We start from the raw sequence: 72,089 nt of genomic DNA on the forward strand, positions 1-72,089 counted from the left end.
AAGGTCAGTTAGCAGATTTTTGTTTCCGGTCATATGTCTGGAGCAACCACTATCAAAATACCAATCTTCTTTGGCTGACACTCTAAAGGAAGTGTGAGCTATTAGACTTGTTACCTTTGTCCTAGGAACCCATTGCTTTTTGTTGACAGGCCTGTGAGGTTTAGATCTTGATTGATATTGAGTCTGCTCAGGGGTAGGATAACCATATAACTTATAGCAGAATGGCTTTAGGTGGCCAAATTTTCCACAGTAATGGCATCTCCATTTTTGATGTTTTCCTTTCCGCTGTTTTCCCTTCTGATGTTGAGACATATGATATGACATCTCAGGTTTGTTTTTAGCATGGTTGTTCTTAGGTTTGGATTTTGGTTTGCAACCAGTGTAACTGCACTCAGCCTTAGATTCATTGAATCCAATGCCAGATTTGTCCCCTTTTATTTGACCAGTCTGGAGAATCTTGTCTAAGATGTCAGATCCATTGTTAAGCATTCTTACATACTTGGTCATCTCTTCTAATTTGGAATTTAAGAGAACTGCTTCAGTTTTTAACTTGGAGATGGTTTCAACATATTCTTCCTTTTCATTTTCCAGCTGAGCAATCACTTTCCTCTGAGTTTCAACTTGTCTGCACACTCCTGCACTTTTGTGGCACAACTCTTTGTAGCTAGTGGCCAGCTCTTCAAAGGTTACTTCATCATCTCCTGAATCTTCATCAGAACCCCATCTTCCTGTCAATGCATTCACATGATTTGCAGCTTCTTCTGTTTCACTTCCATCAGACCAAGAAGCAACAAGTCTCCTCTTTTGTTTCTTGAGATAGGTCCCACATTCAGTTTTAATATGACCATACCCATTACACTCATAGCACTGAGCTTCTTTGGGCTTTTCTTCAGACCTTGTTCTTCTGCCAGAACTGTTGGATTTACTGATGTCAGATGCAATGTTCTTGACATTAGATCTCACATCCATCTTTTTTATCAGTCTGTTGAACTGTCTTCCCAACATTGCTACCTCTTTTGCTAGATCTTCATTAGTATCTTGACCACCTTCCTCATCTTCCTCTTCAGTGTTTGACATGACGGTTATGCTCTTGGCTTTCTTTTCAGATCCATCATATATTCCCATCTCAAATGTTTGGAGGGATCCAATTAGCTCATTAACTCTCATATTTTAAATGTCTTGAGATTCTTCTATGGGCGTTACTTTTATAGCAAATCTCTTAGGGAGTAATCTGAGTATTTTCCTTACTAACTTTTCATCTGTCATCTTCTCTCCCAAAGCTCTAGAGGCATTGGCAATTTCAAGGATACTCATGTGAAATTCATGAATACTTTCATCTTCTTTCATCCTTAAGTTTTCAAACTTGGTGGTGAGCAGCTGTAGTCTAGACATTTTAACCCTAGATGTGCCTTCATGAGTGGTTTTGAGAATGTTCCAAGCATCTTTAGCCAATTCACAATTGTTTATCAACCTGAAGATTTTCTTGTCTACTCCATTGAATATGGAATTCAATGCTTTAGAATTTCCAAGAGCTAGATCATCCTCCTCCTTGGACCATTGTTCTTAAGGCTTCTTATCAGTTGTGGTTGTTCCTTCCTTAGTAATTACTAGATGTTCCCAGCCTGTTAACACAGTCTTCCAAGCCTTATTATCAAGAGTTTTTAGGAAGGCTACCATTCTAGGTTTCTAGTAGTCATAGTTGGATCCATCCAAAATTGGTGGCCTGTGAATAGATCCTTTATCTCTCTCCATTATACCAGAAAGTGTTGTCCCTAGATCTCACTCAGAACCAGAGCAGGATGCCTGCTCTGATACCAATTGAAATTCTGGTATCAGATATGAGATGTCGAAGGTAATGTCACGACACTAATATCTGAGTAATGCAAACAGAATAAAGATAGAGAATAGTAATGCAAGATACACAAGCAATTGTTAACCCAGTTCGGTCCAACTCACCTACATCTGGGGGCTACCAAGCCAGGAAGGAAATTCACTAAAATAGAATCAGTTCAAAGACTCTTCGTACACTTCAACAAGTTACAGTCTTTCTCACCTAATCTCTACCCGTGCAATTTCTACCTAAGCACTCTTAGATATGAGAACCCACTCACTTCCCTACAATCACAACTGTGATTTTAAACAACAATCCCTTGAGAAAAGAAATCACTTTTCAATAACACCCTCTTGATTTTACTTCACAATTTCAATCAAGAAGACACACTCTTGATCTTGCTTAACAACTTTGATCAAGAAGACACACACTTGATCTTGCTTCACAGCTTTGGTCAAGTAGACACACACTCTTGCTTAACAGCTTTAGAGTGACAAACTACAACCACAAATCAGACCAATTTAATCATCAATGGATGACTTGAATGGCTTACAAGTCTCATGACTAAACAAGATACAAACCCTAGCTCTCTCTCTATAATTCGCTCAGTATATGGTTGTGTGTACAAACAGGTTTTCTAAGTCCCTTTTTATAAAAGCTTTCTGCTAGGCTTGGACATCTTGAAAACCCTAAATCTATTTTCCACTCAAATCTTCTCATGACAGCTGGTTAGATCTCTTTGGAAAATAAGTAAATCAGGTTGTAATCCATGATTGAATGTGCCTGCAAATCAGATCTTCAATCATACATAGATTGCCATTAATTGTGCAATCTCAAAACACCAGATATTCATACTGAATGTTCTGTGTACAGGATGTCATGACATCGGGTCTGACATCCTGGAACAATTCCTGCATAACTTCATAATTCCTTTTATAACTTCCAGCAGATCCAACCATATCAGATGTCATGTCATTTTGAAACAATCCTGCATGATCATGTCTTCCATTTGAACTCTAGTAGGTACACATCATCAGATGCCATGTCATTATGACATTCTGATACAATCCTGCATGATCATGTTCTTGAATTCCAGCAGGTACATAGGATATCTCATGTTAAGACATCACACATGACATCTTGTGAACACTCTTTGTTTTACCAAAATTGCTGCCAACACTTAGAACCAACAAGTTTGACAATTTATATCTTGGGCTAATTTACTCACAGATATTAAATTACAAGACAAATTTAGAACGTGAAGGACATTTTTAAGACTTAACATTTGAGACAACACAACTGACCTTTTACCTGCAATGGCTGAAAAAGAGCCATATGCAATTTTTATTTTTTGATTACTTGCACATGGACTATATAAAGAGAACAAAGTAGATTCACCTGTCATGTGATTGGAGGCTCCTGAATCTACTATCCAAGTATGATTGGGACTGACACTAAGAAATTCAGAATTACCTTTTGTCACTATAGAGCAAGAAGGGGTTGGAGACTTGAGGAGTTTGTACAGTTTGTCTAGTTGCTCCGTAGTGAGTGGAAACTAAGACGGGAGAGGTTGCTGCCCTTGATCAGAATTACTAGTCTGAAATGCACGATCACTTTTCTTCTTCCAGTTAGGAGGTTTGCCTTTGAGCTTCCAACAAGTTTCACATGTATGCCATTCGCGCTTGTAATGATCACACCAAGGAACTTTGTCTGACCTTCTTCCCTCATCAAGGTTCCTAGTAGCCAGAGCTGAGCCTTCAGATTCAACATTTCGTTGTGTCTTGCCCATCATAATTCCTTGTCGTGCCTCTTCCCTTCTTATTTCTGCAAAAAATTCACGAAGAGTTGACAATGGTACTTTTCCTAAAACTCCACCTCTTACCTCATCAAGGTCTTTATTGAGCCCAGCGAGAAACATGAATACATGATCATTTTCTTGCCTCTTGAGAAACAAAACACCGTTTTCTGTACATCTCCAATTATCATCATAACAGAGATCTAACTCTTGCCATAGTGTTAACAGTTTATTATAGTAAGTAGTTACACTCCAATCACCTTGTTTCACATGCCATAACTTTGATTTTAAACCAAAAATTTGAGAGGAGTTTTGAATATCAAAGTATGTTTCCTTAACAGCTTCCCACACATCATTTGCGGAAGGTAAAAACATGTAAGGCTTACCTATTCCAGTTTCCATAGAGCTTACCAGCCACACAATAATCAAGGAGTTTTTCGACTTCTATTATTTGTAATGAGGGTCTTCTGTTGTCGGTTCAGCTTCTGCTCCTGTTAAGAAATCAAATTTTCCTTTGCTATCCAATACCAATCGAACGGTTTAAGCCCATTCATTATAGTTATTCCCATTAGTTTTAGGGATATTGACCTTGAGGGAGTATGAGGAACCCTTTTGATCATTACCTCCGTTGTTTATGACCACCGACGGTTCCTCATGTACACCGTTTCCGCGGCCACCTCCGTTTCCATGGCCGAAGCCCGATACAGATTTTTGTTGGTCGCCATGGTTGGATCAAGTGTAGGCCTGTGATGGGGAAGGCCACCTGTTGTTGTCATTCGCCATAGGAGGCTAAACGGGCATGTGAATTGGCAATGATACCAAAATTTTATGGTAACCCCTAACCCAACAAAAATATGTTGAGGTAAACTTTATGGTAACCCCTAACCTAAAAATAGGTTGAAGAAAGCTTTTTACGGTAACCCCTAACCTAGTGCTCTGATACCATATTGGAAAAAATAGGTAAAAGCTGTTATATTTTATTCGTCCGCCTTAGGCTGGTTTATATAGTGAAGATACAATTATTACAATTTATTTTCTCCTTAATGGAGAATAAAGAAAAATAAAGGTAATATTAAAGACAATAATAAAACTGGAAATAATATATTTTCCAACAGTATCCGCACGTGACCTTCAGGTGATCTTCTTCAAAGACTAAGCTCTTTTTGTTAATTAGTTCTCGTACCAAGGCTTTCAGCGCTAAGCAAGAATCCAGGTCATGTCCCACTGCCCCTTTATGGAATTCACATGTTCCATTTGGATTGTACCATGGGAGGTATGGTGACGTAGGTGTTAGAGCTCAAGGGGTCACCAAAGCATTCTAGATCAGTTGCGGGTAGAGCTTGCTATATGGCACTGGAATCAATTTATTGTGATCTTTGTTCCCATTATTCTGATTCTGATTTTTGTTTTAAACCTGACTTTGGTGATTTTGTGGAGGAATAGCCAGAGGACGTTGATGATGGCATCTGAGGGAGGGCCATATGCCGGTAGATGAGGAGTTGCCATATAGAATTGTCCTTGACTTGGGGTAACACCGGATGGATATGGAGTAGTAGCTCCCTCTGTTACCACAATGGCTATGGGATGACCCTCTTTTATCAATAAAGCTTGCAAGGTTTCCACGACCCATCCCATTTGGATTTTCAAAAGATTGAGTTCCTCCTTTAATGCTTATTGACTTTTCCTTAGCTCATTTGCCATCTCCTGAGACATGGTTCTTTGTTCTAAACATGTGTCAGGAATCACTTTTCTGATCAGGGACAAAGGATGGATGAGTTTTTTTTTGTATTTTGTCTAGAAAATGACATGCATTATGATGAGATGCGGATGCAATAAAATGTGAATGAATGCAATGCAAGCCATGCATATTTGTTTTTTCAATACACAGGTTCAAAAATCTAAGGTACTGATGAATCTGATTTCTTTACAAGAATAGGTTCTCATCGGGTATTATCTAGAGTTACAAAGGTTCCTAGAGTCATGGATTCACAAGACTGTTTGCTGCCTGTGGCAACTTACTTGTCGGGCATCAAATCCATCAAAGGAATCTACTCTAAGTGAGGTTCTCACATCGATCCAACGAGAAATTCATCTCGCGGACCCACACTACGCAACCATCTTTCCTAGTTGGTAAAAGGATTAAGGTTCTACAAATGGTCCTTAGAGTCATGGATCCTAATGAAAATATCGAAGCTTACGGCAACTTACTTGCCAGGCGACGATATTCTCCCAAGGATCTACTCTAAGTAAGGTTCTCGTACTGACCCAACGAGAAATTCATCTCGCGGACCCGCATTACTCAACCTCATACTATCTTATGTTTTTACTCGAGACTCGGGTAAAAAGTCTTTCCCTCAAGGTTTGTAAACAAAGTATCCAAGTACCAAAGCATAATGGAACCAATACAACAAATTATATCAACATGACAATAAAAATAACAAAAGAAAAAAAGAAAAGTCACACAAGTAAACAAACAAAGGCGCACAAACGACCTAACTAGGCTTGACTCACTTAGGGAAATCGTATTCCCCAGTAGAGTCGCCATCTATCGCACCTCGAAAAATGAGAACACGACTTAAGCGAAGCATAATCGCACGCTCGCATGATAGACTGAACATAGTCGCCACCAAACTTTATTTATTCCTAAAAAGGAATAGGGAAATATCGATAAAAGTCAAGAAAGAACGATAATGATTATGGTCTTCGCAACCAATATTAGGGTTCGGGAGTCAATTATGCAAAGGGAAGACATTAGCACCCCTCACGTCGTTGTACTCAACAGGAACCATTAGGTTAATTGTGGGCGTTAGTGTTAGCTTGAAATGTTAGGCTTCTCGAGTTATTAGGTGGGAAAGAAAGAATAGAAGAGAAAATAATGTTTTTGGATTTTGCAACGATGAGGACTAAACCTAAGTTTTTTATTAATGGGCCTGGCAAGATTTATGAATCCTGCTCCTACGTATCTCTAGGTGCAATAGAGCACCCAAGGCTTACGTAGTTCTGGGTAGAAAATGTTTGTTTGTTGGTCAATTTTAGCAAAAGGTATCTTGTATTAATCGACGAGAAACATTGTTTTACCCAAAACAGATGAGGAGTGGACGTATACAACACATCAAATGGATTTACAAATCAACATTCGGAAAAATGTCACTTATCTCAGCTCAACAATTATGGATGAAGCATTGCTTTGCATCATCTTAAGACAAGATGTCTTTCGTTTATGAAAAGGTTTTGAAGACTGCACGACGGCCAAAAAAGAGTTTGATTGGTTGAATGCATTTTTAGGCTTGAAAGACGAGTATTTATGACTTGCAAGCTCTTACCACTTGTGTCTAATACTCGGGACTACGTTCGGAACTTTTATCCAAGTAATCTTTTTCTTTCAATTTTAATTATGAAAATGATTTAAATATTTACAAGTGTTTTGGAGGGAAGACAGACACTTATGGCTTGTAAGCTCTTACAACTTGGGCCTAATGTTCGGGATTACGACTGAATATTCCATCCAGGATAGTCTTTGTCTTCAGATCGTACTTATGAAAATGGTTTGAATACTTACAAGTGTTTTAGAGGGAAGACGGATACATATGGCTTACAAGCTCTTACAACTTGGGTCTAATATTCAGGATTACGACTGGATATTCCATCCAGGGAAATCTTTTTCTTCCAACTTACTTAAGAAGAGAGTTTGAGTAGATTTAAATTAAAAATAGTTTGAAGTGAGGTTATTTACAATGCGAGGCTATGAACATGGATCACTTAATTAATTGGACAAGAACAATAAAATCAACTAATAAAAAAAATCTATTTAGACATAATTAATTAAACTAACAATCAACAAATTAAATAGATTTGTTAATTAATTAACTACCAACTTAAATAACTAAAAAAAAAGAAAAAAGAAAGAAATAAAATGAAACAAAAAAGGGTGCATGTGTGGCAAAGGTGAGCTTAACAAGTGAATGAGTTATGGGCCTAAGGCCCACAAATAATAAAACCTAAACCTAATTATATCATCATAATAATAATGATAATGAAGAAAACATTAAATTATAAAAAATAAGAATAACTAAATAAATAAAATTAGAAATAAAAATGGGAATGTTATTGTGGTACGAGAAGCATCATGACACTTACCAACCATTTCAATTTCAAAATAGACATGTCACCTTGTGACACGTGGCAATGTATTGAAAAAAAACCAACATCTTCTTTCTCATTCCTCAAACTGCTTTTCTTTTTTCAGAAAAAAAACAAAATGCCACACCTTGCATATATCTGTTCCGAACATTTCACTCCCACTAGTCTCTCTTCTTCATCAATCAATGATGGTGGCCAAAATCCATCAACGACGGCAGTGGCGTTTGTTGTTGCGGGCTTGCATGCGCCTTTTAGGGTTGTTGAGGATTTATATGTTGATGAAGAAAGTGGCTTGCTTTTTGTTGTTGGAGGAACCCGACCTCCTACTCATCGTGACGGGGCAGGAGATGTTTGGAGGTGGAGGGCGCAGACTGCAATGGTCGTGGTTGCTTCATGGCGTTTTTTACGGTGATACGGTGGCGGAGGAGTTGTTTCGTGGAGACGACGTGTATGTGAAAGAGATAAAACTAACAATGGTTCGTGGTGAGTTTTGGTGAGGGTAAGGAAGCGATTTACGCGGTTGTTGTACGATGGTTATCGCGTGGTTTCGGGTGCGGAGGTCGGTTGTGGCTGGCCAGATTCGGTGTGAAGTTGCGGTTAAAGTAGGTGAATTTGTTAACATTGTGATGGTGCGAATATGCTCGAGGTCATCGGAGCTTGTGAACAGTCGTGGAGCTCACTTGGTGGCCACATATATGGTTCGTTGGTTGCTCGGCTAGAGAACGCACAACGACACGGTGGTCGTACGTTAATGACGGAGAAGCTATTGATGGAAGTTGTTGTTCTTGTTATCGTGGTTGGCTCACACAGAGGGAGATGAAGGTTTTCCGTGTCAGTTTGTTGAAGAACACGGTTCATATTTATATGGTGCAGACGATTTTCAAATGTAGGGTGTTTTATCTTGTATGAAGTTCTGTATGAACAGTGAATAGAGAATGGAATATTGGAGGTTGTTTGGACATGAAGGTGGATCGGAAGTGGTGAGAAGAAGGTTTGGCTTTGATTGTAGTGGAAGGATATTGAAGGTGGAAACATGAGCTAAAATAGTGTGTGCACGGTTGGTGTAGTAGTGTTATGAAGCAAAAAATGGCTTGTGTGAATAATATACTTGCTATAATAATGAAAAATGATAGTTATGTGCTTATGGTAGTGATAAGGAAGGAAGAGAAAGTGTTGTCTCAAAGGTGTTTTGTTGTGTAGCATGGCTATGGTGTCTCATGAGGCAAAATGTTGCATGAAGAAGGAAGATTCTTTCTTCTCACCAATTGACCAACTTATCCCAACCTTTCTTTTTCTCTTTTTGAGATTTCAAATTGAAAAGTGAGATTCAGCTGTAGCCATTGGATAGGGGCGCCGCTCCCCCTTTTATTAGCCTCTTCCACATTCTTATTTATATAAAAACTTAGGGTTACTCATGCAACACAAATGTCATAAATGTCCTTGTGAATATTTTTTGTCAATTAAAAAGAGTTTAAATTATTCAAAACAAATAAATTAAAAAAAATTAAATAAACATAATAAAATTGAAGTGAAAACATGACTAATGCTATTTAGTTTTTATCAACATAGTGATAAAATACAAAAATAAAATTATTCAAAATGAATAAAAAAATCGGACATAAAAGTGTTCGAAAAATTAAAATGAATGCACCAAAATGATCAGTGTGAAATAAACTTATTGGAAAAATACATCGTTTATTTTAATTTTGAAATAAATTTTGCCTGGTTAAACAGGCTCAAGCTGATCAAAAAGTGGCCGAAAAATTAGCTGAAAAATAAATCGAGCATACCAGATTAAACTACGCGAAACGTAGATTAATAAAGCTGATGTCTGGAAGCTTGATTTTTAAAAAATTTCTTCCACTGATTTGATGCACATCCTTCGATTAATTCAACTGTTTTTCCTGTAGATCCGAAAAAATTATTTCGACTGATATTGTAGGCACTATGCAGTATGGAATGCATGGTATGCTATGTAGAGGTGCAACAACTATTATGAATATATTGAATCGGGATTCAGGGTCAAAATCGGGGTGTGACAATATGGATGAGATTAGGTCCACGTCTTTGCATATTCTTGTTGTGTGTGGTATGTTTCATGAGCATAGTTAATCATATTATGTATCTAACATGCATTAACACCAAAATTCTATTGCCCGACCTCAAATAGTTGTGACTTCTACATAAGTCCAATTACAATTGCTTAACATAGAGCTAAATTTTGACATAAAAAGGCACAACATTCTAGTTAGAGAGATTGTAAGTCTCCCCTCTTTCATGGTATTGTGTGGAAACTTTGCCTTTTTTCCTTCCTTTGGAAGATGTCTTGGTTCAAGGATCCATGCTTGTGGTAAGTGGGTTGAGTGTTCTCCAAAGAATGACTTAAATAAAAGCAAAGCAAAAACAATACTAACTTCTAATTCATTAACAACTAACATTTAATTTCAAGTCATTTAATTTTAATGCACTTTAATTTTTAAGCCTTATTCATTTGCCATTATTCATACCATTCAATTTGTTTACTTTAATGTCATTTTCACTTTGTCCATTTGGACCATATTTTGTGATATTTTGTGTTTGTATATACTTGTTTAATTGTGTGGTCTTTTGACCTTAATGTACATAATAAGAACAAAAACCCTAAAAAACACCTTGTGTGGACTGTTAGTTTGATATGAGACTATTGGACTTATAATTTAGGCAACTCTCCCTATGCAAAGGGCTTTGCCAATGCCACCTTTCATGAAACCAAGTGCTTGTGAAGAACATTCATCTGATATAACTTTGAAGATCCATTTGAGTTCATCCACAACATGATCATTATGGAGTTGTTATTTTGAACCTGTGACTTATGCTATATTGGAAGTTATAGTGGTAAATTCATGATCATCAAGCTATGGATAAGCTAGACATCAAATAACAAGAGTCACCACCGCGCTTTTATTGTTTCCAAGGGAAAAGGGAAAAAGTACGAACAAAACCCAAAAGTAAGAAGTTTTCAAATCAAAACTAATAAAATGTCAGAGATTACAGGTAAGGGGGTTGGTTACACAAAGGGAAGGTGTTAGCATCCAAAGTGTCCTAGGTACTCCTAGGGAACCCTTTTTGTGTGCATATGTATTTTGTACAAAATGATATTCACAAACAAATAGAATGGGGGGATGAGAAAAGAATTCATTAATTATATTTTTGTGTTTGACAAAACCTTCGGACTTGTGCCTACGTACCAACATTAAAATGAGGGATCAAAACCTCGTAGTTCGTGATACAAATTTCAAAGTGGATGCATTGCTTTTAACAAAAATTAAGTTTGAAAGGCAAAAAGGTCTAAAAATGGTTTGAATGAGTTAGTTCTTTTTGGCTTTTTGAAAGTTTAAGTCAAGTATAGTTAAGCTTATTTACAAGTTTGATTTAAGAAAGGAAGTTTAAAAATACAATGGCATAAGGCCAAAGTTTCTATCTTTTTGCAAAGTGGTCATAGTTTAGAACAAAACAACTTCAAACAAAGAAGATTTTAAAAAAAAAGAGGGAGAGATTTTAAAATTAAAAAAATGGGGAGAAGATGAAGAGACTAATCCTATGCACAAAGTTAAGAGTTGAAAAGAGCTAACCAAATGGGTAGCAATCCAATAGACAAGAATGTCAATAGAAACCCAAAATTCCCTTGGACATTTAGAATCAAGCAACACACAAACGCACAATTATATTATCTTAAAGAGCAAAGGCATCAAATAAAGATATCCACATCCAAGCTTTATCTATTCCATGATCTTCTTCAGATTAACCCATGTAACAGATGGATTCCATAAGTCACAGGTTCAAAATAACAGCTTCACAATGATCATGTTGCAGATGAACTCAGAGGGGTCTTGAATGATGTATCAGATGAAGTTTCAAATTGCAAGCACTTGGTTTCACAAAAGTTGGCATTGACCAAGTCCTTTAGCATAGGAATGTTGCCTAACTTCTAATTCCATTTATCCAAGATCAAGCCAATAGTCCACACAAAAGTTTTTTAGGGTTTTTGTTGTTATTATGTACATTAATGGTCAAAGACCACACAAACAAGCAAAGTACACACAAACAAGATATATCACACAATATGGTCCAAATGGACAAAGGGAAAATTGCATTAACATAAAAATTAGAATGGTATGAATAATGGCAAATGAATAAAAAGCTAAAATTAAATGACATTAACGTAAATGGCTTGAAGTTAAAAGTTAGTTGTTAATGAATAAGAAGTTAGTATTGTTTTTCTTTTGCTTTTCATTTTTAGACATTCTTTGGATAACACTCAACCCACTTATCACAAGCATGGATCCTTGAGCCAAGACATCTTCCAAAGGAAGGAAAAAAGGCCAAGTTTTCATATAATACCATGAAAGAGGGGAGACTTACAATCTCACTAACGAGAATGCTATGCCTTTTGTGTCACAAATTTAGCGCTATGTTAAGCAATCATAATTGGACTTATGTAGAAGTCACAACTATTTGAGGCCGGGCAATAGAATTTTGGTGTTAATGCATGTTAGAGACATAATATAATGGACTATGCTCATGAAACATACGACACACAAAAATAATATGCAAAAGAGGTGGCCTAATCTCATCCATACTTATGTTGATTTTTCAATCAACTAGGCTTAGGACTTTGAGATATCATAGACCAAATGAAATGGATGCATAAAGAAGGGGAATGAGATGAAGAGGGAGGGGAATGGATCAAAACTCAAATTGGTCAAAGGAGGGCTTTTACCAAATTAATATCATCCATTCATTTTGGGAGATGGAATGTACATTCCATCAATCCCCTAAATCCAATGATATTAACTTGACAAAGTCAAATCAACTTTGACCAAGGCCCAACAACAAGAGTCAAACTCAAACAAGTCATCACAATTGGTCAACAAAATTATATGGCATTTATTCAAATTAAAAATACTAAAATAAGGCATTTAAATTAAATATGGTTTGTCAAATTCCTAAAACCTCATCAAAACACCAAAGAAATGGCCATGAGATTTATCATAGGTCAACCAAGGTGAAAGGACCTTGGAGAAAAAAATTCAGAATTTTTAAAGACTTAAAAGTATTTTTAAACAATTAAAAATAATCACAAAATCAATTAAATCATGAAAAAAATTAATAATGATCCAAAAAATAATTTTAATTCAAAAAATGAAAGAGGAAATTTGAATTTTTTTGGTGAAACTCTCATATTTTTTGGATCAATATTAAAATTAATATGAATTATTGAAAATAAAACAATTAAAATGAAATTCAAATAATCAGAAAAAATGTGGACCACTTGATCTCCCTCATTAATTGAGGTGGCAAATCAAGTGGCCATCAACGCGCTTTCCACCATAGTCACGAGTCAATGCGTAACACAAATGGTAATTACAAGCAACGCGTGAGATTAAAACGTTTCAAGTGAGAACAACGACTCAGAACCTATCCAGCACACCACCGGCGCTGGACCTTCGGTCACCTTCTTAGGCGAGGTCCACCGGACTAGTTCATTCATCACCATCAAGAAAATAAAAAAGGAGGACATGATCTGAAAGAAAAAATGGCGTAGAGCACGAATCTGACCTCAATTTTAACTAACTCCACATATATAGAAAGATATGAGGAGTTGAATTTTGAGGTGTGTCAACTGAGTTGCTTCGATTTGACCTCTAAGCAACTCAATCTTCTTGCCTATATTGGTAGGACTTTAGACAACCAAAGATCCAAGAGAATTGAGTAGAATTGAGAGAGAATCAAAGAGATGAAGTTTTCTGGAAATGACCTTCAAAGCTATGCAGTTCTTGATGTTGCTTGCTCCAAACATGATCTGATCACTGTAAGACTCCAATTTTGGCCCTAAGATCCCTCATGGCATCATAACATTGCATTTGCAAAGCCTCAAGGATCATGAGCATTTGGGTTCTCTTTGCCTTTGGGTGGGACCTCTTGTGAGTGGTTTGAGATCACCAAGAATGCTTGAATTGTATATCATTGCTTTTCTCATTTTATTTATTAACCAAAAGCACAAAAATATGTCACTAACATCTTTTGTTTGCAGCTTGAGCAATCACAAGGTCTAGAAGCTTCTAGGAGATCCTATGTGCAATGATAAGGCCAAGAGAAGATGAAAGCAAGCATGGCAATGGTTCCCAAAGCTCTCATCCATCAAATATGCCTCCCTAGTATCTCAATTCATCATTTTGATCAAAGCAAGTCAAGGGGTTTGAGGTTTGTCTCCCAAGGAAACCCTAGTTCATCTGATCATCAACAATGCCTTGCTCATGAAGCAACCTCAGCCCATGGTCAAAAACAATCAATGGAAGTTCTTTAATCCACTATTCCATGCATATTTGAACTTATTTGAGTACCCTCAATCATCAATTCATCAAGATTTGAGGCATGGACTTGAGAAGTTGGTCAGTCAATTCATCTGACTATTTTGAAATGCACTGAGACCTAACTTTTTATGTGTTGGTCAAATGTAGATGATCCCAAGAGAAAACATGTTCTTAAGAATAATATGAACAAATTTCATGTTCATCAAAACTTTATTTGAAGCTTGGAAGATCATCTTCCATTCTAAGACATTATAGGTCATTTTGATTGAAACCCTAATTTTGGGTCAACTTACCAAGAACATAACGCATTCATTTTTTATGATTTTGGGGTGGGACAAAATGCATTGGAAAGCTTATTGTGTCTACTTCAAATGTTATGTTGAGAAAAATTTCAAAATCTCAAAATAAATACATGTGATACTGCAAAACATTATTGGTCACTTTGGGGCAATGCATTGAAATGGAAAAAAATCCAACTTCAAGTGCCCATGAATTCTTCATTAAAAATCCAAATTATGCAAAATATAAGTCCAAATTGATTGTCTTGAAAATATCTACAACTTTCACGTTGAAGGTTTTATCATTTGGAGCTTGCATCATTGAGACAGAAGGGCTTGAACATTGGCCAAATTTGGAAACTTCACTCATGCATGTTTTGCACCCTACACTCAAAATTCACTAATTTCCAAGGCCCAATTGAAATTTTGATCAACATATCATTTGTTCCTTATGCAACAAGATTTCTAACCATTACTCATGAGGTAGCATTTGGAGTTTGGAAGCACCATTTTCGAAGGCATGAAGATTAAGTGCATTTTGTGAAATTCAATTCAAATTGCCATGCATGAGCTGTTTACACTTAATGTGCACGTCCATTTGCAATTCACATGAACTCAGCAGGTCATTCCAATCTTCATTAGGCCTTCCACATGGTCACACAAGCCCATGCAATGAAAAATCCACTTGCCATGCACACGAGTAAACTCATGCACTCAGCCCTTTCCAGCTATAAATACATGTGCTATGCTTCATAATTCTCCAACCTGAAGGCGCCTGAAATGCTGCAAGATTGAATCCCTAGCCATACCTAAAGGAACAAGTTCATCTTTCTTCAAAAATTCAGATCTAAAATTCAATTGCATTTGGTTGAATTTTCAGATATAAAGTTCCTAAACCTTCATCATTTGATCCATTGAAGTTCTGTTTTGCAAAAGGAACCAAGGAAAGGGACTCAAATCCTCATAATCCAAAGGTTTGGATCAACTGGTTTTTGCTTCGAATCTCCTTATTCTTTGATCCATTAGCCTTGATATTGTGTGGTCTGAAGTCCTCTCTATAGAGGTATTATTATTGAGTGCTTAATTGTTGAAATCGAGCAAGTTCAGTTGAACATCACCAAACTTCCATCTCTGATTTCTCTCTTACTAGGAATCTATAGTGGAAGTGAGTGATATAGGAGTGATGTACATCACTTTGTAGCGGGGTATTCGTTACCATTAGAGATATTGACTAAATCCAAGGTAAATCATACAAGTCGAGTCGCCACCGCACTTCTATTTATCCAAAGGAATGGTTAGAAAGCGAACAAAAACCTAATAGTTTTAACAAAAACTAGTAAAAGAAACAGAGATCTGGGTAAGGGGGTTGGTTATGCAATGGGAAGGTGTTAGGCACCCAAAACATCCTAGGTACTCCTAGGGAGCCCTTTTCATACTTGTTGTAAAGGTTGTTGTCTTGTGAAAATTTTGTTTGTGCAAACATGATTGAAGAGATGAGAAGAGAATATACAAGTTATTTACAATTGTGTTTGGATGGATGAACCCATTGCCTACGTACCATCTTATAAAAAGATTAGGATCAAAACCTCGTAGTTCGGGATAAAAATCTCAAAATGAGTTGGTGAATTGATTGGTCCAAAAGCCTTGAGGTCTTCTGTTACCAAAGGGAGAGAACTCAACCAAACCATAAATCCACCATGTGAGGATAGCTTCAACATGCTAGTGAGGGGTTAACCCTATAATAAGCATGGAAGACTCATTGTCCATCACTAAGGATATAGGTGAGTATTACATCTACCACCAAGATAACTCAAACCTAATAGCTAAAGGTTATGAAAAAATTTGATTAAGAAGGTGGCCATTGGAACCACAAAAACAACTTGAAGTGAGTTATATTTACCAATTAGAAGTATGTACAAAATGGTCAAAGTTGACTTAAAAGTTCATTTCAAAATAAGTGTTATGAAAAGAAAGTTTAAAAATCAAAAGCATACGGCTTAGGTTTCTAATGTTAAAACAATGTTAAATGTTTGCACAAAAGTTTTGGCTTGGGTTAGAGTGGAGAGATGAAGAAGAAGGGGCTAAGTCCTAAGGAAAACAAAAAGGTGAGGGATAAGAAAGGAAACCACACTAGGAGTTCCTCTCTTGAGATCATATTGATGATCCAAGTAGCTCCCATCCTTTGGAATAAACAACCACAAAGTATAAGAAATCCAACAAGTCTCATAAGAGATCCTCAATGTGTCTTGTATCTTCCACTTAGATGAACATGGCAATGGTCCTCCAATTAAGCTCAAATGGGAACTCCTAGCACAAAAGCACACACATCAAAAGTTCCATAAAGTAAAACAAGAATGGACAAGAGTGAGTTTAGAGATTTGGTTCTTCTAATCCATCTCCACCATTAAGATCCTTTTACTCCAATTTTGCATAAGGAAGGTCCTAGAAACTAAGTCCAATTCTCCATTTCTTTGCATAGGGAAAGTCCTAGAAACTAAGTCCATTTCTTTGCATTTGGTTCACAACAATCAAAACAAAACACAAGCATAATAGTATATACACAATTATGTGCTCAAGTGAGCAAAAGGCAAATGGCATTAACATAAACATGTGCTCAAGTGAGCAAAGAGAAAATCAAATGAATAATATGTGCAAGAATAGTAAATTGCAATAAAAATAAAGTGCATAAAGTAAACGTTAATTGTCAATAGTTAGTGTTAGTAGTTAGTGTGCCATAAGGCAAATTTAGCGCTATGTTAAGCAATCGTAATTGGACTTATGTAGAAGTCACAACTATCTGAGGCCGGTCAATAATAATGTAGGCAACAAACACAAGTTAGGAGTCTTGATTAGTGAACCAAGTCCCAACAACTTGCCATGCCAAAAAGAAAATGAGAAATGATCTTGTATTGGTTTAAGCCTTTTGCATGATTTAAAAGACAACCTATCCTTAATGCAAAGCCATTCACTTGATCAATTGATCAAGATGAATTATATTTGAATCAAGGAAGGTTAAATCGCTCTAATCAATGCTAACTTATCAACCTTCAACTCATTGATCAAAAGAAAAGAAGAAGAAGAAAGAGATGAATAAGAGAAATGGAAATGACAAAATGGTAAAAGAAATATAAATGCATAAAATGGAACAATCATGTACCAATCCTCATATGTTGACCAATAACATTGAAAGTCAAAGTCAAACAATCAAAAACAGAAGTGAGATGAAGATTGGAAGTCAAGAAAAGAATAAAATATTTTTGGCATTTTTTTAATATAAGAAATAAACTTGAATTAAAATAAATGGAGAGGTCAAACTTCAAAATCACTTCAAATCAACCTTGAAAGGTCCAAGTAATTTATCCTAAGTTCAACAAGGTCAAACAAAGTTTGACAAAATATTTCAGCATTTTTAAAAGCCAGAAACTATTTTTAATCAATTAAAAATGAATAAAAATAACCTAATTGAACTAAAATCTCAAATGAATCTCAAATCAATTCAAAAATTGATGAGAATATTTTTCATAGATCCATCATCATTCAAATAGGCTAGGAAAATATTTTTGTATTTTTTGAATATCACAAACTATTTAAAATGAATTAAAAATAACCAGAAAAGAGAAAATTCACAAAAAATATCAAATGACAAAATAAAAAAATATTAAAAATCAGAAATAGAAACTAGAATTTATTTGGAAAATAATGCAATTGGTCCCATATTTTTTGGATAAAAAATGAAAGAGATATTAATTTTTGAAAATAATTGGAATTAAAGAAAATAAAAGGAAAATAAAACAGAAAATAGAAATTGTAAAAAGCGCGGACCGTCTGATCTAAGCTCATTAATTGAGCTGGCAAATCAAGAGGCCACGAAGCGCACGCCAGTTGGAAGGTAAGCTTGAGTTCTGGTGATTTGAGCTTGAAACCTTGCTTGCTTTATCAAAACAGAAGTTCAATGAAGTGTATGGTGAAGATCTAGAAGCACTAGATCTAAGAATACAACCAGATGAAGCTGAATTCTAGATATGAAAATTTTAAGAGAAATGAATCTTGCTTCTTTAGTGATGGTTAGGGAATGAATTCTGCAGCATTTCAGGTTGAAATTGGGTGTGTCATGGAAGCTCTCATGCCATGTATTTATAGCCAATGCCATGCTGAAAGTGTGATTTCAAACTTGCATGAATGAAGGGGGCCTCCATGCATGGGCCTGTACAGGCGCATGGAGGGCCCAATTCCACATGGATTGGCAAGCTGAGATCAAGAATGAATGAAATGGACGTGCAATTTTGATGTAATCAGCTCCTACATGGTAGTTGAATCAAGTTTTCCCAAAAATGCACTTAAGGTTCTCCTCTTCGAAAATGATATTTGCCAAATCCAAATTGAAGGTGAGAAAAACAAGAAAGGGGGGTTTGAATTGTTTTGGAAAATAAGCACTTTTTCAAAATAAAGACCACACAAGGAATTTATATTGGCTCGCTTATAACACAAAGCTACTCCAGTCCACCCGGCCAAGGTGATTTCGCCTTCAACAAGGACTTAATCCACTATTCTTGAAAGATAGTTTACAACCAACGTCTAAGAGAAAGATCTCTTAGTCCTCTAAAGTATACAGACTGCGCAGAGTCACTTGAGGAAATAAAACAATAGATAAAAGACAATGTAATCTAGAGTGCTTCTAGGATAAGCAAAATATTACAACAGTAAGATCAAACGAATGTTTCACGTTCTAAGCAAAAGCTTCGTGAAAGATTGAGAGAGAGAGAGAGTAAAACGTTTATGTGCGTTGGTGTGTCTCTCAATGCTGTTTGCTGTCCTTTATATAGGGGTGAAAGGACCGTTGAAATTGATGGCAGATGATTTATCTTGAATAGGAATTAATGCCATAACTTCTGTTGTTTCTTGCCAAAACAACTTTGTCTCCCTGAATAACTTCTTTCCAAGAATAGATTCTTTCCATTTAATTTGAAGTAGACGTTACTCTTTATGAATTAGGAAATCCATTATCAGTCTACGTGACTCTGGGAATCTTGGAATCTTGCTATGTTGATTCGGAGCTTCTGATGTTGATCTTTTAGAGTTCTGATGATGTCTTCAGATGACGCTGAGAGCTTCTGGAATTGATATCCTGTTGATCAGAGTCAGAACATCTAGAGTGTACTCCTTCTTGAGATGCTTCTGATATTCTGCTGTTTTGCTCAGAGTTAGAACTTCTTGAGCGTGTTTCTACTTTAGATGCTTCTGATCTTCTGGTAATTTGTATCTGATATGATTCTGTATCTGATAACGCAATTAGATTCCTTTCTTTTGTTTAGAGTCCTGCACACTTAGAAACTTTTCGTTAGAGTGCCATTTTTGGTTTCATCCTTTGTTATCATCAAAATCTTGGAATCTGTTGTAGAACAATTTTTGTTCTTACAATCTCCCCCTTTTTGATGATGACAAAATAAACTCAAATAGCAGATGAAACATAAAAAATATCAGATCAGATCAGATAGAAGTGGGCTCCCCCTGAGATAGGTTAGGGAGTTCAGAAGTTCTTACCAGAGTTTCCAAGCAATGAAGTTTCTCGATACCTTCTGCAATTTCTTAAGTCCAGTGTTAGATGAATTTATTTTTAAGAAATAATATGTTGCAGAGTGCTTAAGGTATTAGGCAATATTTCATCAGAGCTATATTCGATTTCTCCCCCTTTTTTTCAGAATCAAAAAGACTTAAACAAAAATTAAAAGAAAACATTATATTCAGATAATGGAACAACAGAGACAATGGCAAGAAAGCAAACAAGCAAACATCAGAACAGGGAAAACAAAGCAACAAACAAAAAATCCTAAGTGCCTAAGGGTTGGGAGGAGGAGGCATTCTCTGAAGCAGTTGAGCCAGCATGTTCTGAATGTTGTCGTTGACGGTGTCCTGTTTGTCCATTCTGGCTCTGAGTTCCTTCTGGTCTTTCTGAAGTTCTTCAAGTGTCTTGAGAACCATGGGAATGACAAAAGAGGACTCCCCCTGAGTCAGCGCACTATGTTCTTCAGCAGCTCTGGCTTCAGCTTCTGCAACTGCCTTTGCTTCAGCTTCAGCAGCAGCAGCAGCAACATCAGCTAGAGCTTTAGCCTCAGCTTCCTTGGCCCTTTGGATTTCTGCTTGTCTAGCTCTTTCTTCTTCTTGCCTCCTGGCTTCTTCTTCAGCTTCTCTGGCAAGTCTCTCCTGTAGTCTTGCCTCATCATCTCTGATGAAGTCGTTTCTGACTTGCTCAGAGATGTGCTTCAGCTTAAAAGCCTCAGAAGTCATCCAGCCAATGACTCTGTTCCAGTGTGTCCTTACAGAGTCAGGATCATCACTGATGCCAGAGTTAATGGTCAGAGACTTAACCTTTTGTACTGAAGCCCCTGCGAACAACATTATGGCTTCCTCAAGGGTAGGCAGGGAATGTTCAGGTTCAGATGTTTGGGGTGGAGAGTTTGGAGGACTTAAGTTTAGTGTTTGAGGCTCAGGTTCAGGTTCAGGTTCAGGTTCAGGTTCAGATTCAGGTTCAGGTTCAGCGGAAGTGTTTGGAGGGATAGTTTCAGAGGTATGAAGGTCGGAGGGTTGGAGTTCGGATGGAATGAGGGTTGGTTGTTCTGTGGATGGTGAAGTTACTTCAGGTGGAGGTTGTGTTGGTTGTTGAGTGTTTTGGTTTAGAGAATAAAGGTGGGCTAGAGTGGGGGAAGCGGGGTCAGAAGGTTCTGGGTCAGAGGAGAGGATAAGGTAGGGGGGTGATTCTGGGTTTGAAGATGAAGAGGTGGTTTGATTGAGTTCTTTAGCTTCGGATAGAGGTAGTGATGTATGGGCAAGATTAAATTTAGGTCGAGGTTGTGAGGTTCTGGTTGTAGAAGGTGGGGTTTCAGAGGAGGTGTAGATAGGTGTTGGGAGAGGAATAGAGGAAACCAAAGGAGGTTTAGAGGGAATAGTAGGGGCAGACATACCAAAAGTTTCTTGCAGAGGCTCTGAAGGTCTTGATTCAGATGTTTCTCCTAGCCTTGCTTTCTTTGCGTTTGAAGACTTCTTTTCAGAGGGACCTCTTTTGAACTTGACGAAGTCTGATTCTGAATCTAGCATATCGTCTAGTCTGAAGTCAGAGATGTCTACTCCTTCATCCTTCAGACGCTGCATATAGTGGAGGATTGCTTCTCTGGGTTCATTCTTGTAAAACCTTGCAAGACCATGTGGTAGCTTCCTCTGATCTTTTAAAGCGTCCCAGGAGGTGTCCAGCGTAGGTTTGACTTGAATCTTCTTCAGAATTCCCATGCTCTTCAGATTTCTGGCGTTCAGAGGCCTTCCGGTATCTATAGCCAAATCTTCCATGAGTTTGCTCTTCTCCAGATGATCTACAAGCCCATTTTCGATCAGGACATCAGACAGAAGTCTTCCCAGAGGGATGTAGGTTCTGGGTTTCATGTTGTTTTTGGTCTCCCGTACAGAATCTCTGAGATATTTGAAGAGTAGTGCAGGGAGGCAGAGCTTTAAACCCTTGTGAATGCAATATAGAATACACTTCTGATCTGTTTTGATGTAGTCAGAGGAGTTTGATGCTGGGCGGTGATGAATTGTTCCCAGAATGATCTTGAGCCACACCCTGAGGTTCTGAGGAAGTTCTTTGTTCTTTGATGGATTGCCTTCAGTGTTGAGTTTGAAGATGGTGGGATTGATTCCTTGAGCAATGTATTTTGCCCTAGGATTGATGTTGTAAATCCTTCTTCCTCCAGCTTTCTCCATGTTCAGCAGTGAGGCAATTGACTTCTCAGTAATCACTATCTTGACTCCCAATACATAGGAGACTATGAAATGGTCGTCAGCGTCAGCAAATCTCTAGAATTCTTTGATGAGGTTTGGGTAAACAGGGCCATAGAGCCGTTGAAAGTAGTTTTCCCAACCTTGTTGACGAAGTTCTTCAATTAGGTCTACTCCATTCCTCTTCATGTTGTTGAAATCCACAAGTGATTCACACAACACATCCAGTTTATCAAAGGGAGTTGCCAGGTTGATATGAGGCTCACGATCAAGAACATGGGGTTCCTTGTATACTGGAGTGATGGTTACGCCTGTAACGATTGGAGTGGGAATGCTTGAGCTTTGGACTGTGTTGCTGGATTCCATTTGTTGAGAATAGTTGAAAACTGATTGTTGTTGAGCATCCATTGTTGATGAAGAACAAGATGAAGATGAACTGCTTGCAGAAATGCTTCAGAGAACTGGTTTGAGAAAGTGAGTGAGAGTGAAAAGTGTGTGAAGTGTGAGAGAAGTGTTTAAATACCCTAAACAAAAACGCATGCAAAACGACACATAAAACAGCGTTAGCACAAAAATCAAGTTAGCACGCTTAGAGGGAGAAATGATTAAGGCTCATAAATGAATGTCTAATCCCAACAGTATGCACACTGCTCGAGGAGATCTCAAACGTCTGCCCTTTGAATTTCTTCTGGACAGTTGTCTAGAAGTTCCAAGGTTAGGCGCTAAGTGCTCCACGTGGTTTGATGTATCTGATCTTCAGGAATACCAAAGGATTGGTTCCTGGAGATTTCTAACTCAGATATCTTCTTAACTTGGTAGAAGTATCAGAGTCAAAGACAGAAGCTCATTTGTTTATGTCAGAGTATCATTTTACAACTTCAGAGGCACAATTTATTCAGGGCAATTTTGAATGTTCAAATTTTCTAAGATAAAGAGAAATCTATCTTCAGCTAAAGGCTTAGTAAATATACCTGCCCATTGATGATCTGTATCAATGAACTTCAATGTTACGATCCCTTTCTGAACATAGTCTCTGATAAAATGATGTTTTATTTCAATGTGCTTAGCTCTGGAGTGTAGAATGGGATTCTTACTTAGACAAATGGCAGCAGTATTATCACAGAAGATAGGAATGTTACTCTCGAAGATTTGCAGATCTTCTAACTGATTCTTCATCCAGAGCATCTGAGTTGTGCACAGTGATGCTGAGATGTATTCTGCTTCTGCAGTTGATAGAGCGATAGTTGACTGTCTTTTGCTGGCCCAGGATATCAGATTATTTCCTAGGAGCTGGTAGTTTCCAGACGTGCTTTTTCGTTCCAGTCTATCTCCTGCATAATCTGCATCACAGTAACCCGAAAGTCTATACTCTGATGTTTTCTCATACATCAGGCCCAGGTTAGGAGTTCCTTTCAGATATTTGAGAATTCTCTTAACTGCTGTTAAGTGAGTTTCTCTAGGATCTGATTGGAATCTGGCACAGAGACAGACACTAAAGAGAATATCAGGTCGAGTAGCAATCAGATAGAGAAGAAAGCCTATCATACCTCGATAGAGCTTCTGACATACCTTTTTGCTTACTTCTTCCTTTTCAAGAATGCATGTTGGATGCATGGGAGTTTTTGCAGAGTTGCATTCAGCCATGTCAAATTTCTTCAGAACATCTTTTATGTATTTGCTTTGATGAATGTACGTGACTTCTGAAGCTTGATTAATTTGAATTCCTAAGAAGAACTTTAGTTCTTGCATTAAGCTCATTTCAAATTCTGCCTGCATTAACTCAGAAAATTCTTGACAAACAGAGGCGTTAGCTGAACCAAAAATGATGTCATCCACGTATATCTGGCATATCATGAGATCATTGTTAAGGTTCTTACAGAAGAGTGTGGTGTCAACTTTCCCTCTGATAAAATTGTGTTCCAGAAGAAAATTACTTAACCGTTCATACCAAGCTCTGGGAGCTTGTTTAAGTCCATATAAAGATTTTTTAAGTTTAAAGACATGTTCTGGAAATTTAGGATTTTCAAAACCTGGAGGTTGATTGACATACACTTCTTCTGATATATAACCATTAAGGAATGCGCTCTTGACATCCATTTGATATAATTTGATAGAGTGGTTTATAGCAAAAGATACAAGAAGACGAATAGATTCTAACCTTGCGACTGGAGCAAAGGTTTCATTGTAGTCAATACCTTCTTGTTGACTGTACCCTTGAGCTACCAGTCGAGCTTTGTTTCTGACGACTTCTCCTTTCTCATTCAGCTTGTTTCTGAATACCCATATGGTTCCAATAATGTGAGTGCCTCTGGGCTTGGGAACAAGATCCCAAACGTCATTCTTTGTGAATTGATCTAGTTCTTCTTGCATGGCTGACACCCAGTCGTTATCTTGAAGTGCTTCATCACAGGATGTAGGCTCGATCAGAGAAACTAGTCCCAGAGGAGTCTCTTCAGAGGTCCTGAAGGTAGATCTGGTTTTGACAGGTTCGTCTTTGTTGCCCAGAATCAAATCTTCAGATACGTTGATACGACTTTTAGCTTTCTTTGGGATTTCTGGGGATTTAATTTCCTCAGAGTTCTGAGTGGCAGTTGCTTCTGGAGCTTTATCAGATCCTGCAAGAGTGATTTCTAAATCTGCAAAATTTTCAACTAGCTTTGACTTTTCAGGGTCAAGCTTATCGTCAAATCTGACATGAATTGATTCTTCCACAATTTTGGTTTCTGTGTTGTATACTCGGTAGCCTTTAGAGCGTTCTGAGTATCCTAACATAATACCTTTCTGTGCTTTGGAATCAAACTTGTTCAGATGTTCTTTAGTGTTTAAAATAAAGCAAGAACATCCAAAAGGATGAAAATATGAAATGTTTGGTTTTCTTCCTTTACACAGTTCATAGGGAGTCTTTTCCAGAATAGGTCTTATTGAGATTCTATTCTGAATGTAACACGCTGTATTTACAGCTTCTGCCCAAAAGTGCTTTGCCATATTAGTTTCATTGATCATAGTTCTGGCCATCTCTTGGAGTGTCCTATTCTTCCTCTCTACAACTCCATTTTGTTGTGGAGTTCTAGGGCAGGAGAAATCATGGGATATTCCATTAGAGTCAAATAATTCCTCAAAGGCTTAGAGTCAAATTCTTTTTGCACTTTGGAGAGAAACTAGTGAATACAGAGTGAGACTCACTCTTGTGCTTTAGGAATTTCACCCATGTCCAGCGGCTGTAATCATCAATAATGACTAGTCCATACTTCTTTCCATTGACTGATGCTGTTTTCACAGGACCAAATAAGTCAATATGGAGAAGTTCCAGAGGCTTAGAGGTAGTGACAATAGTTTTCTTTTTGAAAGATGTTTTTGAAAATTTTCCTTTCTGACATGCTTCACATAGAGCATCTGAAGAAAACTTCAGTTTAGGTAGGCCTCTGACTAACTCGAGTTTATTTAGCTGAGATAGTTTTCTCATGCTAATGTGGCCCAAGCGTCTATGCCATACCCATTGCTCTTCGTGAACAAACATCAGACATTTAACATTTTGTTCTTTTAAATCAGAAAGATTAATTTTATAAATATTGTTTTTCCTCTTGCCTGTGAATAGGACTGAACCATTGTTTTGATTTATGGCTTTACATGTTTTTTAATTAAAGATCACGTCATAACCGTTATCACTTAATTGACTTATGGATAACAAATTATGCATTAATCCTTCTACGTAAAGAACATCAGATATGGAGGGAAGAGTACCGTTACCAATAGTTCCGGAGCCTCTGATCCTTCCCTTCTGATCTCCTCCGAAGCCTACAAATCCAGCGTCTTTAAGTTCCAGGCTTTGGAACATAGACTTTCTTCCCGTCATGTGTCGCGAGCATCCAGAGTCCAGGTACCATGACTGGTGTTTGAACTTTGCTGCATAGGATATCTGCAACATAAACAATCTTATCTTTTGGTACCCAGAGTCTCTTGGGTCCTTTCTGATTAGTTTTCCTAGAGTTTCTTATAACTTTGGGTTTTCTAGCATTTTCAAATTTTTGTTCTTGTGTGTGTGTATAGTGATATGAAAATGGAGATTTGAGTTGGTCACTATTAGAAGTTTTATCTTCTTTAGGATCATACCCAATTCCCTTTTTATTGTTTTGACTGACTCCATAAATCATGGATGCCATAACACTCCTTCCTATCCCATTTTTCAGAAATTCTTGAAAGGCTTCTTCGTATTTATAAATTATCGTATTTGAAGTCTGTGGAGCTTGAGATAACGCTTCTTCCAGTTCTAAACGATGTTTAATTGCTCCATCTCTTTGTAATGTTAAAGATCTGATTTCATCTTCTCGTTTTAGAATTGTCATCTCAAGTTGGCCACATTCTTCAAATTTTGCTTCAAGACAACCTTTTATTGCTTTAAACTTTTGTTTTAATTTCTGATATGAGCTAAGAGTTTCTGACAAGCATGATTCTAGATCAGATCGGGAGAGTTCAGAAAATACCTCTTCAGATTCTTCATCTGAACTGTTCCTGGATGTGGTAGCCATGAATGCCACATTGGCCTGTTCATCAGAGTCAGATTCTGATGGGTCAGACTCGCTATCATCCCAGGTAGCCATTAATCCTTTCTTTGTCCTGAAGGTATTTTTCTTGAAACTTTCTTTTCTGGAACTGTCTTTATTTAGCTTGGGGTATTCATTCCTGTAGTGACCTGTTTCTTTACATTCATAACAAGTAATATCTTTGTTAGTTTTACCTTTTGAGGTTGATTCTGATCGATCCCCTCTGGGTCTTGGTCTTCTGAAGTTGTTGTTCCTCTTTTTCCAGAGTTGTTTAACTCTTCTGGTCAGGAGGGACAATTCTTCTTCATCATCAGAATCTTCTGGTTCAGAGTCATCAGCATCTTCAGTTTCTGCCTGGAAAGCTTTGGTTCTGTCAGATTTGCGTCTTTCAGATCTGGACTTTAATGCTACAAACTTGTTCTTTTTCTGAGGCTCATCTTCCTCTAGTTCTATCTCATGGCTTCTGAGGGAACTGACAAGTTCTTCAAGACTGATATTGTTCAGATCCTTTGACAGCTTCAGGGCAGTAACCATGGGTCTCCACTTCTTTGGCAAACTTCTGACTATCTTTTTGACGTGGTCTGCAGTTGTGTATCCTTTGTCTAGAACTTTGAGACCTGCAATTAGAGTTTGGAATCTAGAGAACATTACCTCTATGGCTTCGTCATCTTCCATTTTGAAAGCTTCATATTTCTGGATAAGCGCCAGAGCATTTGTCTCTTTGACCTGAGAGTTTCCTTCATGAGTCATCCTCAGAGAGTCAAGGATGTCTTTTGCTGTTTCTCTGTTGGTGATCTTTTCATACTCGTTGTAAGATATAGCATTGATAAGTATGGTTCTGGCCTTGTGATGATTTTTGAAGACACGCTTCTGATCTTCTGACATCTTACTTCTGGGAACTTCAACTCCATTTTCTGAGACGGGAGGTGTGTATCCATCTGTGACAATGTCCCAGAGGTCAGCATCATAACCCAGAAAGAAACTTTCAATTCTATCTTTCCAGTAGTCGAATTTCTCTCCATCAAAGACAGGAGGCTTAGCATTGTAACTGTCTCTTTCATTTGTGTGGGCCATAGTTTTTCTCGTTCTGGATCTCTCTACACTGTTAAGTGTTTGATTAGAAAATCAATAACAGAGCCGAAGCTCTGATACCAATTGAAGGTGAGAAAAACAAGAAAGGGGGGTTTGAATTGTTTTGGAAAATAAGCGCTTTTTCAAAATAAAGACCACACAAGGAATTTATACTGGTTCGCTTATAACACAAAGCTATTCCAGTCCACCCGGCCAAGGTGATTTCGCCTTCAACAAGGACTTAATCCACTATTCTTGAAAGATAGTTTACAACCAACGTCTAAGAGAAAGATCTCTTAGTCCTCTCAAGTATACAGACTGCGCAGAGTCACTTGAGGAAATAAAACAATAGATAAAAGACAATGTAATCTAGAGTGCTTCTAGGATAAGCAAAATATTACAATAGTAAGATCAAACGAATGTTTCACGTTCTAAGCAAAAGCTTCGTGAAAGATTGAGAGAGAGAGAGAGTAAAACGTTTATGTGCGTTGGTGTGTCTCTCAATGCTGTTTGCTGTCCTTTATATAGGGGTGAAAGGACCGTTGAAATTGATGGCAGATGATTTGTCTTGAATAGGAATTAATGCCATAACTTCTGTTGTTTCTTGCCAAAACAACTTTGTCTCCCTGAATAACTTCTTTCCAAGAATAGATTCTTTCCATTTAATTTGAAGTAGACGTTACTCTTTCTGAATTAGGAAATCCATTATCAGTCTACGTGACTCTGGGAATCTTGGAATCTTGCTATGTTGATTCGGAGCTTCTGATGTTGATCTTTTAGAGTTCTGATGATGTCTACAGATGACGCTGAGAGCTTCTAGAATTGATATCCCGTTGATCAGAGTCAGAACATCTAGAGTGTACTCCTTCTTGAGATGCTTCTGATATTCTGCTGTTTTGCTCAGAGTTAGATCTTCTTGAGCGTGTTTCTACTTTAGATGCTTCTGATCTTCTGGTAATTTGTATCTGATATGATTCTGTATCTGATAACGCAATTAGATTCCTTTCTTTTGTTTAGAGTCCTGCACACTTAGAAACTTTTCGTTAGAGTGCCATTTTTGGTTTCATCCTTTGTTATCATCAAAATCTTGGAATCTGTTGTAGAACAATTTTTGTTATTACTCAAATGTAGCCATGTGAGTAATGGTTGGAAAGGTCTTGATGTAAGGAAAACTTGTTATGTTGGTCAAAAATCCATTTGGAATGTGGAAATTTAGGAAATTTTAGTTTAAAGTGTGATGTGCAAAACATGTCAAGGCAAGGTTTCTAAAATTGGCCAACTTTCAAGCGCCTCTGTTTGGATGATGCAAGCTTCAAATGGAAAAACCTCCAACATAAAAATTGTAGATATTTTCAAGAAAATCAATATGGACTTAAATTTTGCATCATTTGGATTTTTGATGAAGAAGTTATGGGCACTTGAAGTTGGACTTTTTTGACTTTTAATGCCTTTGACCCAAAAGGACCTATAATGTTTTGCATTATCACATGTATTTCCTTTGAGATTTTGAAATTTTGTTCAACATAACATTTGAAGTAGACATCCTAATATTTCCAATTCATTTGATCCTACCTTAAAATAATAAAAAATGAATGAGTTATGTCCTTGGGAAGTTGACCTAAAATTAGGGTTTCAGTCAAAATGACCTATAATGTCATGGAATGGCAGATGGTTTTCCAAGCTTCAAAGAAAATTTTGATGAACATGAAATTTGTTCATATTGTCCTTAAGAACATTTTTTATTTTGTAACCATCTCCATTTTACAAACACATCAAACGTTAGGTCTCAGTGCATTTCAAAATAGTCAGATGAATTGACTGATCAACTTCTCAAGTCCATGCCTCATATCTTGATGAATTGATGATTGAGGATACTCAAATAAGTTCAAACATGCATGAAATGAAGAGTTAAAGAACTTCCCTTGATTGTATTTGACCATGGGCTGAGGTTGCTTCATGAGCAAGGCATTATGGTGCACAAATGGATTAGGGTTTCCTTGAAGAACAAGACCTCAAACCCTTTGACTTGCTTTGATCAAAATGATGAATTGAGATGCTAGGGAGGCATATTTGATGGATGAGAGCTTTGGGAACCATTACCATGCTTGCTTTCATCTCTTCTTGACCATGTCTTTGTACCAAGGATCTCCTAGAGGCTTTTGACCTTGTGATTGCTCAAGCTACAAATAAAAGATGTTAGTGACATATTTTTGTGCTTTTGGTTAGTAAACAAAAAATGAGAAAAGCAATGATATACAATTCAAGCATGTTTGGTGATCTCAAACCACTCACAAGTAATCCCACCCAAAGGTAAAGGGAACCAAGATGCTTATGATCCTTGAGGCAATGCAAATGCAATGTTATGATGCCATGAGGGATCTTAGGGACAAAATTAGGGTCTTACACACTTCACCTTTCGAACGGTGACTGGATCGTCCATTTTAGTGAGCATTTGAATCTCTGCATTTTTTGACCTTCGCCGGAGCTCACCGGAGAAGACGGTGGCACTAGCCACCGTCCCATTGCCAGATCAATCCTGAGCCATTGGATGCATTTTCCAGTTTATATCATAGCCTTTAGATCTATTGACTTTATTTAATTCCTTGTGTTTCTCATTGACCTTGGACTATGGTGCGCGCGCAGCTCATGACCATTAGATCCTCCACGTCAATTAATGAGGATCCATCCAACGCGTGTGGATTTTTCTATTTTCTGATTTTTCATTTTTATTTTTTAATTCCATCTCATTTTTAAAAATTCATATCTCTTTTATTATTGGTCCAAAAAATATGGGACCAATTGCATTATTTCTCTTTTTAATTCTAGTTTCTAAAAATGATCTTTAATATTTTTTATTTTATCATTTGATATTTTTTGTGAATTTTCTCTTTTCTGGTTATTTTTAATTCATTTTAAATAGTTTTTGATATCCAAAAAATACAAAAATATTTTTCTAACCTCTTTGAATGATGATGGATCTATGAAAAATATTCTCATCAATTTATTAATTGATTTGAGATTTTAGTTCAATTAGGTTATTTTTATTCATTTTTAATTGATAAAAAATAGTTTCTATTTTTTAAAAATGCTGAAATTTTTTGTCAAACTTTGTTTGACCTTGTTGAACTTGGGATAATTCACTTGAACTTTTTAAATTTGATTTGAAGTGGATTTGAAGTTTGATCTTTCTTTAATATTTTAATTCAAGTTTATTTTTTAATATTAAAAATGCCAAAAATATTTTGTTTATTTCTTGACTTCCAATCTTCATCTCATTTCTGATTTTTGTGGTTTGACCTTGATCTCCCTTATCTTTGGTCAACTTTTATGGATTGGTACATTCCTTATCATTTGATGCATTTTATTTTCTTCTTTTCCATTATCCATCTTCTTCTTTTTCTTCTTCTTCTTCTCCTTCTTTTCAATCTGATCAATGAGTTAAAGGTTGATAAGTTAGCATTGATTAGGGAGGTTTAATCTTCCTTGATTCAAATCTAATTCATCTTGATCAAATGATCAAGTGAATGACTTTGCATTAAGGATAGATTGCTTCCTAAATCATGCAAAGGACTTAAACCAATACAAGATCATTTCTCTTCCTCTTTTTGGCATGGCAAGTTGTTGGAACTTAGTTCACTAATCAAGATTTCTAACTTGTGTTGTTGCCTACATTGTTATTGACCGGTCTCAGATAGTTGTGACTTCTACATAAGTCCAATTACGATTGCTTAACATAGCGCTAAATTTGCCTTATGGCACACTAACTACTAACATTAACCATTAACAATTAACATTTACTTTTTGCCCCTTTACTTTTATGCAATGTATTATTCTTGTACATATTATTTATTTTCTTTTTTTTTTTCCTTTGCTCACTTGAGCACATGTTTATGTTAATGCAATTTGCCTTTTGCTCACTTGAGCACATATTTGTGTTTATATCATTGTGCTTGTGTTTTGTTTTGATTGTTGTGGACCAAATGCAAAGAAATGGACAAAATGGACTTAGACTTTAGTACTTTCCCTATGCAAATTTGGAGTCAAAGAGCAACTAGGCATTGGGCCTTTAGAGTGCTATAAAAGTCAAAGAGCAACTAGGCATTGGGCCTTTAGAATGCTATAAATGTGGAAGAGAACTTTGAAAGGACCAATCTCTAAAACTCTTTCTTGTTCATTCTTGATTGTTTGATGGAACTTTTTAATGTGTGTGATCTTGTGCTAGGGATTCCACCATTGAGTCTAAGTGAGGAGCCATTGCCATGAGCTTCTAAGAGAGAGAGATTTAAGAGCCATTGAGGAACTTTCCAAGAGCTAAATTGATTGTTTATTGCTTGAGCTTACTATTATTTTGCTTGCATATTCCAAAGGATGGGAGCTACTTGGATCATCAATATGATCTCAAGAGAGGAACTCCATTTGTGGTCTTGTTCTCTTATCCCTTATCTCTTGTATGATTAGGTCTTTAGCCATTCTTCTTCTTCCCTTCACTCTAACCCAAGCCAAAGCTTTTTGTGCAAACATTTAACACTTCTTTTCAAACATTAGAAACCTAAGCCTTATGCTTTTGATTTTCAAACTTTCCTTTCATAACACTTATTTTGAATTGAATCTTTAAGTCAACTTTGACCATATTTTGCATATACTTTTCATTGGTAAATATAACCCATTCAAATGTCTTTTTGTGGTTTCAATGGTCACTCTCTTAATCAAACTTTTTTTATAACCTTTAGTTATTAGGTTTGAGTTATCCTTGAGGTAGATGTAATACTCGCCTATATCCTTAGCGATGGACAATGAGTCTTCCATGCTTATTATAGGGGTAACCCCTCACTAGCATTGTTGAAGCTATCCTCACATGGTGGATTTGTGGTTTTAAGTTGAGTTTTCTCCCTTGGATAACAAAAGACCTTAAGGATTTTGGACCAATCAATTCACCAACTCATTTTGAGATTTTTATCCTGAACTACGAGGTTTTGATCCTAATCTTTTTTTAAGATGGTACGTAGGCAATGGGTTTATCCATCCAAATGCAAAATGTAAATAACTTGTATATTCTCTTCTCATCTCTTCAATCATGTTTGCACAAATAAACTTTCACAAAATACCAACCTTACAACAAGTGTGAAAAGGGCTCCCTAGGAGTACCTAGGATGTTTTGGGTGCTTAAAACCTTCCAATTGCATAACCAACCCCCTAACCCAGATATTTTTTATTTTTACTAGTTTTTGATTTGATAAAACTTTTAGGTTTTGTTCGCTTTCTAACCATTCCTTTGGATAAATAGAAGTGCGGTGGCGACTCGACTTGTATGGTTTACCTTGGATATAATCAATATCTCTAATGGTAACGAATACTCCGCTACAGAAAAGTGACGACTCTGCTGGGGACATTTGCCTAGTGGGTTTTGCCTACTTTTCATATTTGTTGTATTGTATTGTATATTGTTTTGTGATATATTTTTGTGCAATTTGGGATTATTGTATTGTATGTAATGATTGAATTGCTTGAATATTAATTCTTTGTATGCTTGGTGATCTTTGTGAGATGAGTTCTATACCCTAACTCGAGTGCACTTAGGATAGGAGAATGGCATAGTCTTGTTGACTTGTGTGGAGTTATTCCTTAGCAAGTTGACTTGCAAGTCCCTTCACTTGGTGGAGGTCATGTTGGGATCAATAATGTCACACAAGTAGTTGTGGTTAGACATTACTCTTTCCAATATAGACCTTAGAAGCCAAGGACCTTAGTTTACCAAGCCCATCTTGGCATATTCTTAGGATGTAGTGCGAAAGTCGTTCAAGTGTAAGATTTGATACGATTGTTACGCGATACTACACTCATAAGAGTCTCTCTTGAGAATATTTTTGGAATACGAGTAGTCGTTTATCCGATAATATCCGAAAGATGGGATGATGACTATGGGAACCTCTTGTATAACATGTTTGGCAGGTTTAAACTCTAGTACACTCCCTTTGGGTGGTTCTTAACCGAGACTCCATGCTCGTGACTTGCAACAAACCCTTGATTCATGGTTGATCCGTTCATGTATCCTTAATATCAATGGAACTTGGGTGTTGATAAGGTGTAAACCATATTCCACCAAAATGGATGATTGATATTAAGGATGACATGATCCATCCCATGACCTTTGTTTGGTGTGCTTTGCTTGATCCTTGAGTGTGATTATTGCATTCATGCATTCATGCACCCATTTGCATCCATATCATCAATAATAAGAAAATTTTCAAGGAACTTAAAGAGGTCTATTTGCAAATTTTCAGACATGGAAAGACAAAGAAGGAATACAAAGAAGTACAGTTTCAAACAACCCGACTTGAAAGAGCTAAGGATTTTGACATCCTATGTACAAGATCCCTTGGGTTTCAAAGCTCATTTTGGGAAGCTTCTGTCTCTTCTGACTACTCAAGTGGACGAAGGGTTAATGAGTGTATTGGTGCAGTTTTATGATCCCTTGTACCATTGCTTCACATTTCCGGATTTCCAGCTTTTGCCTACACTTGAGGAGTATGCCTACCTTGTGGGTATACCTATTCTAGACCAGTTGTCGTTCAGTGGCTTAGAGAGTATTCCTACTTCTCAGGATATCGCTGATATGTCGCATATAGATGGATCTCTGGTTGGTGCTCATATGACTACCAAAGGTGGAATTCAAGATCTCCCTTCTGAGTTCCTCATTGCTCAAGCTACTATGTATGGGAAGTCCATGAGTGAGGATGCTTTTGAGGCCATATTTGTACTTCTCATCTATGGGCTAGTGTTGTTCCCCAACATCAACAAGTTTGTGGATATGAATGCTATTAGGATTTTCTTTACTCTTAATCCCGTTCCGACTTTGTTGGGTGACACATACTTTTCTTTGCATATGAGAATGCAAAGGGTGGTGGTACCATTGTGTGCTGTTTGCCTCTGTTGTACAAGTGGTTTATTTCTCACTTGCCGCAGACGGTCGCCTTCAAGGAGAACAAAGGATGTCTATGGTGGTCCACGAGACTTATGTCTCTCACTAATGATGATATCTTTTGGTACAACCGTGTGTACGATGGTGTGCAGATTATTGACTCTTGTGGTGAATTCTCCAATGTACCTCTTATTGGTACATGTGGTGGAATTAGCTACAACCCTATCTTGGCACGTCGTCAACTTGGGTTCCCCCTAAAAGATAAACCCAATAACATTCTGTTAGAGGGTGTGTTCTTTCAGGAGGGTAAAGATCCCCAAGGCTTGAAAGGCAGGATGGTCCGCGCTTGGCGCAAGATCCATAGGAAAGGAAGAAAGGAGATGGGACCGAAGAATTGTATTGCTTTGGAACCTTATACTTCTTGGGTTAGGAGGAGAGCTGCTGAATACCTCATGCCTTACGAGTATCCGAGACCTACACCTTTGGTTGTGGTTGGGCCTTCAACCCTCCCTGACCAAGGAGTAGAGGAGTTGAGAGATGAAGACCGTTCACGTGCTTGGATCCGTGAACGAGAAGAGTTGCTTCAGCAGATCAAGGAGAAAGATGCTTTGATAGAATTCCTCGAGCATCAGGTTATTGATGATCCTAATGATGCGTGGACTTCTCTACTTCCTCAGTCTTCCAGGTTTTGGAAGAAGAAGTACGATCGACTCGCCAAGGAGAAGGCAGATATGGAGGCAGCCTACGAGGAGGAGGTGAAGAGGCTTCACGCATCTTATCTTCTAGTCTCTCGAGCTTTAGATGATTGTTTCTAAGGATCCATAGGATGATCACTTTCCTTCTCTCTTGTATTATATTTGGTTACCAAAGCTGTACTTCTTTGATGTAAAAATATTTTCCAGATATTATGTTCCATATGAGATAAATGTTTAATATTTCCCAAAATTTGCAAATAAAACTCTAAAGTTCCTCTGATATAAAAAAAATCATATGCACAAGCATTGCATGCATCATGTGCATAAGCAGGTTTTTCTCCAGGCTTCTTGTCCTATGGTCTAACTCTGTGTTCTTCATTTATTTTGCAGACAAGCTGACTCACCGATACTACACCAGAGCCAACTCTTCAAGACTGATGGATCATTTGGAACAAGAGAACCGCGAGCTGAAGGAAGAACTAGCCAGATTGACTGCCCTGATTGAGTCATTCATGGCTGCCCAGAGCCAGTCTTCCCCAACACCTACAACTCCTCCCTAGAGGAGAGTCATTTCTGAGATCGTGACTTCTACTGTGCCTGCTGCAACAACCCATTTTGCGCCATCTATACCGGCCGGGTTCCCGTGGGGAATGCCTTCCAATTTCATGCCAGAGGGTTTCGTTCCTACTCTTGCTTCTTTGTCGGCATCTAGCCCGGTCCTTTCAGTGCCACCTCCCATTGTGCACACATTACCAAGAGTTGAAGATACCATCTACCATTATAAACCATCTGAAGGTCCAAATGTTTATGAGAAGATGGGTGACATGAAAGATCAATTCCTTGAGCTTCGCAAGGAACTGAAGACTCTGAGGGGGAAGGACCTCTTTGGTAAAAGTGCTGCTGAGTTGTGCCTTGTGCCCAACGTGAAAATCCCTATCAAAGTCAAAGTACCTGACTTTGAGAAGTATAAAGGAAACACATGCCCTCTCAGCCATCTTGTGATGTATGCTCGCAAGATGTCGACGCAAACTGACAATGACCAATTGCTCATCCACTATTTCCAGAACAGTCTGTCCGGCGCCGCTCTCCGGTGGTACATGGGTCTGGAAAGTTCGAACATCCTCTCTTTCAATGATCTTGGCGACGCCTTCGTCAAGCAATATAAATATAATGTGGATATGGCTCCTGATAGGGACCAACTAAGGGCAATGTCCCAGAAAGAGAAGGAGACCTTTAAAGAGTACGCCCAGAGGTGGCGCGAGTTGGCAGCTCAGATAGTACCACCCCTTGAGGAGAAAGAGATGACCAAGATCTTGTTGAAGACCTTGAGTTTGTTCTTTTATGAGAAAATGATAGCCAGTGCTCCCTCAGACTTCACCGAGATGGTGAATATGGGAATGAGACTAGAAGAGGGGGTCCGTGAAGGACGTTTGACTTGAGATGAAGGCTCTTCAGCAAAGAGATATAGAAGCTTTGCAAAGAAGAAGGAGGGAGAGGCACATGTCGTGTCTTCCCATATCAAGAGAAGACCCTCTGTGAAAAGGAAGATTGCCTGCCCCAATGACAACCAGCATCAGGTGGCTCACATAGCACCTGTTTTTAGAGAAGCCCAACAATATCAACAACAACAATCTCAACATTATCAGCAACAACAACAGCGTCCACAACAACAGGCCTACCAGCCTCGAAACAATAACAACAATACCAGCACCAGCTACGAGAGGAAGAGGGTCACCTTTGATCCAATTCCGATGACTTATGCTGAACTCTATCCATCTTTGATTGATAGAAAGTTAATCACTCCACGAGACCCTCCCGCTGTACCTGTTAACCCCCAGTGGTGGTACAAGCCTGAGCTTCACTGCGTATATCATTCTGGTGCTCCCGGACATGACGTGGAGAATTGTTATCCCTTGAAGACCAAGGTGCAAGACCTTGTGAGAAGTGGGATTTTGTTTTTCGAGGATGTAGGTCCGAATGTGAAGAAGAACCATTGCCCGAGCATGGGAAATCTGTCAATATGGTCTAGGGCTGTCCTGGCAAGTATAAAGTTAAATACGTCAGTCATATCCGACAATCTCTGGTTGAGATGCATCGTCTGCTATGTGATTATAGCCATTATGAGCATGACCATGATAGATGTCGAGTCTGTTATGTTAATCAGAGAGGTTGTCGCCAGGTGCGCAATGATGTTCAGGAAATGCTGGATGAGGGAGTCATTGAGATCCTTCAAAACAGAAATGTTGATGAAGATGCTGTCAAAGTCAACGTAATTTCTCCGGTATTCCGGATACCTGAGCCTGTTGTCATCAAGTATGATGGTAGCAAACAGAAGGTTTCTCCTGCTCTGACTTTTAAGCCGGCCGGTCCTATACCATACTCTTCCGAGAAGGCAGTTCCCTATCGCTACAATGCTGTAGCATTGGAAAATGGGAAAGAGGTACCCTTGCCCTCTTCGTCTGTTGTTAATATTGTCGACGTCAGTGGCCTGACCCGCAACGGTCGTGTTTTTTCGGCTCCATTGAAGCCGCAAGCTGACGCTCGAAGGAATGACAATGCTGATTATGCTGAAAGCCCGATTGGGAATGCTGTGAACGCTCCAAATACGACACTTGTTGCTAAATCTACCCATATGTTAAGAACTCCTGCTTCTGCTGGCCTGAGTGGCAACACGAAAGAAGACTGTGATGAGATGTTGAGGCTCATCAAGAGAAGTGAGTACAACGTAGTAGATCAACTTCTACAAATGCCATCCAAAATATCTGTACTATCATTGCTAATGAATTCAGAATCACACCGAGAAGCTCTGCAGAAGGTGTTGGATGTGGCGTACATGGACCACGACGTCACGATAGAGCAATTTGATAGTATTGTTGCAAACATTACCGCTTGTAACAATTTGAGTTTTTGTGATGCTGATCTCCCCGATGAGGGAAGAGACCACAACTTGGCATTACACATATCCATGAGCTGCAAGGATGATGCCATGTCCAATGTGCTGGTGGACACTGGGTCATCATTGAATGTATTGCCAAAGTCCACTCTTACGAAGTTGTCATATCATGGGCCTCCCATGAGGCAGAGTGGAGTAGTTGTGAAGGCTTTCGATGGGTCTCGCAAAACTGTGATTGGTGAGGTTGATCTCCCAGTTAAAATCGGACCAAGTGATTTCCAGATTACCTTCCAGATTATGGATATTCACCCATCGTATAGTTATCTCCTAGGTAGACCATGGATTCACGAGGCTGGCGCCGTGACGTCCACCCTACACCAGAAATTGAAATTTGTAAAGAATAAGAAGCTGGTAGTGGTAGGGGGAGAAAAGGCTCTCCTGGTTAGCCATTTGTCTTCCTTCTCTTATATAGATGCTGAGGATGAAGTTGGAACTCCCTTCCAAGCTTTATCTATTGCTGAACCTATTAAGAAGGGAACTCCTTCATTTGCTTCCTATAAAGATGCAAAGTTGGCCATTGAGCATGGTGCAACTGCTGGTTTGGGGCAAATGATTGAGTTGGAAGACAATAAATCCCGGGCTGGCATAGGCTATTCTTCTGGGGTCTTCAACAAGCAAGGTTTATTCAAGAGTGGAGGTTTCATCCACACTGGTCAAGATGAAGAGGCTGCAGCCATTCTGGAAGAAGACGAAAAGGATTCTGGCAATTTCATCATCCCTGGAGGGATCTGCAATAATTGGGTCGTTGTTGATATTCCGACAGTTATCCATAAGTCAAAGTAATGTTCATGTTGTTTAAAAACCCTTCTCCCATGCCAAAAGGAGAAGTGATGACATTGTTGGCGCATAAATACAATGATATTTCCATTCAATAAATTCATGTTAAATGTTTGTTTTTCCAAATTATTTTCCCTTTTTTCTTTTTGCATGAAAATGATGATCACATAAAACCCTAAAAATAAAAATAAAATCAATCTTTTCATCTGCATAATGATTGGCCTTGTTTGAATTTTAAAATCTTTTCATATCCAAAACCATTATGCAGGTTGATCAAACCCATTGAACATAATGATCCAACACCATCTCCCAACTTCGAATTCCTTGTATTTAAGGCGGAAGAAGATGATGTTGAAGAGATTCCTGACGAGATTACCCGTCTACTTGAGCATGAAGAGAAGATCATTCAGCTGCATCTTGAGAATCTGGAAACAGTCAACTTGGGGTCTGAAGATTGTGTGCGAGAAGTGAAAATTGGGGCATTCCTGGAAGAATTTGTTAAGAGGAAGTTGATTGAGTTGCTACGAGAATATGTTGACGTCTTTGCATGGTCATATGAAGACATGCCTGGTCTAGATACAAATATTGTACAACATTTCCTGCCTTTGAAGCCTGAGTGCGTGCCTGTAAAGCAGAAGCTCAGAAGAACTCATCCCCATATGGCAGTAAAAATCAAGGAGGAAGTTCAGAAGCAAATTGATGCGGGGTTTTTGGTGACTTCTACATATCCTCAATGGGTGGCCAATATTGTGCCCGTGCCTAAGAAAGATGGAAAAGTCCGAATGTGTGTGGACTATAGAGACTTGAATAAGGCTAGTCCGAAAGATGATTTCCCTCTACCACATATTGATATGTTGGTAGATAATACAGCTAAATTCAATGTCTTCTCATTTATGGACGGATTTTCCGGATATAATCAAATCAAAATGGCACCCGAGGATATGGAGAAGACAACATTCATCACACCTTGGGGAACATTCTGTTATCGAGTGATGCCCTTCGGTTTGAAGAACGCCGGAGCCACGTATCAACGAGCTATGACTACCTTATTTCATGATATGATGCATAAGGAGATCGAGGTATATGTTGATGATATGATTGCAAAGTCAAGAACGGAAGTTGAGCATGTAGAGCACTTGTTGAAGCTCTTTCAGCATTTGAGGAAGTATAAGCTTCGTCTGAATCCCAACAAGTGTACATTTGGAGTTTGTTCCGGCAAGCTATTGGGCTTCATCGTTAGTGAAAGAGGTATTGTGGTTGATCCTGCAAAGGTCAAAGCAATATAAGAGATGTCTGCGCCCAAAACTGAGAAGCAAGTCCGAGGGTTTCTTGGCCGCTTGAATTATATTTCCAGGTTCATATCCCACATGACTGCCACATGTGCACCAATATTCAAGCTCCTCCAAAAAGATCAGTCTCATGATTGGACCGAGGATTTCCAAAAGGCTTTTGATAGCATTAAAGAGTATTTGTATGAGCCTCCGATTTTGTCTCCGCCTGTGGAAGGGAGACCATTGATTATGTATCTGACAGTTCTTGAAGACTCAATGGATTGTGTCCTTGGTCAGCAAGATGAATATGGGAAGAAAGAATATGCTAGCTACTACTTGAGTAAGAAGTTCACTGATTGTGAGTCTCGATACTCAATGCTTGAGAAGACATGATGTGCTTTGGCTTGGGCTGCTAAGCGCTTACGCCAGTATCTGTTGAATCATATGACTTGGTTGATATCCAAAATGGATCCAATCAAGTATATATTTGAGAAGCCTGCTTTAACTGGGAGGATTGCCCGTTGGCAGATGTTGTTATCTGAATATGATATTTAGTATCGGGCGCAGAAGTCCATTAAAGGTACTATTTTGGCAGACCATTTGGCACATCAACCGATCGAGGAATATCAGTCAGTTCAGTATGACTTCCCAGATGAGGAGATTATGTATCTGAAAATGAAAGATTGCGATGAGCCTACGCTCGATGAAGGGCCAGAACCTGGTTCCAGATGGAGTATGGTGTTTGATGGCGCTGTAAATCAATATGGAAATGGTATTGGGGCAGTGATTATTACTCCTCAGGGCATACATTTTCCATTCACAGCAAGGCTAACTTTCAAATGCACGAATAATATGGTTGAATATGAGCCTGTATCATGGGATTGGAAGAATGTATTGATCTTAGGATCAAACATCTTGATGTGTATGGTGATTCGGCCCTCGTTGTTAATCAGATTAAGGGTGAGTAGGAAACGAATCAGCCTGGCCTCATTCCATACAGAGATTACATGAGGAGGATTTCGACGTTCTTTACTGAGGTCGACTTCCATCATATTCCTCGAGAAGAGAATCGGATGGCAGACGCTCTCGCTACACTTGCTTCGACGATTGTGGTAAGACTTTGGAATGAAGTTCCCAATATCACTGTGATGCGCTTGGACAGACCAGCTCATGTATTTGCAGTAGAGGAGGTGCAAGATGATAAGCCGTGGTATTATGATATCAAGTGTTTCCTTCAAAGCCAGATTTACCCGCCTGGGGCATCTGTGAAAGATAGGAGGACTTTGAGGAGATTGTCAGGCAGTTTCTACCTCAATGGCAATGTGCTTTACAAGAGAAATTTTGATATGGTGTTGCTCAGATGCGTGGATAGACACGAAGCAGACCTGTTAATGACTGAGGTCCATGAGGGTTCATTTGGTACTCATTCCAATGGACATGCCATGGCTAGAAAGATGTTGAGAGCAGGCTGTTATTGGCTGACAATGGAGTCTGACTGCTGCAAATACGTGAAGAAATGCCATAAGTGTCAGATCAATGCGGACAAGATTCATATTCCTCCGACACTTCTGAATGTGATTTCATCACCATGGCCTTTCTCTATGTGGGGAATTGACATGATTGGCATGATAGAGCCAAAAGCGTCCAACGGTCACAGATTCATTCTCGTAGCAATTGATTACTTTACCAAATGGGTTGAAGCGGCATCATATGCAAACGTGACCAGGCAGGTGGTCGTGAAATTTATCAAGAATCAACTCATATGCCGGTATGGTGTGCCAGATAAGATCATTACTGATAATGGATCTAATTTGAACAACAAGATGATGAAAGAGCTGTGTAGCGAGTTCAAGATTGCGCATCATAATTCTTCTCCTTACAGACCCAAGATGAATGGGGCCATTGAAGCTGCTAATAAGAATATCAAGAAGATTATCCAGAAGATGGTTGTTACGTATAAAGATTGGCATGAGATGCTGCCATATGCTTTACATGGATATCGTACGTCTGTCCGCACTTCAACAGGGGCGACCCCTTTTTCTATTGTTTACGACATGGAGGTTGTACTCCCAGTAGAGATGGAGATCCCATCAATGAGAGTCTTGATGGAAGCCAAGTTGACTGATGCTGAATGGGTTCAGAGTCGTTATGACCAGTTGAATTTGATTGAAGAGAAGAGATTGACTGCCATGTGCCACGACCAGTTATATCAGCAAAGGATGAAGAAAGCATTTGATAAGAAGGTCAAGACTCGTGTGTTACAAGAGGGTGACCTTGTGCTCAAGAAAGTCTTGTCTTTCGCGCCCGATTCTAGGGGCAAGTGGACTCCAAACTATGAAGGTCCATATGTTGTCAAGAGAGCCTTTTCAGGCGGTGCTTTGATACTCACAACTATGGATGGGGAGGATTTCACTCGTCCTGTGAATTCAGATGCAGTCAAGAAATACTTCGCCTAAAGAAAAAAACAGAATAGCTCGCTAGGTTGAAAACCCGAAAGGGCAGCTTAGGCAAAAATGAGCGTCTCGGTGGATTGAAAACCCGAAAGGGGGGCTTAGGCAAAAATGAGCGTCTCGGTGGATTGAAAACTCGAAAGGGCGATCCAGGCAAAAGTTAGAGACATATAAAAAAATAATGGATATGTTTCCCGCTAGATTGAGTACCTCACCCTGGGGAAATCTAGGCAAAAAATAGGGATTTGGCAAGTAACTGCATCCTGACAAGACTTTGTTCTACAAACCGTCATCCGTCAGAAATTCTCGCTCAGTCATCATCAATCGAAGCTTCAAATACATCGGATTCAGAGTTGGTGGAGAAATGGTCATTATGTTCAATGTAGCCCTTTTCCAATATATATCACCAATTTCAAATTTGTAAAGATCCATGGAGTCTTGCCATTTGCAGACTACCATTCCATCAAATAAATTTTGAGCCTTTATCCAATTATTTGCACTCTTATTTGTTTCCATTCAACAAATGTTTTGCATGTTTTAATTGAGAAATATCATTGTTTTTAAATAATTAAACTGTTCATAACTAGTTTTTAAACAAAGTGAACATTCACAATGATAAAAGGATATTGGGATGTCTTCAGTGCTCTCCCAAGGATGGTAGGATTCTCGACAGGATAAGACATCTGTTCATATTCCTGGCATGTTGGTATTCTCTTCCTCCGGAGCCTTTTTGTGGTTTCCTCTGCCGAGCAGAGTGTGTGGTAAAGGTATTCAACCTCCTTCCTCCTCAGCAGGTGTGAGCTCTTGGTTTGGTGCCCTTGGAAGCTTCTGATTGGTGGTTGTATCCCCACGAAGATCCATCATCCCCTTTGATAATTTCCCCGGTGGAGTGGTTTCCCCAGCGGAATTTATCTGTGATGGTCTTGTTTCTAGTTGGACTGGTTGTTGATCATTCCCCTGCAGAGATCCGTGTACCCCTGATCCTCAACAGATGGGATGTTCCCCACTGAGCCTGGCCTTCTCTCTTGAGATGTAGTACCGGATGTTTATTCAATCGATCAGTGGACTTGTTGGCGTTAGATATGTCTGTTCTGTCATCATTCATCATATATAAACCATGCATATATGCATATTCTTTTTTAACATTTAGATATTCATGTTGCATCCTTTGTCATATATCTTTGTTTGTTATCCCCTGCTAGCTGATAATATATTCCACCAAGCAGGTTGTTTGTATCTGATCTCTCCATGTAGAGTCAGCCCCATAAGCAGAAAATGTTTATCCTTTCTTCCATATTCCCCACTGAGTTATGTCCTCGTGGATGATGGTTGTTTCTGTTTCCTCCCAACACATATATTAGGATGGAATTCCCCATTGAGTTATATCCTCAGGGGGACAAGTCTTGTTTCATCATGCCTCTCTGGTTTGATCCCAGATTGGCTTCTTGTGTCCACTTCCCGCGTTTCCCCGTAAATTAGATGAATAGTTGCTCATTAACCAATAATTATCCATCTTTTCCCCGGCGGAGTCTGTGGCCTTCTACCCTCATACCGGTAGTTATAAGTCCCATTTCTTTGGTTTTCTACCCTCATACCGGTAGTTATAAGTCCCATTTCTTTGGTTTTCTACCCTCATACCGGTAGTTGTAAACCCTATTTTTATCCCCTTGGCAGAGTTAACCTTTTATTCATCCTAACCGATGACGGTTACTTTTCCGTGGTTTTCTACCCAGTATTTGGTAGATGTAATCCCCTTCTTGACGGTTATCATTATCCAATATTCGGTATTGATAGTCCTTCACCCTTTTCGAGTATGTCTCCCGGATCATTGCCTTTGTCAATGTATCCCCGACAAGTCATCTTTCATTTGACGTTTATCGGTAATGATCGGTCATCATTTTATACCTAGTTTTTGGTATTCCCGATGTCCTTTCTTTTCAGTCGATTTATCCTTTATTAACCCAGTAACTGATTGTGGATAATCTTCCATGCGAGTATGTTATCTACGTTCTGACGGTAATAAATAATATATCTCATGCGCTCTTCAGTCGAAGTCTTTGTTCTTCCCTAGTCGAGTAAGATTTGTATCCCCTTTGCGGAGTCGAATACCCATCCTGTTATCGAGTTTGCTTTCTAGCCCTCCTTTGGATGATGAGTGTCTTGGGAATATTCCCCAATTCACGCCTTGGTCGGTCACCTATTATATGCCCAGTAACCGGTATCCCTGGTGTTCCTTCCCTTTTGCTCCCTATTATGACCTTCGTCCCCTGTGGATTCAGATTTTCCTGAGTTGAAATATACCTTTTAGGTTTTCCTCAGATGATTTTGGATGTTTGATATCTCTCACCCTTATACCGGTCTTAGATATTCATTCTCCCCGAGCATGTTGTTCTCTCACCCTTATACCGGTGTTTTGATCACATGTCTCCTTGAGCTTATTACCCAGTAACCGGTAATACCTCATCCTGTTGCTTCCCCAGAGGAATCCTGTTTGGATGTTCCCCAGCGAGGTCCTTTAGTGGATTCTCCCCATCTGAGTCCGAATTTTCATCCGAAGTATCCTTTGTGGATAATTCTGCTGTATTGGCATATTCCCCAATACATGCGCCTTTGAGTCAGCTCGGGTCTTTCCATTGATTTATTCTTTTGGAATTCTGCTCCCCAAGTTTTGAGTCGTGCCCTGCTCACGCAATTTACCTTTATTCTATCCCCATAAGAGTCCTAGAGTCTCTGTCCCATTGAGTGTGTTACTCATACGGATTGACAATTTCTCCTGACTTCTTTTCTCTTTGTGGGCACATATTCCCCCCACGAAGTATTACCCTTTTGCACACATACATTCGCATCATGAGGTCTCGTAGGGACCAAAATTCGTCTATTTGTTATTATTTAAGCCCATTCTACCTCGTCGAGACGAAGATTTTAACCTTAATATCTCCGACTAGAATGACCTTAAATAGGGGCATCTGTAAGACCCTAATTTTGGCCCTAAGATCCCTCATGGCATCATAACATTGCATTTGCAAAGCCTCAAGGATCATGAGCATCTGGGTTCCCTTTGCCTTTGGGTGGGACCTCTTGTGAGTGGTTTGAGATCACCAAGCATGCTTGAATTGTATATCATTGCTTTTCTCATTTTATTTATTAACCAAAAGCACAAAAATATGTCGCTAACATCTTTTGTTTGCAGCTTGAGCAATCACAAGGTCTAGAAGCTTCTAGGAGATCCTATGTGCAATGATAAGGCCAAGAGAAGATGAAAGCAAGCATGGAAATGATTCCCAAATCTCTCATCCATCAAATATGCCTCCCTAGTATCTAAATTCATCATTTTGATCAAAGCAAGTCAAGGGGTTTGAGCTTTGTCTCCCAAGGAAACCCTAGTTCATCTGATCATCAACAATGCCTTAGTCATGAAGTAACCTCAGCCCATGGTCAAAATAAATCAAGGGAAGTTCTTTAAGCCACTATTCCATGCATATTTGAACTTATTTGAGTGCCCTCAATCATCAATTCATCAAGATTTGAGGCATGGACTTGAGAAGTTGGTCAGTCAATTCATCTAACTATTTTGAAATGCACTGAGACCTAACTTTTTATGTGTTAGTCAAATGGAGATGATCCCAAGAGAAAACATGTTATTAAGAACAATATGAACAACTTTCATGTTCATCAAAACTTGATTTGAAGCTTGGAAGATCATCTTCCATTCCAAGACATTATAGGTCATTTTGACTGAAACCCTAATTTTTGGTCAACTTCCCAAGAACATAACTCATTCATTTTTTATGATTTTGAGGTGGGACAAAGTGAATTGGAAATATTATTGTGTCTACTTCAAATGTTATGTTGAGCAAAATTTCAAAATCTCAAAAGAAATACATGTGATAATGCAAAACATTATAGGTCACTTTGGGCCAAATGCATTGAAATGGAAAGAAATCCAACTTCAAGTGCCCATAACTTCTTCATTAAAAATCCAAATGATGCAAAATTTAAGTCCAAATTGATTTTCCTAAAAAGATCTACAACTTTCATGTTGAAGGTTTTATCATTTGGAGCTTTCATCATTGAGACAGAAGGGCTTGAACATTGGCCAAATTTGGAAACTTCACTCATGCATGTTTTGCACCCTACACTCAAAATTCACTAATTTCCAAGGCCCAATTGAAATTTAGATCAACATATCATTTGTTCCTTATGCAACAAGCTTTCTAACCATTACTCATGAGGTAGAATTTGGAGTTTGGAAGCACCATTTTCGAAGGCATGAAGATTAAGTGCATTTTGTGAAATTCAATTCAAATTGCCATGCATGAGCTGTTTACACTTAATGTGCACGTCCATTTGCAATTCACATGAACTCAGCAGGTCATTCCAATCTTCATTGGGCCTTCCACATGGTCACACAAGCCCATGCAATGAAAAATCCATTTGCCATGCACACGAGTAAACTCATGCACTCAGCCCTTTCCAGCTATAAATACATGTGTTATGCTTCTTAAGTCTCTAACCTGAAGACGCCTGAAATGCTGCAAGATTGAATCCCTAGCCATACCTAAAGGAACAAGTTCATCTTTCTTCAAAAATTCAGATATGAAATTCAATTGCATTTGGTTGAATTTTCAGATCTAAAGTTCCTAAACCTTCATCATTTGATCCATTGAAGTTCTGTTTTGCAAAAGGAACCAAGGAAAGGGACTCAAATCCTCATAATCCAAAGGTTTGGATCAACTGGTTTTTGCTTCGAATCTCCTTATTCTTTGATCCATTAGCCTTGATATTGTGTGGTATGAAGTCCTCTTTATAGATGCATTATTATTGAGTGCTTAATTGTTGAAATCGAGCAAGTTCAGTTGAACATCACCAAACTTCCATCTCTGATTTCTCTCTTAATAGGAATCTAGAGTGGAAGTGAGTGATATAGGAGTGATGTACACCACTTCACCTTTCGAACGGTACCTGGATCGTCCATTTTAGTGAGCATTTGAATCTTTGCATTTTTTGACCTTCGCCGGAGCTCACCGGAGAAGACGGTTGCGCTAGCCACCGTCCCATTGCCAGATCAATCCTGAGTCGTTGGATGCATTTTCCAGTTTATATCATAGCCTTTAGATCTATTGACTTTATTTAATTCCTTGTGTTTCTCATTGACCTTGGACTATGGTGCGCGCGCAGCTCATGACCATTAGATCCTCCACGTCAATTAATGAGGATCCATCCAACGCGTGTGGATTTTTCTATTTTCTGATTTTTCATTTTTATTTTTTAATTCCATCTCATTTTCAAAAATTCATATCTCTTTTATTATTGGTCCAAAAAATATGGGACCAATTGCATTATTTCTCTTTTTAATTCTAATTTCTAAAAATGATTTTTAATATTTTTTATTTTATCATTTGATATTTTTTGTGAATTTTCTCTTTTCTGGTTATTTTTAATTCATTTTAAATAGTTTTTGATATCCAAAAAATACAAAAATATTTTTCTAACCTCTTTGAATGATGATGGATCTATGAAAAATATTCTCATCAATTTATTAATTGATTTGAGATTTATTTGAGATTTTAGTTCAATTAGGTTATTTTTATTCATTTTTAATTGATAAAAAATAGTTTCTGACTTTTAAAAATGTTGAAATTTTTTGTTAAACTTTGTTTGACCTTGTTGAAATTGGGATAATTCACTTGGACTTTTTAAAGTTGATTTGGAGTGGATTTGAAGTTTGACCTTTCTTTAATATTTTAATTCAAGTTTATTTTTTAATATTAAAAATGCCAAAAATATTTTGTTTATTTCTTGACTTGCAATCTTCATCTCATTTCTGATTTTTGTGGTTTGACCTTGATCTCCCTTATCTTTGGTCAACATTTATTGATTGGTACATTCCTTATCATTTGATGCATTTTATTTTCTTCTTTTCCATTATCCATCTTCTTCTTTTTCTTCTTCTTCTTCTCCTTCTTTTCTATTTGATCAATGAGTTAAAGGTTGATAAGTTAGCATTAATTAGGGAGGTTTAATCTTCCTTGATTCAAATCTAATTCATCTTGATCAAATGATCAAGTGAATGGCTTTGCATTAAGGATATATTGCTTCCTAAATCATGCAAAGGACTTAAACCAATACAAGATCATTTCTCTTCCTCTTTTTGGCATGGCAAGTTGTTGGAACTTGGTTCACTAATCAAGATTTCTAACTTGTGTTGTTGCCTACATTGTTATTGATCGGCCTCAGATAGTTGTGACTTTTACATAAGTCCAATTACGATTGCTTAACATAGCGTTAAATTTGCCTTATGCCACACTAACTACTAACATTAACCATTAACAATTATAATTTACTTTTTGCCCCTTTACTTTTATGCAATTTATTATTCTTGTACATATTATTCATTTGCTTTTTTTTTCCTTTGCTCACTTGAGCACATGTTTATGTTAATGCAATTTGCGTTTTGCTCACTTGAGCACATATTTGTGTTTATATCATTGTACTTGTGTTTTGTTTTGATTGTTGTGGACCAAATGCAAAGAAATGGACAAAATAGACTTAGACTTTAGGACTTTCCCTATGCAAATTTGGAGTCAAAGAGCAACTAGGCATTGGGCCTTTAGAGTGCTATAAAAGTCAAAGAGCAACTAGGCATTGGGCCTTTAGAATGCTATAAATGTGGAAGAGAACTTTGAAAGGACCAATCTCTAAAACTCTTTCTTGTTCATTCTTGATTGTTTGATGGAACTTTTTAATGTGTGTGTTCTTGTGCTAGGGATTCCACCATTGAGTCTAAGTGAGGAACCATTGCCATGAGCTTCTAAGCGAGAGAGAGATTTAAGAGCCATTGAGGAACTTTCCAAGAGCTAAATTGATTGTTGATTGCTTGAGCTTATTATTATTTTGCTTGCATATTCAAAAGGATGGGAGCTACTTGGATCATCAATATGATCTCAAGAGAGGAACTCCATTTGTGGTCTTGTTCTCTTATCCCTTATCTCTTGTATGATTAGGACTTTAGCCATTCTTCTTCTTCCCTTTACTCTAACCCAAGCCAAAGCTTTTTGTGCAAACATTTAACACTTCTTTTCAAACATTAGAAACCTAAGTCTTATGCTTTTGATTTTCAAACTTTCCTTTCATAACACTTATTTTGAATTGAATCTTTAAGTCAACTTTGACCATATTTTGCATATACTTTTCATTGGTAAATATAACCCATTCAAATGTCTTTTTGTGGTTTCAATGGTCACTCTCTTAATCAAACTTTTTTAATAACCTTTAGCTATTAGGTGTGAGTTATCCTTGAGGTAGATGTAATACTCACCTATATCCTTAGTGATGGACAATGAGTCTTCCATGCTTATTATAGGGGTAACCCCTCACTAGCATGTTGAAGCTATCCTCACATGGTGGATTTGTGGTTTTAGGTTGAGTTTTCTCCCTTGGACAACAAAAGACCTTAAGGCTTTTGGACCAATCAATTCACCAACTCATTTTGAGATTTTTACCCCGAACTACAAGGTTTTGATCCTAATCTTTTTTTTAAGATGGTACGTAGGCAATGAGTTTATCCATCCAAACACAAAATATAAATAACTTGTATATTCTCTTCTCATCTCTTCAATCATGTTTGCACAAATAAACTTTCACAAAATACCAACCTTACAACAAGTGTGAAAAGGGCTCCCTAGGAGTACCTAGGATATTTTGGATGCTTAAAACCTTCCCATTGCATAACCAACCCCCTTACCCATATCTCTGACATTTTTACTAGTTTTTGATTTGATAAAACTTTTAGGTTTTTGTTCGCTTTCTAACCATTCCTTTGGATAAATAGAAGTGCGGTGGCGACTCGACTTGTATGGTTTACCTTGGATTTAATCAATATCTCTAATGGTAACGAATACCCCGCTACAATCACACTTGAGAAGCTAGTAGGAAGTGATTAGATAGGTTGCAAGGCTTTGGATCCTGGAGTTCTTGAATCTCCAACAGTTGAGATTCAAACTCAAATTTCAAACTGAAATTTATCAGGTTTTCGTTTGGAATGAGAGGGTTTCAATGGGGGGAAAAGATGACGCGGAAGGTGTGATTCAAATGAGCAAAAGGTCATGTATTTATATCATGGATGAATGATATTTGCACACTTTAAATTTTGTCCAAATTTAGCAATGTTGATGGCACGGGTGCATGGGCATGTACATGCCCATAATTTAATGCAAAAAGGTCCAAAATCAATCCAAATGAAGTCTGAATGGAAGCTTGATTGGCAAGGCAAAGTGAACTGAAGTTTTGAAGTTTGATTCTTACCAAAGATGTAGCTCTGTTAAAGCCATGCGAAGACCTAGAAAACCTCATCCAAAATGCATGAACTTGGGTTCTTTGGAAAGCTTTGATCATTGGGAACAAGTTTGATGTTCAACACTTTTTCATTTGGAGCTTGGAACATGGATAACTTTGAGGTGGAAGTTTGGAAATTTCAACATATTGAAATTTTTTCTAAGTGTCAAGCCATATATCTCAATATTCCACCTTGCTTAACTTTTTATGTGAGCTTCAAATGAGAAATGTGTCTTCATCAAAGTTGTAGCTATTTCAAATACATTTAAAATAGTCACCGATTTCATGTCATTTGGATTGGTAATGATAGAGTTATGCATTTTTGAAGTTTGGAAAAATCACTTGTTCAATGGTATAGGTCAAGAATGACCTATAATGTAACCTCATATCACATGCTCATAAAAGTTGAATAAGCTCTCACTCAAAACATCAAAGTTGAAGTAGGAATCTTTAATTTGATTGTGCAACTTGGAAATATTTCATCTCATAAAAATTGAGCAAGTTATGGCCTTGGGAAGTTGACTTTCAAATTAGGGTTTATACAAAATGACCTATAATGTTTCCATATAGAAAATGATTTTCCAAGCAAAACTAGCTCTAGGTCTCAACATGAAAGTTGTTTGGAATGCCATTTAGAGTAAGTTTTATCTTGGAATAATTTTTATATGGTGAAAATTGTAGGAGATATGGTCTAGGGAGACCCAGTTTTGATCAAATGAATTCATCTGGCCAACCACCATCAACCAACTTGCCAACCTTCAATTCTTTGGACTTTCTCTGATCATGGTAGACAATATATGCATAAGATGATGAATTTTGAAGTGTCCCTTGAGATATTTGATCAAATGGTAAGATGGCTTGTTGGAGAAGTTACTCAAGATACCTAGTCAAACTAGGGTTTCCAAGGAAAATCACCCTTAAACTCTTGAAGAAAACTTGATCAATATGACATGTAGGAATCAATAGAACTCATATATGATGCTCATAACCATTCTTGGATCAATTCATGGTTGTGATCTTTGTCATGAGGGTCTTAAACCCTAGATATGAACTTGATAGATCAATGGAGATCATGCCCTACCTACAGAAGATTTAGGCAAATGCAAGGACATATTTTTGGTATTTTGGTTAGTAAAATGATAATATACAAGTATGATACAACCACAAAGTTCTTGGTGATCTCTCCCAAAACAAACTCAATTAAGGAGGGGTAATGAGAATGCCAAGGTATGATCTCAATGCTAATGCTTATGATGAAATTGCATGAGGGATCTTAGGGTCAAAATTGGGGTCTTACAGAAGTCATCTGATACATGGGAAATTTTGAAGAAGATCATGGAGTTGCTAAGCTTGGATGTGGCTATCTTTATTTGATGCTTTACTCTTCAACTTGTTATTTGTGTATTGATTGTTGTGTGATTCTAAAGTCCAAGGGAAATTTGGGTTTCTATATGACACTCTTGTCTATTAGATTGCAACCCATTGGTCAGATCTTTTCAACTCTCAAATTTTAATTTTGTGCTTAGGATTAGTCTCTTCATCTCCTCCCCACTTCTTTAATTTCAAAATCTCTCCCTTCTTTTAAAATCTTCTTTGTTTATGTTTGTTGATTTCTAAACTTTGACCATATTGCAAACTAGAAACTTTGACCTTATGCCATTGCATTTTCAAACTTTTTCTTAATCAAACTTGTAAATAAATTTAACTATACTTGACTTAAAATTTCAAAATCCAAAAAGAATTAACATTCATTCAAACCATTTTTAGGCCCTTGTGCCTTTTAAAACTTAAAATTTTGTTAAAAGCAATGCACCCACTTTGAAATTGTTACCACGAAGTACAAGGTTTTGATCCCTCATTTTTATGTTGGTACGTAGGCACAAGTCCGAAGGTCTTGTCAAACACAAAAACATAATTAATGAATTCTTTTCCCATACCCCATTCTATTTATTTGCAAACATCATTTGTACAAAAACACATATGCACACAAGAAAAGGCTCCCTAGGAGTACCTAGGACACTTTGGGTGCTAACACCTTCCCTATGTGTAACCAACCCCCTTACCTGTAATCTTTGGCATTTTATTATTTTTGATTTGAAAACTTCTTATCTTTTGGGTTTTGTTCGTACTTTTCCCTTTTCCCTTGGAAACAATAAAAGCGCGGTGGCGACTCTAGTTTTATTGACGTCTACCTTATCCATAGCTTGATGGTCATGAATTTACCTCTACAAGGCCCACTAATAAAAAAATAAACCTTTTGTCCTCTTATTTACCCTCTTAATAACTCGAGAAGCCTAAATTATAAACAAACACTAACACATTCAACTAACCAAACGATTCCCGTTGAGTACAACGAACGTGAGGGGTGCAAATACCTTCCCCTTGCATAACCGACTCCCGAACCCTGATATTGGTTGTGATGACCTTATCCTTATCCGTATTTAGGGGTTTTATTCGAAATTTTCCCTTTCTCTCTATGGGAATAAATAAAGATCAATGGCGACTCTGTTAATTCCATCGCGCGAGCGTGCATTTGCGCTTCGCGAGATCGTTCTCATTTTTCGAGGTACGTCACAACCCTTCCTCATACTTCTGTAATGGTTTCTTCTTAATTATAGGATAAGGCGGTTTGATATAATTAGGTAGTTCCGAATTGGTATCATTGATAATCTGCTTCTTAGTCCTTCTACAATGGAGTTTTTATGTATTAACTATTCAATGGGGACTCCTCTCTTAGCTTGGCCACCCTGATTTTTTACTCTCCTCTCTTCAGTCCCCACCTTTTCCTTTTCCATCAAATCCTCTTCCATTATTTCATCTTCACCCCTGTTGGTGATCACCTAAAACCTATTTCTACAGCCTTGCAAGACTTATTTTTAGGATTATCTACGATATTACTTGTAAATCCTCCATTTGAGCCAGGTAAAGAAACTATTTGTCTAGGTAAGGAGCTTGTTGACTTTGCTGAATCCCTTGATTTGCTCCTGAATTCTGGTTGTTGCGCTATTTAAAATGTGGATGATCTTTCCATCCGGGATTGTAGGTGTTGGAATAAGAGTTATTTTTTCTGGAAATTAGAAAATTGAGCCTCTTTAATTGATCCTTTAAAAGAACATCTTCCATTTGCATGTCCCTCGCTACAAAAATCACACCTAAGTGTTTGTACCTGACTCATGTTAACTTTACCCAAGCTGCTTTCAGCTAGATTTTTGTTTAACAATTCAATTTGGGCTAAAAGTGCAGTATGGGCATGAACAACTAACATACATTTGGGTGTGCCTACAGTTTTAATTTTTAATGACCTGTCGCTCTTTGAGCGATATTCATTCAAGCACATCTTCTCAATCAGGTCTTTAACTTGTGGCTCAGTCATTGTTCTAATCGTGCCTCCCGCAGAAGCATCTAGCAACATGCATGTTTCACTCTTGAGGCCTTTGATGAAATTTTCCATTTGTTCCATGTTATTCACATTATGATTCGGGAACCTAGATAATAAAAGTTTAAACCTTTCCCACGAGTCATATAAAAATTTAGTTTCCTGTCGCTCAAAATTTGTAATTTTTGCTCTTCACTTAGCAAACTGAGTGGTGGTGAAGATTCTCTCTAAGCATTTATCCTCCAGCTCTTTTGATGTCTGAATAGTTCCATTTGGAAGGAAAAACAGTCAATCCTTGACTCTTCCAGTCAGCAAGAACCCAAACAACCTTAGCTTGACCTAGTTTTCCATTATGTCAGTTGGTATGCACATCGAAGCTGTTTCGTAGAAGCGAGCGAGATTCTCCCACATATCTCTAATTGTGTTCCTATTGAATGTATTATTTCTTAAACCTGAAAGCACATATTTTTTATATCAAAGTTAGCTGGGTTTGTCGATACAAACCCTCTAGAAACTTGTCCTTCACGGTCCTTTTGCACTTATCCCCATAGTGGGTGGTGGTATGACTGCCATGGTGATTTCTTCTTCAGTACCGAATAAATCGGTTGGTTGTTTTCTACTAAGATCACTTGATCTAGAGTTTCTTCTTTAATTTCTCTTCTGATAGTATATGCAGTTCTTTCAATTTCTGGATCAAATAGTGTCAATGGCGATCCTGAGTTGCGTATACACAAACAAAAAAAATACCTTAGTAGTACATAAATTAACGAGAAAATAAAAACAAAACTCAAAAACTAAATAAGCTAATATTGCACAAGCGTTACCTTATTGAAATTATCAACAGTCCCCGACAACAACACCAAAAACTTGATGACTTCTCAGAAAATGTACCGATAATGTCGCAGTAATAAAAAAGATCGAATCCAAAGGGACTACTATTTAACAAGACAATATTGTGTAATGCGTAGAAAATACTAAATTGGAGGGGGGGGGTCAGGTTTAAATGCGAAAATAAAGTAAAGTGTTTTAAAAATAATGTGAATGCGGCCAGGTTATGTATATAATTCCCTATTTCTCTATTGTTGATGTTTGATGAATTACATGAATTGTATCATCACTATAATCCCATAGTGAATTAATAAAACCGCTATACCTAATCCCTTGGTATATAGCTCACTAATCTATACTATGAGCTTTCTATCCCAAATGCACCAGCGTAAGAAAGATTAGGCAATGCAATAGAACATTAATTCCCAAGCTACTACTTAGAGTTTTCTATCCCTAGTCCACCGGCGTAAGCACAACAATTTCCCTAGGTCTAATACATAGCCTAATGATCAATATGTAAGAACAAAACTGGTTCTACAATAAATTTCTAAGATTTTGATGATAAAAAGGATGAAACCAAAAATGGCACTCTAACGAGATTTTTTCTAAGTATGCAAGACTCGGAACATTCATGCAGGAATCTGAACATTCACGCTGGACTCTGAACAGTTATGAAGGACTCTGATCACATATCAGATACAAACGTATGTCAGATACAAAGTATTAAAGGATCAGACGCCGCTGAGAAAGGAGTACGTCCAAGAAGTTCTGACTTTGATCAAAGAAAGACAACAAAAAAATCCAGAAGCTCCAACAAACTACTGGTCTCAGACTCTGATACTTAAGAAGACTAGTACTCTAAGAAGCTCTGATGAAGTCAGACGTGATCATCCTCTGAAGAATAACTCTGGTACATCAAGACTCTGATGAAGATTCAAGTCCAGAAATCGTAGCAGAAATAGATCTCAATATGGAAAGAAAGTATTTTTAGAAAGAATTTAAACGGCAGACAAAATGGTTATAGCAAGAAACACAAAAATAATGACATTTAATACTCATCAAGACCAAGATTCTATCATCACTCCAACGGTCATTCATATTCTCTCATTTTTCACGAGTTGCTGCTCTTACGTGAAAACTCTTGTTCTAATACTTTTCTATAATAGTTGCTTACTCTTAGAAGCACTTTACATTACAACTCTATTTTGCTTAAATTATTTTTGTTCCTCAAGTGACTCTGCGTAGTCTGTATACTTGAGAGGGCTAAGAGATTATTCTCTTAGACGATTGGTTGTGTAATCTTTCAAGATTAGTGGATTAAGTCCTTTTTGAAGGCGAAATCACCTTGGCCGGGTGGAATATAGTAGATTTGTTTTCTAAGCGAACCAGTATAAAATTCTATGTGTTCTTTTTTTTTTGAAAAAGGTTTTATTTCCTAAAACAATTCAAACCCCCCTTTCTTGTTTTTCTCACCTTCAGTTGGTATCAGAGCTTCGGCGCTGCTATAGATTTTCTAATCAAACACTTAACAGTGTAGAGATATTCAGAGCGAGAAAAACTATGGCCAACACCAATGAAAGAGATAGTTACAACGCTAAACCTCCAGTCTTTGATGGAGAGAAATTTGATTATTGGAAAGATAGAATTGAAAGTTTCTTTCTGGGCTACGACGCTGATCTCTGGGACATTGTCACAATTGGATACATACCACCTATGACAGATGCTGGAGTTGCTATTCCCAGAAGCAAAATGTCAGATGATCAGAAGCATGAATTCAAGAACCATCACAAAGCCAGAACGATACTTCTCAATGCCATTTTCTACAATGAGTATGAAGAAATCACCAACAGGGAACACAACCAAAGATATACTTGACTCCCTGAGGATGACTCACGAAGGAAACTCTCAAGTCAAAGAAACGAAGGCTCTGGCTCTAATCCAGAAATATGAAGCCTTCAAAATGGAGGACGATGAAGCTGTAGAGGTAATGTTTTCTAGATTCCAAACTTTAATTGCAGGACTCAAAGTGCTAGATAAAGGATATACAACTGCGGACCATGTCAAGAAGATCATCAGAAGCTTGCCAAAGAAATGGAGACATATGGTCACAACCTTAAAACTATCGAAGGATCTGAACAACATCAGCCTTGAAGAAATCGTCAGTTCACTCAGAAGTCACGAGATAGAACTGGAGGAAGATGAGCCTCAGAAGAAGATCAAGTCTGTAGCACTAAAGTCCAGATCAGAAAGGCGCAAGTCTGATAGAAACAAAGCCTCCCAGGCTGAAGAAGAAGACATTGATGACTCTGAAAAGGAAGATTCTGACGATGAGGAAGAATTATCCCTTTTAACCAGAAGAGTAGAACAACTCTGGAGAAAAAGGAATAATAACTTCAGAAGACCAAGATCCAAGGGAGATCGATCAGAACCAACTTCAAAAGGTAAATCTAACAAAGATATAACTTGCTATGAATGTAAGGAAACAAGTCATTACAGGAACAAATGTCCCAAGTTGAAGAAAGAAAGCTCCAGAAAAGAGAACTTCAAGAAAAGTCCCTTCAGAACCAAAAAAGGACTGATGGCTACCTGGGATGACAGTGGATCTGACTCATCAGAATCAGACTCTGATGAACAGGAAAATGTGGCACTCATGGCTACCACCTCCAGGAATACTTCAGATGGAGAATCTGAATCCTAAGAAGTATTTTCTGATCTTTCTCGCTCTGGCCTTGAATCATGCCTATCTGAAACTCTAAACTCATATCAGAAACTTAAACAAAAATTTAAAGTTGTAAAAGAGGTGCTTGAAGAAACCCTCGAAGAATGTGGTAAACTTGAGATAACAGCTTCAGAACTAAAAGATGTAAATCGAACCTGGACATTAGAAAGAGATTCCACAAATAAAAAATGCTCAAAACTTGAAGAAGCGTTATCTCAAGCTCCACAAACTTCAAACACAATAATTTATGAATATGAAAAATATTTTCAAAAGTTTCTGACGAATGGGATAGAAAGAAGCAGAATGGCATCCATAATTTATAGGGTCAGTCAGAACAATAAAAGAGGAATTAGGTATGATCCTAGTGAAGATAAAACTTCAACTAATGACAAACCTAAATCTTCATTTTCCTATCACTACACACATGCACAAGCACAACGCTTTGATAATGCTAGAAAACCCAAAGTGTTAAGAAACTCTGGGAAAACTAATCACAAAGGACCCAAAAGATTCTGGGTACCAAAGGATAAGATTGTTTATGTTGCAGATATCTTATGCAGCAAAGTTAAAACACCAATCATGGTACCTGGACTCTGGATGCTCGCGACACATGACGTTAAAGAAAGTATATATTCCAAAACCTGGAACTTAAAGATGATGGATTCATAGGTTCCGGAGGAAATCAGAAAGTAAGGATCAGAGGCTCCGGAACTATTGGTAATGATACTCTTCCCTCTATATATGATGTTCTCTATATAGAAGGATTAATGCATAATTTGTTATCAATAAGTCAATTAAGTGATAACGGGTATGACATAATCTTCAATAAAAAAACATGTTAAGCAATAACTCAGAATAATGGAACAGTCTTGTTCACTGGCAAGGGGAAAAACAATATTTATAAAATAAATCTTTCAGATTTAAAAGAACAAAATGTAAAATGTTTAATGTCTGTTCATGAAGAGCAATGGGTATGGCATAGACGCTTGGGCCACATTAGCATGAGAAAGCTATCTCAGCTAAATAAACTCGAGTTAGTCAGAGGTCTACCCAAGCTGAAGTTTTCTTCAGATGCTCTACGTGAAGCATGTCAAAAAGGAAAATTTTCAAAATCATCTTTTAAAAAGAAAAATATTGTTTCTACCTCTAAGCCTCTGGAACTTCTTCACATTGATTTATTTGGTCATGTGAAAACAACATCAGTCAATGGGAAGAAATATGGACTAGTTATTGTTGATGATTTTAGTCACTGGACATGGGTAAAATTCTTAAAGCACAAGAGTGAGTCTCACTCTGTATTCACTAGCTTCTGTTCCAAAGTGCAAAACGAATTTGACTCTAAAATCATCAAAGTCAGAAGTGATCATGGTGGAGAATTTGAAAATAATTTTTTTGAAGAATTATTTGACTCTAATGGAATATCCCATGATTTCTCCTGTCATAGAACTCCACAACAAAATGGAGTTGTAGAAAGGAAGAATAGGACTCTCCAAAGAGATGGCCAGAACCATGATCAATGAAACACATGTGGCTAAGCACTTTTGGGCTGAAGTAGTAAATACAACGTGTTATATTCAGAACAGAATCTCCATAAGACCTATTCTGGAAAAGACTCCCTATGAATTGTGTAAAGGAAGAAAACCCAACATTTCTTATTTTCATCAGTTTGGATGCTCTTGCTTTATTATGAATACTAAAGAACATCTGAATAAGTTTGATTCAAAAGCACAAAAAGGTATTATGTTAAGATACTCAGAACGCTCTAAAGGCTACAGAGTATACAATACATAAACCAAAATTGTGGAAGAATCAATTCACGTCAGATTTGATGATAAGCTTGACCCTGAAAAGTCAAAGCTAGTTGAGAAACTTAAAGATCTGGAGATTACTCTTGCAGGTTCTGACGAGAAGATCAAAGCACCCGAAGTATCTGATATACAAAGTTCAGAAGGAACTAAAGCCCCAACGATCCAAAAGAAATCAAAAAGTCGCCCCGACATATCTGAAGAATTGATTCTGGGAAACAAAGATGAACCTATCCGAACTAGGTCAACCTTCAAGATACTTGAAGAAACCCCTGTGGAACTAGTATCTCTGATCGAGCCTACTTCCTGTTATGAGGCACTTCAAGATGACGACTGGGTTCTAGCCATGCAAGAAGAGCTAGATCAATTCTCAAAGAATGACGTCTGGGATGTTGTTCCTAAACCCAAAGGCACTCACATTATTAGAACCAGATGGGTGTTCAGAAACAAGCTAAATGAGAAAGGCGAAGTCGTCAGAAATAAAGTTCGACTGGTGGCTCAAGGGTACAGTCAACAAGAAGGCATTGACTACAATGAAACCTTTTCCTCAGTCGCCAGGTTAGAATCCATTCGCTTACTTGTTTCTTTCGCTGTAAATCATTCTATCAAACTATATCAAATGGATGTGAAGAGCGCATTTCTGAATGGCTCTATATCAGAAGAAGTGTATGTCAATCAACCTCCAGGTTTTGAAAATTCAAATTGTCCAGAACATGTCTTTAAACTTAAGAAATCTTTATAAAGACTAAAACAAGCTCCTAGAGCTTGGTATGAAAGGCTAAGTAATTTTCTTATGGAACATGATTTTATCAGAGGGAAAGTTGACTCTACACTCTTCTATAAAAACATTAATAATGACCTCATGATATGCCAGATATATGTTGATGACATCATTTTTGGTTCAGCTAACCCCTCTGTGTGTCAAGAATTCTCTGAGCTAATGCAGGCAGAATTTGAAATGAGCTTAATGCAAGAACTAAAGTTTTTTCTAGGAATTCAAATCAATCAAGCTTCAGAAGCCACCTATGTTCATCAAAGTAAATACATAAAATACATTCTGAAGAAATTTGAAATGGCGGAATGCAAACCTGCTAAGACACCCGTGCACCCAACTTGCATTTTGGAAAAAGAAGAAGTTAGTCAAAAGGTTTGTCAGAAGCTCTATCGTGGTATGATAGGCTCTCTTCTCTATCTGACTGCTACACGTCCTGATATTCTATTTAGTGTTTATCTCTGTGCCAGATTCCAATCAGATCCTAGAGAATCTTATTTAACAGCTGTTAAGAGAATACTCAGATATCTGAAAGGAACTCTTAACATGGGCCTGATGTATGAGAAAACATTAGAGTATAGATTATCTGGTTATTGTGATGCAGATTACGCAGGGGACAAAATGGAACGTAAAAGTACATCTGGAAATTGTCAGCTCTTGGGAAAGAATCTGATATCCTGGGCCAGCAAAAGACAATCAACCATAGTCTTGTCCACTGCAGAAGCAGAATATATTTCAGCATCATTATGCACTACTCAGATTCTCTGGATGAAGAATCAACTAGAGGATCTTCAAATCTTTGAGAGTAACATTCATATCTTCTGTGACAATACTGCTACCATCTGTTTAAGTAAGAATCCTATTTTGCACTCCAGAGCTAAGCACATAGAAATAAAACATCATTTCATTAGAGACTATGTTCAGAAAGGGGTAGTAATGTTAAAATTTATTGATACAGACCATCAATGGGCTAACATCTTTACCAAACCCTTTGCTGAAGATATATTCTCCTTTATCTTAAAGAATCTAAACATTCAAAATTGTCCTGAATAAAATGTGCCTCTGAGATAGCAAAATAAGATTCTGATGTAAATAGTTCGATTATGTATGTGACTCTGATGCTACTACCAGTTAGAAGTCGTCTGAGTTAGAAATCTCCAGGAACCAACCCTTTGGTATTCCTGAAGATCAGATAAAGTAACACGTGGAGCATCATGCGTCTGACCTTGGAACTTCTAGATAGCTGTCTAGCAGTAATCAAGAAACAGTCTCTTGAGATCTCCTCGAGCAGTGTGCTGATTTTGGGATTAGACATCATTTATGAGCTGTAATCATTCTCCCTCTAATGTGCGTACTTGGTTTTTGTGCTAAACTCTAACTTCTATGTCGTTTTGCATGCGCCCTAATTTGGGTATTTAAACGCTTCATTTCACAATTGCACACTTTTTACTCACAAACACTCCTAACCCTCTCCTTCAGTTTTCCTTTCTCTCTCAAGGCATTTCTGCAGCGTTACTCAAGTTCTTCAAACTTAACTTCAAGTTCATCAACGATCTTCATGGATTCTCAACAACAGTTTGTGTACAACTTCTCTCAACAGATGAACTCAACTGAGCAAGCTCCAAGTTCAAGCCATCAAAACCCAGCAGTCACTGGCATCGTTTCCACTCCCATTTACAAAGAACCTCACATTCTTGATCGTGAGCCTCATATCCATCTTGCAACACCGTTTGAAAAGCTGGAAGTGTTGTGTGAAACGTTGGTTGATTTTGACAACATGAGAAGAAATGGTGTCGACCTCACTGACGAACTGAAGAAGCAAGGGTGGAAAAACTACTTCCAACATCTCTATGGCCCAGTCTACACTAATTTGGTAAAAGAATTTTGGAGGTTCGCTGACTCTGACGATCACTACATTGTCTCTTATGTTCTAGGAGTCAAGATAGTCATCATAGAGAAATCAATTGCTACTCTTCTGGGCATGGAGAAGGCTGGAGGAAGATGCATTTACAACATCAATCCTAGGGCAAAGTATCTGTCCCATGAGATAAACCCTACAATCTTTCAACAGAATGCTGAAGGCAAGCATTCCAAGAACAAGGAACTACATCAGAACCTCCGGGTATGGCTGAAGATCATCTTAGGCACCATCTATCACCGCCCAACCTCAAACTCCTCGGATTATATCAACACAGACCCGAAATGCATTCTTTACTGCATACACAAGGGTCTGAAGCTCTGCCTTCCTTCACTCCTCTTCAAATATCTCAGAGACTCCGTGAAAGATACCAAAAACAACATGAAGACAAGGAATTACATTCCTCTAGGGAGACTTATATCTGATGTGCTGATTGAGAGTGGCCTCGTGGACCATCTGATACAGTTCAGACTCATGGAAGACGTGATGATAGATACTGGAAGACATCTGAACGCTCGCAATCTGAAGAGCATGGGAATTATTAATCAAGTAAGGGTCAAACCAACTCTGGACACCTCCTGGGAAGCTCTTAAAGATCAGAGGAAGATCCCAAATGGACTCTATATGTTCTCAAAGATCGACCCTCCAGAGGTAGTCATGTACTACTTAGATGATTTATGCAAACAAGGAGTAGACATCTGAGAAGGCAAAGCAGGCAAAGAGAGCAAAGCTGGGAGAACCATTTGGATCAAGACGTCCAGTACCTCTGGTTGGATCACCTGGTAAGTTTGTAACTCTCCCTCCTTCTGTAAAAATTAAACCAGTTGCTTCCTCACTCTCTCAACCTTCCCCATATACACAACCTATGAAACTCCTCCCTCAACCTCTAGACCATCTAACCAACCTTCTCAAAAATTCAACCTTGCCACCACATCTCTACCTGTTTCAGAAGCAGAAATGCTAAACAAAACCACTTCACCCTCCTCATCACCATCCCCACAATCCCCACCATACTACACCCTCTCATCTGACACTGAACCTTCTGACCCTCACTCCCCAACTCTGGCTCAGCTTCAAAATCATGCTCTGGCCTCTCAGCAGCCAACACACTCTAGTCCTGAACCAAAAGTTACCTCTCCACCCCCAGAAAACCTAAACACAACCACCTCTGACCCTCCACCATCCGAGCCAATCCACTATGAACCACAACCATCCCAACCACAACCCTCTGAAATAACCCAACCAACTCCTTCCGCTGACCCACAAACTCCCACACTTAACTTAAGCCCCCAACTTCTCCATCCCAAGCCCCTGAACCAGAAACCACCTTTCTGACCCTTGAGGAAGCAATTAAGGGTTTTGCAGAAGTTTCAGTTGACAAGGTCAAGTCTCTGACCATCAACTCTGGCATCAGTGATGATCCCTCCGCTGTAAGGACTCACTGGAATAGAGTGATAAGTTGGATGACTTATGAAGCCTTCAAGCTGAAAGGCCTCTCTGAACAAGTCCGCAATTACTTCATCAAAGATGCTGAGATCAGACTCCCGGAGCGTCTAGCCAGAGAAGCTAAGGAGCGGGCAAGAAAGGAAGCTGAAGAGAAAGCAAGGCAAGAAGAACTTCAGAGGATCAAAGAAGCTGAAGCCAAAGCTCTTGCTGATGTTGTTGCTGCTGCTGTTGAAGCTAAGGCAAAAGCCAAAGCTGTCGCTGAAGAAGCAACCCGTCTTGATGAAGAGTCTGCTGCTAGAGTCAAAAACGATGCACTGACCCAGGGGGAGTCCTCCACCTTCGTCCCTCTGGTCCTGAAGACTCTTGAAAAGCTACAGAAAGAACAACAGGTAGTTCGAGCCAAACTGGACCAACAGGATTCTGTCAATGTCAACATTTAGAACATGCCGACCCAGCTGCTCCAGATGATGCCTCCACCTCCAAACCCTTAGGCACCTAGGATTTTCTGTGTTCTTTCTGATTTGCTTGTTGCTTTTATCTGCTCTGTTTGTTGCTTTCTTTGTTTCCATGTTCTCTTTCTGCGTTTCTGGCTCATGTAAATGTTACTTGTCAATATCACCTTTTGCTAATATTTTTGCTAAGTCTTTTTGATTCTAACAAAAAGGGGGAGAACTAAAAACATCTCTGATGAAAACATATCTAATTCCTTTCAAACTTTGTAAACATTACAACTTAAAGATATGCAGGAAAGTAACTAGAAACACCAAACCATGGAAGGTCCGGTAAGAACTTCTGAACTCCCAGATCTAACTCAGGGGGAACTCACTACAAATTTGATCTAAGACTCTTCTATGAAAATGTTTCATCTCTAAATTAAATTGTTTTGTCATCATCAAAAAGGGGGAGATTGTAAGAATAAAACTGGTTCTACAATAGATTTCTAAGATTTTGATGATAACAAAAGATGAAACCAAAAATGGCACTCTAACGAGATTTTTTCTAAGAATGCAGGACTCTGAACATTCATGCAAGACTGAACATTCACGCTGGACGCTGAACAGTTATGAAGGACTCTGATCACATATCAGATATAAATGTATGTCAGATACAAAGTATTAAAGGATCAGATGTCGCTGAGAAAGGAGTACGTCCAAGAAGTTCTGACTCTGATCAAAGAAAGACAGCAAAAAGATCCAGAAGCTCCAACAAACTACTGGTCTTAGACTCTGATACTTAAGAAGACTAGTACTCTGAGAAGCTCTGATGAAGTTAGACGTGATCATCCTTTGAAGAATAACTCTGGTACTTCAAGACTCTGATGAAGATTCAAGTCCAGAAAGCGTAACGAAAATAGATCTCACTATGGAAAGAAAGTATTTTTAGAAAGAATTTAAACGGCAGACAAAATGGTTATAGCAAGAAACACAGAAATAATGACATTGAATACTCATCAAGACCAAGATTCTGTCATCACTCCAGCGGTCATTCTCAACTACTATATAAAGGATAATTTACCTCACTAGAGAGACACATATGCAACGCACAGAAACTTCATTCATATTCTCTCATTTTTCACGAGTTGCTGCTCTTACGTGAAAACTCTTGTTCTAATACTTTTCTGTAATAACTGCTTACTCTTAGAAGCGCTTTACATTACAACTCTATTTTGCTTAAATTATTTTTGTTCCTCAAGTGACTCTGCGTAGTCTGTATACTTGAGAGGGCTAAGAGATTATTCTCTTAGACGATTGGTTGTGTAATCTTTCAAGATTAGTGGATTAAGTCCTTTTTGAAGGCGAAATCACCTTGGCCGGGTGGACTGGAGTAGCTTTGTTTTCTAAGCGAACCAGTATAAAAGTTTGTGTGTTCTTTTTTTTTAAAAAGGTTTTATTTCCTAAAACAATTCAAACCCCCCTTTCTTGTTTTTCTCACCTTCACAATATTCCATATGTGCCCAAATTCAGATTAAAAGAGTATCTCACATAAAAGTATTAAGAACAAGGTGCAATTGAATAGGATTATAGATCAAATTATTCATGCAATATCAAAGCAAACATATGTCCCAATAATATCAAAGTAGGATAATCAAACACAACCTAAAGAGAATTAGCTACTCATAGTACAAATTACAATACCAAAATCAAATATAAAGGTTGGATAAGAAATCCCTTGAAGAATTGGCCTCCAATGGCTTCAAATGCTCTCCTAATATGACTTCTAGTGCTGCAACCCCTTACTTCACGTGTACCAATTCAGAACCCTTGAAAAAATACCAACTTTTCCCTTTTAAATCCTTAAGAATGGATCAGAACGCGTCAGAAAAAGGGTCATCACGCGCGCATGCGTTACATCATTTACTTTCTCATCGTGCATGTGATGCTGCGTGTGATTATTCCAGTGGCTGCACGCTTTTGCTTCCTTTTTCACATGATTTTCACCAAGTCCTTATTTCTCCATACTTAGTCATTTTTTCCTCTTTATTTAGCCTTTGTTCTTCTTTTTTGCTCCTCTTTAACCTGTTTTGATCCATTTCTTCGATCAAAAATATGTAATGATAGAGTGTCATCATTCTATAACCATAATTTCCATATTTAATCGTCAACAAGATAAAATTGAATTACAAATTCTCATGAAACATACACCTTTACAATTAATCACTACCAAAAGAAATCCTAATGACATGCAATTCTAGAAAGAAATAAAGAACAACCTAGTCATGCAATTAACTATGAAATTAAAATATATATGTGTGTGTATGTGTATGTGTGTGTGTGTGTGTGTGGAGAGAGAGAGAGAGAAGAGAGTACATCAATATTTTATAGTGGTTTGGCACGTTCGTCATCCCTTTGTGCTTAATCCACAAAATCCAAAATAAATGCAAAAAAATAAATTTCTTCTCTCTAGATCTTTGATTTGTACACTGTCTAGGAACTGAACTTTATGCAAAATCTTTGCTCCAATTTTGCTTCTTTAATCTTCCAAGCCCAACAACCTGCTCCTAATTCTCCGTATGCAGCAATTTCAACACAATTTTGTCAATATCATGATCGCTGGTTTATCAGAAAATTGAGAAGAACTCCTACCCTATATGTAGGCTTCCACATAACACTGCCAAACTCAACATGGAGAGAATAACCTCCTTATTTTCCATTGGAATTCTCAGAACCAACCACAACACCACACACCCTTACGAACCTCTGAAATATTAACTAATATTTAGTGAAACATTAAATTAAAAAATGAATCTCCTTAATAATCACAAATCTTCAAAGATGAGATTCATATCCATGCAACAATGGAAAATTATGAGGTAGGAGATGAAAGAAATTGTTTGCAAGTGTTTACACAAGATCCAAAACTCTTTCGAAATATGAAAGAACAAGTGGTTTGTGAGTTTTCAAATCAATAATGGAAGTATGTATTTTATAACATTGTGAATGATTTGAGAGAAAATATGATTTATATTTTCTGGAGATTAAGAACAAAAGATAGTGAAAAATCATGCTTGATTCGAGTCATGAGCACTTGTATAAATTGAGTCAAGTGGGAAAGTAGTTTGGAATAACACTTTATGACAAACCCATTTTTGCTATGGTTCAACTCACGAAAAAGCTGTGATTCGAGTCATGCATGGTTTGATTCGAGTCAAGAACAAGCTATGATTCTGTCGCATTACGCGAAAAACCGGCGGGAAAAGAAGAAACAACAGAGCCGCCACCGTGCGTTATTTATCCCAAAAGAGGGAAAGGAAACGCTCAGAGTAAACCTAGGAAAGAACATGGTCTCGCGACCAAAGAGAATGGGTTCGGGAGTCGGTTATGCGAAGGGAAGGTATTAGCACCCCTACGCATCTGTCGTACTCGACGGGATCCACGCACAATAGGAAGGAAAAATGGTTGCTAAAACACTGCTCAAACACACACACACACTGGCTGAAAGAGACACAAGAAAACAAGACTGAAACTGACTCGGCAGGACATCGTATCCTGGGCCTACTTAGTCTATCAAGCATAGACATCAGAGTCGAAGTAGTTCGGACTGGGGAGACGACACATGCTCGCTAGGATATCGCATCCTATGCATACGTATCTTCTCGGACGAGAGAAGAATCAGAGCATTCGTAGCTCGGCTGACACGCACACAAACAAACACAGGCAAACGTGGAGCCTGAATGCCAATCACTGGACTTACATCAGCATCCGAACCAACAAACCCACACTGGAACCCGAATGCCACTCGATGGACTTACATCAGCTTCCAAGCACACAACAAGACAAAACAAAGACACAGGCGCCCGGAGAGATCAGCTCATCTCCTGCCTACGTACCTCATCTGGTATGAGGATCAGGGCGACGTAGTTCCCCTACGCAGGGATAAAGGACTAGCCTAACCAGATAACAGAGGGAGACACAACTAGGGAGACTACGACTCGAGCCTAGATGTTATCATGCAAATCATCCCTAAGTTAAGGTTTCTAGCTAACTGGCACAGGGAGCCAGCCTATCCTAATCATGACTTGCACAGGAAGCAAGCCACACACACACTTAACTTGCACAGGAAGCAAGCCAAGCAAAACCTAACTTGCACAGGAAGCAAGTCTAAACTAACCCTAACTCGCACAGGAAGCAAGTCAAACAAACATACAAGCACATAGCACACACTATACACAAGCAAGTGGCTCAAACAAGGGTTAGGTTTTAGTCGAGGGGTCATATCAACCTCAACAAACAAACCTCTGGAACTGGGTGAATGTGCTCTTAACCTTGCCATTGAGGGGCTAAGGTGAAGCAGATGAAAGGTGAGTGAAGATAAGACTTCACAGCTCTTATCCCTGGCCTGGGAGAGCTTAAGACAAGAATGTGTGGGTTCAGAAAGTGGGAACCCTTCTACACATTTAAAACTGACTCAACTGTACAATTGTACAAGATCTTGGGTTTTTATCTGCAATGCATCAACACAGTGGTGTGAGCAAAGCAGATGACACACAGAATAGCAGGGGATAGGTTGCTTATCCCTTGGGTTCTGCCAATTGCCTCTTCACTTAGGAGGTCTTTGACTCTATGCAAGGACAAAAGTAAACAGTCACAAACATTGCCTCTTAAGGAGGGCTTCAGACAGTTGCCTGGCCAAGTAACAGGCCAGGTCTTCCAGACTACATGAAGATGAGAAATATACCTCAATGCAAATTGCTTATACAAGCAAAGCAAAGCAAAAGTTCACAAGGAACTAAGCAACTAAAAGCACCTGAAATAGTCAAGCACAGTTAGTATGCAACTTCAAAACAAAGCAAAAAGAAACAGACATCAACAGTTAATCAGAAGCAAATGGATGTGCAAGGCACAAGGCTTAAGGCATGTGAGCCAAGCCACCTACAAAACAAACAATTTAGACAATGATATTTAAGCAAGCTCAATCAAAAAGAATTGGTCTCATTGGTCATTTGTTGGTCAACCTGAAAACATGAGCTCAAAGGTGAGTAACAGGACCACTAGGGCAAACCTAGGGTCAAAAGAGAATGAAAAAGTCAAAACAGCAAAGGGCAAGCATCCAAAATCATGTTCAAACAATTAAGAAACACAACCAATTGGGTTCACATTCATATCAATCATCATCATCATTTCATGAACAATTTAGGTCAAAGCATGGCATTTAGAAGCTCATAGAAGTCAACAGCAAGACTTGAATCAAAAGCAATCTTAAACATTTCCAAAAAATCACCAAATAAATCATGATCAATCACAACCCACAGCATGGTAATCATGTCAAATTTCATCTTATTTGGACAAGTGGAAGGCAGTCAATGAAAATCAGAAAGTCAAAGCAATTTTGAACATGCTTAAGGAAGTCAACCAAACATGCATCAACTTAGAAAAATCATAAATCAGAGATGGTGTATGATAAATGAATGGGACTAAAACCATGGCAAAGATGAGGGTGTCTAGTTATCTCATGTAAAATTTCATGTCGATCTAGTAAAGTATGAGGATTTCACAAATGAAATGGCAACATGTGTCACAAAAAGTCAACATTTGACTAAGCAGGGGAGAAAATCTCAAACAATTAGGAAATGCCACAAATAATTCCAAGAAAATTCACATGTAAACTAGACATACAAGAGTAGGTTCATGCAAAAAAATCAGATCAATTGGAGGTCAAGAAGCATGGTATCAAAAATCATCAAGTTGGACATCAATGGTGTGACACAAATTGTCACACCCTAATTCAAAAAATCATATCTCACAAACCAGCAATGATAAATTCACAAACTCTACACCAAAATCACCATAAGTGTGTCTAGTTTAAGCACAAAAAATTTGGGAGCCATTGAATAAAGTATCATCATTTCACAAATGTTTTGGCAAAGTGTACAAAATATGCATACATGTCACAAACCCTCATACCAATTAAAATTCATTGATCACAAAATTCTGGAAAAATTATGATAAAAAAGTAGAGATCATGATGAAGATAATGCAAAAAATCCCATGAAATTTGGATTAAAATTGGTGGAGTTATGATTTTTACAAGATGAATATCACAAATGAAATAAAAATGGAAAAACAACATGACTTAATGGGACATGGGGCACGACCAGTGGCATTTTTGAAATTACCCACGCCACTAATCAAAACGCGCCGTTTTGGGCCAGGGAAACGAAATAAGCTGATTGGCCAGGCTTAATGCAACAGTAACAAATTCATGAAAAAAAACCCTAGCCCAGAAATCCGCAGGAAAATCCGTAGCCAGCTATGAAGGTCGCACGAGAATCCGCAGGAAAAGTGCAGTCTCATGAACAGCATGAAGATCCTCATGATCTTCATGCGTGAAATTCCCAGAAAAAACCAAACAGCCCAGAAACATCATTCAAGCACATATTTATGAAGATCTAACAAAACTTAACACGAATCCACAAGTAATTCATCTCAAAACAACAATAAACTAAAGAATCGATTGAATCTTGCCAAGCACATGAAATTTCAAAACCCTCGTTCTCTCTCATCTTGGCACGGTTTCAATCGGTTTAAAGTTCATGACACTCACAGTGAAAAGATCTACAAGATGCATCATGTAATTTCATCAAAGGTTGAGTTTGAATTCTTACCAAGTTTTGAAGAAAGTGGAGAAACAGTTGTTGTTTGATGATGCAAGTTCGAAACAGATGACCTATAACCCTCCAGATGATGAATGATGAAGATGGTTCGCCTTGAAAACGCTTGAAATAGCTTTAACCAAACTTTGCCATGGATGATGCTTGGAAAGAACAGTCGGGTATAAGCTTCTTACAGTTGTGGAAATGAAGTTGCAATGAGTCCAAAATGTTGTATGGATGTTGTATTAAGCAAGGTAAGGTTCAGTTCTTTGGCCAATGTTGACAGATTTTGAAAGTGGCAAGAAAAATGAGATTTTTAGAGAGTGAGTTTTTCTGTGTTTTGAGGCTGCAACTAGGGTTTGCAATGACAGAAAATGATGTCCAAATACTCTGTTTTAGAGTACAAATCAAAGCTTCATGAAAATATGGGATAGAGTTGTTGAGAAATGTACTTTTTTCCAATTTTCAAGCAAGTTGGCATGGGTGTATGTACTTGCACGAATTTGACTTTGAACATGCCCAAAATACAATTTCAGATCAATTCCCAATGGCCAAAATGATGGAAAAGGTTTATTTTAAAAAGTCAAAATTTCACTTCACTTGAAATTAATTCAAGTAAGTCAAAAAATGCCATTTTGATCCATAAGGTTTTGGTACATGAAAATTACATTTTTGGAAAGAGGGGGTCAAATGTGACTTGTAGGAAAAAACCCCACCCAAATTGGCCAAATGGTTTGAGAGATATGGCCTTTTGAAGTTCAAGAATTTCTGAAAATGATTTGATCATATCTTGCCAACCATACATGGGAATTGAGTGTTCTTGGACTTTTTGGAAATGGGAGAACAAGATATTCAACTTTCATGTTGGGAAAAAATTCATTTGAAGCTTGTATCATGATGTAAGTTTGAGGATCAAGACTTTCCATTTTTGGTAAGTTTCAGTTATAGGTCCAGTTTCCATTT

The sequence above is a fragment of the Lathyrus oleraceus genome, chromosome 6 (assembly GCF_024323335.1).
Source record: "Lathyrus oleraceus cultivar Zhongwan6 chromosome 6, CAAS_Psat_ZW6_1.0, whole genome shotgun sequence".
Taxonomy (NCBI): Eukaryota; Viridiplantae; Streptophyta; class Magnoliopsida; order Fabales; family Fabaceae; genus Lathyrus; species Lathyrus oleraceus.